This window comes from Peromyscus eremicus, chromosome 20 (assembly GCF_949786415.1).
Source record: "Peromyscus eremicus chromosome 20, PerEre_H2_v1, whole genome shotgun sequence".
NCBI lineage: Eukaryota > Metazoa > Chordata > Mammalia > Rodentia > Cricetidae > Peromyscus > Peromyscus eremicus.
The window spans coordinates 17,818,410-17,888,816 of NC_081436.1; the positions used below are offsets into that span (position 1 = coordinate 17,818,410).

The window sequence follows — 70,407 nt, forward strand, 5'->3', positions numbered from 1 at the left end:
TCACCTTCCAGAACCCTCTCCCATTGGGCTTCCTGATCTCTCTGTGCTCAGAAGGCCGCCAGCAAACCCAGGTGAAGCTGCTACATGTGGCCTGGTCCCTGGAAGGGGGAGGACAGGTGGGACTCCAGATTCCTCCCAGTAGCAGGCCATTGGGGGTAAAACAGACTTTAAAAGTCCTTTCGGGGTTACACACCTGTTATCCTGGCACACAAGGCTGAGGCAGGAGGATCATGAGTTTAAAGCCAGCCTGGGTTTCATACCGAGGCCTGTCTCAAACAATAGTCTTCAGAATGAGAATGGACCAGCTGTCTTGTGGACTCCAGACTGGGAACACAAGCCCCAGGGTTCACATTTCCAGAAGGACCTGTCCTGTGGGCCTGGCATGCACAGCCTGTCTGGAGTCTGCTCTTGCGTCTCTGTGCTCCCTGGCTGCTGGCACAGGGTTAAACCAAGCCACCTCCGGCATTGGAATGTGAGGGTGGGGCGGGTGATCAGGGCCAGGTGTGTCTCAGGTCCGGGCATCTGAGGCTGGATTTGAACCCAGGTTTGTATGACTCTGAAGTCCATGCTGCCTCTAGCATCTGACCAACACTGTTGCCTCTCACATTCATTACATTTTATAAGGGTGAAGAATCCAACTAGAGCAGTTGGTTACAAGATTTGTGGACCAGGAGTCCTTGGTCCCGGAGCAAAGGCTTCCTCAACAACTTGGGGGCTAGCTTTTGCTTGAGTCCTGGGGACAGAGATGCGATGCTCCTGGGGGATGTGGAGATGTCCCTGCTTGTCTTGGCTCTGCTCCAGCAAATCTGAGGCCAGCTTTAACAGGAAGAAAAGTGGGTCCAGCAAGCCAGCCTGGGACCCGTGTGTAGGTTCAGTATGTGCTTGATGATACGCTCTCAGATGTGGCTGGGCCTGGATTTGGGGTACCCTTGGCTTCTCTAGATCTTGGTTTCCCATCTGAGGGAGGTTCTAGAGCCACCTTCTAGCTAGCCCCGCCCATTCAGTTGACTCTTCACACCCCCTTAATTTATCTCAGCCCTCCAGTCCACCTTCCTCTGAGTTCACACAGAGCCCTACAGCAGGGGCCCTGACTACCTGCAGTAGGGGTGAACCAGGAAAGACTTCCAGTGTAGGGTGACCTGAGAAGCATCAGAAGTCATCCCTACCAGCCTGGGGGACACAGGTTGAAGCAGGAACTGAGGGCTGGCTGAACACCTTCCGGGAGGGGACTCAGGTCTTCTGGGGGTGACTTCACCTCTGGCAGGGAGTGCTGGGACTTTCCAAGTGCTGCTGACCACCCCCCTCCCCGGAAACAGACTTGCCACCTCGCCTCTTGCGATCTCCATCATCTCTGTTTTCCCGGGACATGCTGTGTCCCTACAGACTGGGTTGGCTGGTGGGGGAGGGATGAATTTAAGCCACCATATATGCTGCTGTGGGCCAAAGTGCTGGTGTGGCCTTCCTGTGGACCAAACAGGGCTGGTATTCCCTTCGGTGGCCCTGCCACAGGGTAGAACACCAGATTAAGCACGCCAGCCCCCCAGAGTGACCTTCTGATGGGCTGGGCTGAGATACATCATGGCCTAAGACTGAAGTGGGAGAGCCTGGAGTTGGTTGGGCAGGTAAGGTGGTGTGGAGAGAGCATTAGCCAGGGCCTGGCAATCCTAGCTTCTCTTTACCTTGCCAGAGTTCTGGGACAGAGATTCATGGCGTGAGGGACCTCAGGGACACAGCCTTCAAGATGGCCAGGGAGAAAAGTGCTTAGACGTTTATTCTGTCCTCCTGCAGCGGGGGCGGGCGGTCTTAGGGCTGGACAGCTTCCCTTCAGGCTGTGGTACCTGTGGTGGGGGGCTCCTGGCCCTGCCTGAGGTTCTGCGCTGCTTCCTGGTGTCTTTGCAGTAGAGCACGGGGTAATGAGTCGGCCCAAGGGAAGTCCTCCTTTTGTGTGGTTGATAGCCCTGCCGCCTATGAAGCAGTATAGGTTGAGAGGCCGGTGTTACCCTTTGGCAGATTGCAGGTCTGTGTTTCTTTCTGGACCCCTCACAGAGCAGCGCAGGGGTGGGGTGTACAGGCAGGTCTACAAGCCCAGAGCTGAGCCCCGTCTTCCCCTGTGACTTTCAAGGTGGGGATTCCCGTAGCCGGAAGTAACGGGTTCGCTATAGTTTCAGAGGGAGGGAGGGTATCAAGGAGGCAGAGACAACGACTTGGCTTTATCTGTGCCAAGCTGATCTTCAGCCTTGGACAAAAGACTGCCCTTCTTTGAGCCTCCTCTGGAAAATGGGAATAATGAACTCCTAGCCAGGCTGGCCACTAGGATTGAGTGGCTCCTTTCCCAGGGTGTTCAATTTCGGAGGCAATTGGCTGGGGAGGCCATTCAGGTCATGGAGAAAGCCATAAGGTGAGGGACCAGGGAGCATGGGCCAGGGGGCTTCTGACTCAGACAGGTCCCCAGCTGTGATGACAGCAGATAGCAGGGATGGGTCTGGTCTCTGGCTGAGGCTCACACTGCCCCGGGTGCTTTGTGGCTTGTGGGCCCTGTCCTCTCTAGGCTCTTGTCTCCTGCCTTGAGGTCTGTAGACAGATGGTGACTCGCTATCCTCTGTGTGTGGGACTTGGTCCCCAAACTTAAAACTCAGAATATGCTCAGAGTGTCCCAGGAAGTGCTGGCTCAGCCATCCAGTGTTTAGACTCCCAAATTGGCAGTAGGCCAGTGGGGCCCTGCCAGCTCCCTCCCACCTTTTACACCCACCTGTCCATCTGTTGCTGGGTCTCAGGTTGGCGTCTTGGCCAGCCATGCCTTCAGGGCACCCCATATCACATGGGTTGTGTAGTAAGTGCCGTGCTGGGCTGATGGGGGTCTCAGCTCCAGCTGAGCTTCAGCCAGCCTCCCAGCCTCAGGGCCCCTGGCATCTCTGGATGTGGCGATGTCCACCTGTACTGTGGGAAGCAAAGAGAAAAGCCAGGGGTAAGGACAGAGAGAAGCCACTTCAGCCCCTGTGCCAGGCTTGGCACACATTGGCCCTGCCAGCAGTGAGAATGAAGCAGGGTCAGGCAGGCTTCCTGGAGGTGGGGGAAGTGAGCCGGGTATGGAGTCCTGTTTGACGATCGGAGGGGCAGGGTGCCCTTCCCAGGGCAAAGACTTGGTCCATAGGTTACTGTGGGCCTTGTGTGCCAGGAGAGGTCCTGAAATGTCTGAAGTTGCAGGTCATTGGAATTAAAATGACCCCTGTAAGGGCTCCATGAATCCATCGGCCCCCCTTGACCCCTGTGCCCATGCCAGGATGTGCCACTCGGAGGCTGTGGCTTTCCCATCTCCAGCAGCCCCAGCCTACCCAGGCCTCCTGCTCACCGCCTGCTTTCTCCCAGACTGCCTTCTTTCTCTCCAGGGTGGGGTCCCAGGAAGCCTGGATGGAATGCCAGCTATGTGGAAGGGTGGGAAAGCCTTTAGCAGAATCTCTACTCTCTTGCCTGGGAACACCAGGAGCAGCTGAGGGGAGCAGTGGCCTGGAAAGACGGGGAGCAAGTGGGACCCATGCTGGAGGGGAAGGGCTGCCTACAGCAGACCCCAACTGTGGCAGAGTGTACACCCTCCTGACAGATGGGTAGACTGAGGCCCAGCTTGGTCAGAAAGATTGTACAGGACTGGAGCCTAGTCCCCACAGCCACAGAGGCCCTCTTTAGGATCTAGCCTCAGGTATCCTGACTTTCACCTCAGCCCTTTGATATTTAAATGGAAAACCGAGGCCCAGGCAGGTTAGGGAAGGGGCTTTGGGATGGCTGAATTCCTAGGCAGAGCTCTAGAGGAACCTGCCCTCAGCCATTTCCAGTCCCTGGCTGCCTCAGGGCCCTTCTAGCTTTATTTCGGTCTATTTCCCCCTCTGTGAGTTTGTGCTGCAAGGTTCACCACGAGGAGCGACCGTGAGGATGGCTAGAACAGCGAGGGAACCGAACTGGGTGGGTGACTCTTTCGGCTTTCTGTCTATGGGCACAGGCTCTGTGTCAGGGCATTCTAAAGGGCCAGTTGGATGGCCAGGCTAGACCTGCCCTCTGATGCTCCCTCCGGGGCCTCACCTGGGTCCAGGTACTTTCCTTTTAAGGTGGTGCACACCTGCACCCCCAGAACTTTGAGGTCTAAGCAGGAGGATCAGAAGTTCGTTATCGTCCTTGTCTACTTAGTGGTTTTGAGATTAGCCTGGGCTACCTGAGACCCTGAAAGAGAGAGATGGGGAGGGACGCAGGGGGAGAAACAGCACAGCTCTAGAGCTGCATGCTCTGCCCGTGTTTCTGAGCTGGGCTTACCAGCAGAGGGAAGGCTGAAAGGAGGACCAGAGGGAGGACGGAGGACTGGAGGGAAGACAGGGGGCCTGAAGGCAGCGACCTGGGCACCTGCTGGGTTCCACTCTGACCAGTTCTGTTCTAAAGACCTGCCAAGGGGACCTGCTGTGCTCAGTTCTGGCCTGGGTGAGCTCTCTTTGGTCAGTCGTATCTAATTCAGCGTGTAGCTAATATCTGTGTGTCAGGGGGACTCTGATCTGGGGGCTGAGGCTAGTCTACACTAGGGAGACATTCCTGTCCCCACTTACCTGGCAGGAACATTGAGGTTCTTCTAGCCCTGTCTCCCAACCAGTACCCCCCACCCCCCCACCCCCCACTGCCCGAGTACCCCTCTGTGCTTCAGAGTCTGGAAAGAGCCCTTGGGCCCCTCACTGGCTGGAAAAGCCCCGGACACACCTGCCCACCCGAGGGAGATCTCAGCGCCACCCTCCAGGGGATTTGCTGAGTTACTTCCTGGATGAGTGGACCCAGGCCCGCCTTCCTGGCCGATCATAGATAATTAGAACATTCTTCAAATATTTTGCCGGAGGATGCCCAAGAAGGAAGAATTACAAAGTGCCCTGGGCCAGGAGCGTGGGCTGGAGTTGCTGAGCAGCTGGGCAGCTGGGCAGCTGGCTGGGCCAAGTCTGGGGGGCCCAGAGGGAAGCTAGACCAGCCTGTCCCTACCTTCCAGAGTTAGGACTGGAGCAGGAAAACATGAGGGGTGGGTGTTCCAAACCCAGGGCCCTTTTAGGACTAGTCAGTTACCTGGCAGAGATGGGGAATACGTGCCCTAGGGACTCAGCAGCAGGCAAGGGGCAGAGCCTGCTGCAAAAGGCCTTTGGACAAGACTTAGGGTCACACACTGAGTCCAGGGATCCCAAGGGGGCTGGAGATGCGATGCCTAGGAGGAGGTGTGTCCGCGGTGGGAGGGCAGGTCTGAAAGCGGAGCAGCGGGGAGAATAGAGAGAGGCCTGATGCTGGCGCCACAGAGTAGGGAGGATGGAGCAAGAGGCTGTGTCTGAGGTTGGGAGGGCTGGGCCAGGTCCTGAGATGGAGCAGGTTGCATGCAGTGCAGACAGGGCCCGGGGCTAGGCCAGGAGCTGGAGCAGGTAAGAGTGGTGGGACAGGAGGGCTAAGGGGCCTGTCCTGGGGGAGTTCTTAAGAGGCACCTGCTTCTCAGAGAGGAGCGCCAGGTCCCTGAGTGTCTCCGGGCCAACGTGGGCTCAGTTCCGGTTCTAAACAGTCTTTGGATCCTGTGCTGGTCTTTACATTCCATGACTTCCCTCCTGTGTGTTTGTCCCAGCCCAGCAGCCTGGGGGCAGCCTGGTCCCGTGTGGAAAAGGCTCGGGCCAGAGAGAAGAGCCCTGCAGAGGTCACTGCTATTATGGGTATTTGCTATTATTTGCTCTTGTGGGTAGAGATTTAAAGGGAATACTGGGGTGGAGAAGCCCGGCTCTGTGACCACCTTAGGACACATCCGTGGATTTTGAAGGTGACCAGAAGCTTCCTCTGGGTGGGAGAGACTGCTCCGTTGGTCATCCCTGCAGCTAGTCATGACACCATTTCTCTCTGGCCATTTCAGTGGAAAGGGACAAGGCAAATGAAATGGTTTTCACTGACCTGTCACCCAGGATGAAGAGAGGGAACCCCACGACTCCCCTATAGCCATCAACTGCCCCGCCGCACTGAGGGTGCCCCACATTTCACTCAGCTTGGCATGGGGGCCACGAGCCAGGTCACTGTCTTTTGAGGGGCCTCTGAGATGCTCGACTGGAGGCCTTCATCCCCTCACAGGTCCTTCATTCGTTCACGCACTGAGGCGTGGGGGCAGTGGGCTGCATTCCTCGCTCCTTGCCTTCCTGCCAGCTCAGGAGGCCAAACCTCTCTGGGCCTCTGGGGGAGAAGAATAACAATTTGTATTCTACTTGACCCCTGATGTTTTCATAGAGGGACATTAAGTGGACCAGGAGCTCAGTCTAGCACACAGTAGGTGTGCCTTTTCTGAGTCAAGCACTTTAAAACTCTAGCAGCATGAAGGATTTAGAATAGATTCCTGCTCCGCCCCCTGCGGAGGGGGGGGCAGGCTTTGGAAGGCCTCCTTCCTGAAGGAAGTATAAGTGTCCTTTACACCAAGTAAGAACAAGATTACCTCAGTCCTGATCCTAGGGAGCACCTTCCCCCCAGCCTTTTAATGTGAGCTGGTGCTCTCCAAGGATGTTGGAGAGGGGGGGGCTACTTGGAAGAGACCCCAGGGTGAGGCCTGGCCTGAAGGAGGGGTCTGCCCCCTGTGCATGGCCACAGCTTTTCTGGTGGTTGGTCATTGTACTGGCTGGGGTCATTGATACTGTTTTCCCTCGGTTCTTGGACCGTGAGTGAGCTGGCTAGATTGGAGGGAGGAGAAGCCTTGAGGATGGCCCCTTGGGTGGGCATGGAGACCACAGTGAGCACTCACTGGTTCAGGGTCCCACTGTAGGTACGGTGCCCTGCTGATCCCAGAGGGACTGATGGAGCCAGGAGTGCATCAACCATGTGTGTCCAGTGAAGGACCAGAGTGACCCCAGCCTCAGGTCTGGAGGATAGAGATGACCGCACACACCACATGTCATCTCATACCAGCTGTGGTGTGAGTGCATATGTGCCCCCAGTGAGTCTTCTCGTCACCTGCTCTGTCGTGTGTCCAGATTGCTCTCACACACCTTTTACTGAGGAGGAAACTGAAGCATAGAGAGAGGTTAGGGAATGTGCCTGAGTTTCCCCCACTCCGCCGTGAAGAGGCATGTTCAGGGTTCCCACAGAGCTTGTCAGCAGCAGAATTCATGGCCTTAGCCACCGCATTAGAGGGCTGGGTGTCTGTAGCCTGGTATCTACCACTGGGCAGTGCCAGTCAGATTGAGCTCTTTTCCTCTGCCATTCACTCTTCAAGACCCTTGTCATGAAGACAGTCCCATCCCTTTAAGCATCTGGTAGATAGAAAGGTCTTCTTGTCCAGGGCAGTCCCCCTTGTCATGATGCCCAACGTAAATCCAGAGCTGGGCATCCCAAGACTCAGGTGCCCCTGGCCTCTGCTGGCCTCTGCTGGCCTCTGGCCTGAGCCTGGAGGTCTTATCTACAGCCCCTCTGAGCTCTTGCCAGGAGCCGGATCCAGGCCAGAGGTGAGGAAGGTTTGTAGGCTCACAGTGTGGCCCACCGTTCCTGGCACTTCGCCCATGTCCTAAGGCCCCTGAGCAGTTCAAGGGACAAGCCCAGAACAGAATTTTTCCACGGAAAAAGTCAACCACAGAGGCACACAGCCCTGCCAGCCAGGCTCCTCTGCTCACGGGCCTCCCTGGTCTGGTCACTTGGACACCTGAGCAGGCAGCTGCTGGCTGGGAAGAGGGTTTTCCCAATGTGGGATGAGAGCCGGGGGCCCACCTGCAGGGTGGCCTGCTGAGGGTGCCAGGCATGCTCTCATCCCACTGCCAACAGCCTCGGCAAGGCCCCACACGCCACTAGCCTTCTGCTGGCACCGGCTGCTTAGGTTTAAGAGTTTTAACCATGTTTCCCACTCACAGGCTCGGCCTGCAGCCCACTCCCCTGTCCCAAAGGCTTGGATCGGCCAGGGCCTAGCCTGCTCTAGGAGCTTGGGATCTGATCAGTCGGTGCCAGGGGTTATGGTATGGAGAACTGCAACTAGGTTTCTCCACCATAAGCCAAATGAGTGAATGAATGAATGAATGAATGAATGAATGAATGGCTTTTCAGCAAGGAGGTGGCTCAGATTGGGTTTTGAGAACAAAACTCAAAAGGCCTAGCCTGATAGTGTGGTACTCTCCTACAACCCCCACTAAAGGGACTGAGGCAGAATTATAGAGTGAGTACAGGGTCAGCCTGGGCTACAGGGTGAGACCCTGTCCCCCTTTGACCCCACAAAAAAGGATGGAAGTTAAGTGGATACTGGTGCTTCTTCCAAACCTGACAACATGATCCTCAGGACCCATACGGTGAAAGGAGAGAAGGGACTCTCACAAGTTGACCTCGGATTTCCACACACATCTTCTGTGGCACATCCACACACATACAAGCAGTAAATAAATAAATAAAAGCTTTGATTTGAAAAAAAAAAAAAGGTGCCGGGTGGTGGTGGCACACGCCTTCAATCCCAGCACTCGGGAGGCAGAGCCAAGCGGATCTCTGTGAGTTCGAGGCCAGCCTGGTCTACTGAGCAAGTTCCAGGACAGGCTCCAAAGCTACCCAGAGAAACCCTGTCTCAAAGAGAAAAAAAAAAAAAAAGGAAGAAGGACTGATCTTTCACACCCACTCCCAGGTCTCCCTCCCAGGGCTTACAGCTTTGCATGGTTTCCCAACGCCTAGTTCAGCCTCCACCCCGAGCTCTGGAAGTGGAGTGCAGGCTCTGAGTGGGACTGGAGGCCTCCCAAGCTCCCCAACCCCTCTGATCACTCCCCCCCGCCCCGCCCCTGCAAAGCAGAGTCTTTGCGGGGTTGGTACATCAGGAGAGACCCCACAGAGCCTGGCCTCAGAGGGGAGTGCTGAGTACTGTCAGTGGGATTCCCGCTAGCACCAAGGAAGACAAGTTTGGTGTTATCTTCAAATTGTGACTGTACCTGGTCACTGTGCTCCCGATAGCCTGTGATTCACATGCTGGTGAGAGTGTGTGGGCACAAACTGGGCTGAGGGGCTGGAATTCCCGTTCTGGTGGCACCAACACCCACATGGGGCGATAGCCTACCTCCGGGTGGGTCCTTTACATTGAAGTGTGTAGAGTCCTGTGCATTGCAGTTGTTTTAAAAATTGTGGTTGAGAGGCACATCAAATGGAATTTACTGCCCTATCCATCGTAAGCCACAGAAGGGTGGTATCATGTTTTCATAGCGCCACAATACCATCAGCCTACATAGCGCCATCGCCCAGATGGGAATTCCACAGTTGCTCAGCATCCAGTCTCCATCCCCTCCTTCTCACATGTTTTCTATCTCTGTGGGTTTGCCCATTCTGGACATTACCTTTAAACGGACTCAGGTGACATCTGGGATTCTGTGTCTGCCTTCTTTCTCATGGCATAATGTTTTCGAACTTTTTCCATATTGGGGCATGAATGCATGCCTCATTCCTTTTTATGGCCGAATAATATTCCATGGCATGGACATACCACATTTTGTTTTCGGTCACTCATCCGTCGATGGAGAATTGGGTTATTTCCATCCTCTGGCTACTGTGAATAGTGTTGCTGGGAGCGTTCGTACAGAAGGTTTTGTTTCGACACCTGTCTTCAACTCTTTTGGATCTATGCCAAGAAATGGAATTTCCGGGCAGCTTTGTTGTGTGACTTTTAACTCTCTGCCAAACTGCTGCTGCCCACAGTGACTGTGGTGCGGGAGGACTCTGCTCCCCCACCTCCTCACCCGCACCCAGTTTTTAACCGCTTCTCAGTTTTGCTCACAGGGATCCTGGTGGGCACGCAGCGGTTTGCATTCCGGGAAGGACTGGTGAGGTTGCATCTCACTGCACGGTGCTGCTCGCTTCTCCTGAGTCTCTGGGGAAACGTGTCAAATCCTTTACAAAATGAGGTGGTTGTCTGGGTGCCGAATTCCAGCTGTCGTTTCCTGTGTGTGCTTCTCAGGCGTCTAGTCTGCTCATTCCTTTATTCCTGTCTTCTATAGGAGCTGAAGGGGGCCCTTCCTCTGCAGGTCACTCTTGGGCCCCGAATTCAACTAGGACTTGGCATTGTTCTCAAGGCACCGACCCTTGGGAGGTAGCGTAAAGACAGGAACCGCAGGGCACAGAGGGATGAGATTTAGACTCTCAGAACAAATGCCCGCTGTTCCTCTCCTCGATGCCAGGGCTTATGGAAGGGGTGTACTTGGAAAGAGGAGTAGAGTTTTCCAGATGGAGCCAGAGAGAAGGGGCAGCATGCTAACAGAGGGACATGTGGACACAGTCGAGGTGGATAGTGGAGGTAGAAGGGAGCAATCCTCAGAGCCGATCCCCTAGGCTTGTATTTCTAAGCAGAGGGCAGTGGGGAGCTATGGATGAATGTTGAGCAGGGGGAGTGATGTGGTCTGATTTGGGTGATAGAGGGGGCTGCCTGTATGTGGGATAGTAGGCTGGGGGACACTGCAGTGACTTCTTGCTGCCTCCAGTTCACCCTGTGTCCCCTTAAGGTCCCCACCGTTTAGCCTGATGATCTGAGCTCTCTGCCGGGTAGGCGGTTGAGACTTTGAGGCCCAAGCCTATTGGAGAAACTTGGGAACAAGGAGAGCCCTTGAGGTCTGGTACCAAAGTGACTGCTTTGCCCCGTGGGGGTGCCTGGTGGCGTTCCCATCCATCTCGTTTCCCCAGCTCGGTTTCTGAGGATTCTACAGTTACTTTGGGCTAGATTCCCCAGATTCCAGCCCGCTCCCAGCCCCACCCGCCCAGATGCCCTTCCTCAACGCCAGCCTGGGGCGTGTTCACCCCATTGTGTCACGGGAGACCCAGGGGGGGCTCTTGGCCAGATTAGCAGGTAGAGCAGGCGGGCGGGGCACAGAGATTGAGTGTCGCTGAGGTTGTAGCACATGTTGGGGGCTCAGGCCACACGGGGACTGCTCAGCCGCCTGGGGAGTAGGGTAGCCTGGAAAAACACAGAGTTCTCAGAGAACTGCCACAGGCAGTGGCCAGAAAAGGGTCCCCATCTTGCCAAAGGTCCAGGGCCTAGCTGTCAGCTTTGGGGGGCCCTGCAGCCCCTCTTCACCACCGCTCCCTTGCTAAGCAGTCAAACTCTGCTTTGTCATCATCATCATCATCATCATCATCATCATTATTATTATTTGGTTTTTCAAGAAAGGGTTTCTACAAGTAGCCCTGGCTATCCTGGATCTCGCTCTGTAGACCAGGCTGGCCTCGAACTCACAGAGATCTGCCTGCCTCTGCCTCCAGAGTGCTGAGATTAAAGGCGTCCGCCACCACTGCCTGGCTCAGTCTGTTGTCTTAAAGCCTGGGACTTTGTTGTTGTTGTTTGTTTGTTTGTTTGTTTTTTTGACAACAAAAGGGTCTCCTGTAGCCCAGACAGACTTCAAACTTTAAGTAGCTGAGAATGATCTTGAACTGATTCTCCTGCCTCCACTTCCAGTGTGCTGAGATTACAGGCATGAGCCGCCACATCTAGCTTATGTGTTACTGTTTTGAGCCTCAGGCTTTGTACATGGAAGGCCAGATCTCCACCAACTGAGCCCAAGCCCTGGCCATTAACCTGAAGACTAGCTCTCTGTTTCCTCTTGATGTTCCTTCTCTGAGTACCTAGAACCAAAAGATCAGTAAAGTGGCTGTGGAAAAACCTTTTAGCAATTCCTCAGGAGGTCAAAGGATCACCAGATGACCCACAAAGTCCATCCCCAGTGGTAGGTGCCCAAAAGATTGGAAACTCAGACAGTGACAGGCATGCGCACCTTCATGGCCACTGCTGAGAGGTGGGGCCGGGTGTCCTTCCATGGGGAATGGATCAATAAGTGAGGGCCCATTGTGCAAATAGAATATTACTCAGCCTTTAAAAGGAACGAGGCACTGATGTGTGCTGTGACTCGGATAAACTTTGAAAACATTTCACAGAGTGAAAGGAATCCAGCTCCAAAGACCACACGTACTGTAAGATTCCACAGACTGTCCGAGCGAGCGAGCAAGCGAGCGAGCGAGCGAGCGAGCGGCAGCCCCGTGGGAACAGAGGCAGATTAGTGGCTGCCGGGGGCTGGGGGAGGAGGGGCTGGGAGTGCCTGCTCGTGGGTACAGAGTTTCCTTTTGGGACGTTGAGAAAAGCTTGGAACTTGATAGAGGCGGAGGTTGTACAATACTGTGTGTGTGCTAAAGGCCACGGGGCTGTACATTTTTAAATGGTTAATGTTATGTTATGTGAATTTCCCCTCATTACAAAAACAAACAACTGTGTTGATAATACTCTAAGCTCAGAGTGAACTTGGCAAGAGGCTTCCTCCTTGGGAGTTGCCAGCAGTCATTACAAAGGCAGCCATAGGCTCTGAACCCAGCCCAGCACACAGTAGGTGCTCACCTCATGTCAGATCCTGTCTGTTCCCAGCACACCCACTCCTCTGGAAGTGGAGGGGTTAGTATTTCAGGTGTGTCTGTTTGTATGCTGGGGGCAGCAGGTGTCTCTCCCCATTCCCTTAATGTGAAACTCTGAAGGCTCAGAGCGTCTGCTTAAGGTCACACACAGGTAGGAGCTCGAGGCTGTGTCCTTTGGGCTCAGAAGGAAAAGAGAGGAAAGCCCAGTGGTCTGGGAGTTGGGAGTGCCACTCCCAAACACCTGGGGACTGTGCCAAGGCAGTCAGATCTCAGGTGGGACATTGTCTGCTTTGGAGAATGTGTGTGTCTGACTCGGGCCTGGGGACCACGGCTTCTGCAGGTGTGAGCTGGTCTGTGGTTCTGACACTTCCGGGGCTGGGGGGGGGGGCTCCATGGAGGGAGATGTTCAGTGCCTGTGGGGGACAGCAGACTGCCTGAGGGGTTCTCAACACCTATCTTCTCTCTGCCTCCACAGAGCATTGTCGTCCGTGGTGGCCCTAGGAGCCAACATCATCTGCAACAAGATTCCTGGCCTGGCCCCACGGCAGCGTGCCATCTGCCAGAGCCGACCCGATGCCATCATTGTGATCGGGGAGGGGGCGCAGATGGGCATCAATGAGTGCCAGCACCAGTTCCGATTTGGCCGCTGGAACTGCTCCGCCCTGGGCGAGAAGACCGTCTTCGGGCAAGAGCTCCGAGTAGGTAAGGGTGTCTCTGGGCCTGTGGGCTGGGGGCCAAGTCACCCACCAGCCAACCCAAGTCCAGGTCAGACAGGCCACACAGCCTGTGTGTAAGCATGCTAGCTCTGGGTGTGGGGTGGGGCACAGTGACCCATGTAGACAGGAACCAGAGGCTGGGGAGTCAATGCAGTGGGTGGGCCTGTTCTGTAGTTTCAAGGACCCAGGCCCCTGCTCCACTTTCTGTGGTTGCCATTTGGAAAGCAGGGAGAATGTGTGAGGCTTTGGACATGGGATTAGCACCTCAGCTCACCCAGAGAAGACCATGAGATGCCACCTGCTCCTTGTGGAGGGATTCCAGCAGACAGAGCTGCAGGGGTAGATCCGGCCAGAGCAGGGATGGTCTTCCATTCGAAGATGGTCATCATGTCGGGGGTGGTGGCTGCTGATGGCACAGTTCTTAGTGGTGCATGGTGGTGCCTGTCCTTGAAGCATTTCCTGGGCTACCTGGTGCCCATTTTACAGATAAGGAGAATGAGTCCCAGGGAGGACCCCATTCAGGGTTAGGAAGAGGCTTAAAAGGAATTTCCAGAAAATATCTAGATCTGAATCCAGCTGTGTGACCTTGGCTGTGTCTCTCAGGGCTACTCTGAGCCTTGGTCTCCTCCGCTGCAGTGTGATCTCTGAGCCAGTAGTCTGGGTCTCAATGCCTGAAATCAGTAGGTGCTCAATAAATGCTGTGGGCTGCCTGTGGACAGGGACAGTGTCTCCGGCTGCCCTGTAGACTGTCTCTAGGTCAGATGAGACAACAGTCTGAGGCTTGCTGGCTCCCTAGCCTTCGGGCCCACGATGTCCCCCATACCCCAGAGGGCTGCAGCTGCCACAGGACCCAGGCAGGAGCCAGCTCTACAGGGCTGCCAGTGCCAGCATGGGACTGGGGATAGTGTAGGGGAAAACTCCCGGGGGCCCCTTTGTGGTGAGCAGCCTGTGGGTGGCACTTAGTGTAGCCAGGAGCGTGGCACCGCCCCCTCCCTGGGGCTCTGCCACCCAAGTGCAGATCCCTCCCTCCAGGTGCCAGCTGGGGGAACGGTGGGGAGGGCAGTAGTGGGCAGAGGTACCCGCCTTGTGTGGCTTCCCACCCACTTACCCAGGTGCCATGTGTGGAGGCATCTGTGAGCGCCCGACCCCACAGGGAGGAAAGTGATGTTGTAAGGTCATCTGCTGTCACTCAGCCTGCCCGGGGTATAGACCCAGAGTCTGTCACCTCATCTGGCGATCAGGGCAAGCCTCAGGGAAGTGGGGGCTTGAACTTTGGGAACACAAGGCACAGGGACAGAGACATGTGACAGCCCTGAGCCTTCCCCGGTATCCCCGCGACGCTCTCTACCCACTGTCCTCTCAGGAGCAGTGCTGGCCCCACAGCTGTCCCCTTACCATATAGTGTCGCCTTTGGACGAGCATTATAGCTAGTCCTTGAGAAGTGGCCCTTGGGCCCATCAGCAGCCGGGAGGGGCACAGCTCTGCCCACAGGAAGGAGGCCACCGAGGCGGGGGGCTGCCCTGCGTGCCCTTCCTGCTCCATGCTTCCTTGGGGACCAGGCTGCAAACGTGGCTGTTGTCCAGCAGTTTGTATTTCCCACTCTTTGTGCCGCCTGCTCTTGAGAGGACCCTTCCTGCCTCAGGTGCTTCTCCTCGGGAGAACCTGGTACTTCATCCTGCCTCCCAGAACATTTCAGAACCCTTGGAAGGCTCTCTTATACCCCAGCCCACAGCTGTTCGCTTCCACATAGCTTCTTGTCCGGGTCATAAGTGGCCTGTGTTGCTGACTGTCCCCATTCCTTGGCTCCCGTCTCGACTCATCAATTCGGGTTCTCTCCCGTCTCTAACTGTTCTCTGCCTTGCCCTAGATAAGGTATGTCCTATCCCCGAGGCACACATGGATGACTCTCTTCACAGTACCCTGAAAGCTCATTGTCACCTGATGTTCTGAGTCTCACTGACCCACAGACACTTTGGCTCTTCTGCGTGGCATCGGGCTCCTCAAATGTGCTGTGCCTAGCTCCCCTTACCCACCTGACCACCTGGTGGCATTTCCACTCTCCACTCCTCTACGTCCTTGTGGGAGCCTCTTCTCTGGCCCTCTTCTGGAAGCTGTGAATGTCTCCTGGTCTCCACAGCCCCAGTTCCTGGGCCAGACAGAAGCCACCCTGTGTCCTTTCCTTTCTGCTCTGTGAGTAGATGTCTAGCCTAGTACACCAATGGATCTGAGTTCGATTCCCCGGCACCTCCTAAACCAGGGTGCTGCAGTATGGTCGCGTCACCCCCATCTGCAGCTACTGGCCCACCTGGTCTGTATGAGACTGTTTCAAATCCATTGCCAACAACAAAAAACCAGCAATGTTTAATCTTTGCAGTAACTCTCTACTGCCCTAAAGGTAAGGTTAGCTTCCTAGCCCAGAGGCCCTCACCCTGAGTTTCTCCCACCAGAGCCCCAGCCACATTTGGCTTTTCTGGCTGCCCAAGTAAGCCAGACCCCTTCCTGTCTTCGTTTCTCAGCCTGAGAGTCCTCCCTCTGCTCTACCTCTTTATAACTCATCTGCCTCCCTCCTGGGGGGCTTTTCCACACCCTCAAGCTGGGTCAGCCTGTGTCTGTCCCTAGCCCTTCCTGCCCTGGGATGGGCAGGCTTTCTGGAGCCCAGCCTGGGTCTTGCTGCCCTGCCTTAGCCTCCTGTAGCTTCCTGTTGCACTCAAGCAGGGCAGCTCTGGCTACAGGCCGAGCTGACGGAGCCGGGGCAGGAACCCCAGGGGCTTTGCCTGTATGAGAAGGCTCCCTCTCCATTCTCAGGGGCTGAGCGTCAGGAGCAGCAAGCAGGCTATACTGTGAGCTGGCCACTTTGAGAGGCTTGCTGGGTGCCTGGACACGCCCGGAAGCCCGGCTTCGAGCTGGCAGGCAGCCGGGGAGCTCTCGTGGGAGCAACCTCTCAAGCAGGGCCAATTAATGATTGTCCCTGAGAGGGGCAATGGTCTGGATGGTGGGACAGCCCCCTTTAGGCCTTGCCTGTGACCTTGGGCCAGTCCTAAAACTTAAAGGTTGAAGGGAAACCCCCTTAAGACAGCAAAACCCCTCTGTAAAGTTGCAATCCTTCTCCAACACCTTTGCAGTGTCTTGTATACCTCCATGGACGGGATGCTCAATATTCTCATGATGACCACGACAGTGGCCTTTTGTGGCACACTGAGAGTGCTGGTGGCTTTGTTCTTTTGAGAAGGTTGAGACAGTCCTTAGAGTCCCCCTGCATGGTATTCAATGCTGGACACTCTCTGTCCAGTACTGTTCCCACCAGACTCCAGGAAAGGTGGTAGCCCAGAGCTCTTCCAACTGGTCTCTTCCATGGACTGAGGCTGAACGTGGGGGTGATGCATTTTAAGTACAGCCCAGCTCTGCCCTGAGATGTGGGGCAGGACAGAGGTGAGGTGTGGGGATATCTGTATATTCCAGGGAAGCCTGCTAGAAATTTGGGTTCCCTTGCAAGTGTGGGAGCTGCTAACAGTTCCCATAATCAAGCCAGGACTTTCAGCAAAGCCTTCCCCAGAGGAGAGCCCAGGGAGGAGATGGAGAGAACAGAATGTGCCAAGGCCCTGAGGCCAGGAAGCAGAGGGTGGTTTTTTTTTTTTTTTTTTTTTTGTGAAGGGCAGGTGCTTTGTGGGGCAAGCTGGGGGTAGTGGTGTGGGAGAGTTGAGGCTGAAGGGTGCGGAAAGACAGATGGAATGCCATGAGCCCCCTCCCCAAAAGAGCTCAGAGCATCCAGAAGATTCTAAGCATGCATGAACCCCAGTTCCTCCTGAGCCCAGTGCCTCTGACCCACTGAGCTGGCCTGGACTGCGCTTTGCACAGTCCCCAGCTCCAGCATGCAGAGTTCTGCCCATCATGTGCTGGTCTCAGACATGACCAGGCATAAGGGCCACCCCTAATCTGAGCTCACGTGAGCAGACCACGGCTGACTCCTTCCTGCTGGCTTTATGAGTGAGTTTGTTACAGGGACAGCGTCCCTATAGCCAGGTCTACCAGTGTTGCAGCAGGAGGGCAGCTGAGGCCCTTGGGGAGGGGGTAGATTGGCCCATTTTAGGTCATCTGAGAATGGAGGGCCCTTGGGGAGGGAGGGTGTCTCCTCAGCACATGTACTTGTTACCCTTCCAGAGCATGGAAGTAGGCCTCTGTGGGGTGGGGAGGTTGTCCCCAGAAGGACACAGACTTCCCTGACTTCCTGAGAGCAGGAGGCCTCTGCTGGCAGATATACTTCCACTGAGTGCACAGTAGTGTAAGACCCAACAGGGCTCAGACCCCAGAAGTAAGCATCCCGTTATCCTACAGTATATTAGAATGATACTATATGGAAATATTGACTAAATAAAACATCACCCACATTGACATCCCACGTTATTTATACTTTTCCTACTGTGACCATTGGGAAACCTCACAAGATACCCATGGCTTGCTTGGGATTTCTGTTTGGTGACACTGTTCTCAGAAAGAATGGAAGTGACCTGGCTCACCTGGCCAGGGCAAAGGGAACATTTGAACTTACATCTGATGGTCTTTTCCCAGGGCCTTACGAGTCATGCAGTGTGAGGGACAGTGGTTGCCATTATCAGCCCATGTGGTGGTTCAGCGTGCTAGCATTGAATACCTGCAGTATGCTAGGCCAGAACTCTGCCTAGGGCATCCCAAGTGAACTTGGGTGGAGGCGGGAAGGACAGGAGGTGGCAGGGCTAGAGGGACCCTAGCCTTGAGGTTTTCAGACACCTGGTCTGAGAATCTCATATTACGGTCCATTGAGCCAATACCAGGGTCAGCCAAGGCAGCAGAACAGACATTTCTTAGGCCCAGGATCCTGTTTGCTGGCACTCTAGGGACAGTCGGGAACTTGAAAGTCATTTGCTGGTTTGGGATGCTATGGGCCCCAGACTACTGCCTGGACTCCATCCCTGCTTGGAAGCAGCTCACAGATGGGAGGGCTGCTCCCAGAAGACCACTGCCACTGTTATTGAGCTCTGCAGCCTTAAGCAGCTGGGTGTGGTGGCCTGGGCCATCCTTCAGCCCCTCAGAGGCCACCTGGAACTTGTCCAGAACTGGAATTTGCACCTCATTGGCAGGCCCTGTCAGGAGTATAGTCAGGCAGGCCTGGGAGGGGAGATCTTTCCTGGGCCAGTAGCTTAGCTTACCCAGGTGACCTTGAGTGTATAGCCGCAGGTCCTTGGGGCCTTAATTTTTCCTCCTGTGTCAGGAGGGGCTGAGGCCCAAACCCTGCTTCTCCCCAGAGCATTGGATGTTTTTTGTCAGCAGCTCCGAGGGAGGGAGAAATAGAAGGTGGCTGACACTGTCCCAGGGCAACATGGATGAGAGGCCATGGCTCTCCAAGGGCCGTCTGCCTTCCCTCAGGAGCTCCACGGGACCTAAAAGAGACAGAGACCCCTGGACTTCAACCTTACGTTCCCTTGTATAGCCAGGTCCTGTCCTCTGGGCTCAACGCCCCCGACTGGGGCACTATCTCCAGGGCTGCACAGCAGCATGTGCGGGCCACCCTGGGTCGGAACAAAAGCCTGGGGCGCAGGCAGGCCTGCGTGTTCGGACCTGGCAAGCCTTTCCCTGCTGCTCTCTGTTTATGACAACAGAAGCTTACGGTGGATCGGAGACTGTGACTCAGCCAAGCCGGGTGGGGCCGGGTGGGGTGGGAGCCAGAGGGGACAGAGGGACACAGAGAGATAGAGAAGGACAGATAGGCACATGGAAACACACACACACACACACACACACACACACACACACACACACACACACCGTATGCGTCGATACAGATACATCTATATATGCTCATAGATGTATACCATGGACAAACACAGATTCACAGACTTGCACACAGGTATGTATATACCTACATTCGCATGTCTGCATGCACACGCAAAATTAATATACATCTCTGTGCGCGTATACACACGTGCGAGTTCATGCGCGCACGCACACACATATATACATATGCGTACTCCTCACTCACACATAGAGTACACAGCACCTATGCAGGCCCAGGGTCAGACCCTCTCTGAGAGGGGTGATATCTGTAGCACACACAGTATGTCACCCATCTTCTTCATGGTACTCAGGCCCTGGCACATGTAATGCCTCTCCAGTTCTCTCTATCAGAGGCCTCTTCAGGGGGCGTTTGGTACTACCTCATTTTACTGGGGCAGAAGTAGGCAGGGGTGCAGGGCAACCTGCTTAGCCTGCACCAGGCAGAGCCTGGAGATCCCCGAAGGGTCAGAGGTACCTGTGTGACGGCCCACCTCACTGTCCCTGTCTCCACCCCATCCCTGCTGTACACAGATGTCCCTAGCCTGAGACTCTGCACGCTAGGGTGCAGGCCTGAGACCCACTGAGGCAGGGTTTACATCTAGACTCTGGTGACTGAGTCCATGCTGGTCTGAGGAGCCAAGCTAGAGCCTGGGTACCCATAAGGGACATACGGGGTACTGCTCTATCTCCCTAGCTTCCCCTTCCCAACTCCTGTGTCCAGTAGCCACTCGGGGCCCTGTCTAGATGAAGGTCCCTCTAATGTAGGCAGTGGAGCTACCCGCAGGTCCAGGGATGCCTTTATTTCTGTGGATCTCAATTTCTCAATGTGTTGATGAATCCTGTTGGAGACGGTATACTGCCTGCTCAGTTCTAGACTTCTGAAGATCCTGGGAACCTGGTAGGCTGGGTGAGGGAAGGGATCTTGGGTGGGAGATCCCCATCCATGTCTCACTGCCCAGGCCCACTGTCTTATATCCCTGCCCACGGCAGCCTAGGAATTCTTCTGGAAGATTCAGAAGAGTATAACTACCTTTTAAAGGAGATTTTTAAAGGGGACTCATTGCACCCAGGAACACTGAGGCCTAAGAGTGAAGGGCCTGGCCAGGGTCACATAGCACGGACCCAGTGCTTCCTGGGGCTGGTGAGGGGTGGGCACAGCCACAGTAGGGCTGTCTTCTTGAGACTAAGCCTGTGTGCCAATTTTCTCCCTTCCTGTCCTCAGACTCCTTAAACTACCCAAGCTAAGGTTCCCTTCGATTCTCTTAGGCTTGATCTCCCCCTTGGCGATGTCCTCCAACATATGAGGCCTTCAGGAATCTTCTATCCCCTCCCCCACTTCCCAGCTGATCCCATTGGCTCACCCACAGGCACCCTTGCACCTGCCTCTCCTCGATGCCTCTAAATCCCTATAGTTGGCCAGAGGGTTCCCTTCAGCTCAGCTCAGAGCCACACCCCCAAGGCTGCCCTGTCTTCTCAGAAGAAAGCCCTACACCTTCCTGATTCCCTCCCAGGAGCAACGGTGTGGGGCCCCTGAGAATCGTCACTGCTTTCTTGGGATAAACTCTGGGTGTTCGGTTCACTCCTCCTCCGGACTTCAGCACCGATGGTCCACCTGCCTAAGGCACTCTCTGTCCCCTGCTCTTTTCTACCATTTAGGACTCGCCTTCAGCATCATTTCCGGCCTGGCTCTCCTAGTCCCCCCCACTGCCCTCCCGCTGACCCCTACACAGTCTGACTGCTGCCCTCTGCCTCAGCAGCCAGGAGCCTTGCCTAACCTGTCTGCCCTGGGACAGCATCCCCCGCCACCATGCTGTCCTGTCCTGTGGCTGGCCTTCTGAAAAGCTTTGCCAGAGGGGGGTGCCCATGTAAATGTCTCCCCAGGGCTCTGGGCAGTCTAGCCGGGAGCAGGGCTGCATTTGGTGGTGTGGGACACACAGACTGCAACGTAGTATATGATGGAGAGAGTGAGATGTTGGGTTGACATAGGTGAATGGGGTCCCGGGCAGGAGGCAGAGGGTGCAAGCTTTCCAGTTTGGCACTTAGGCCACAGGGGCATGGAGAACTCAGGGTTCCCAGGTCAGACTCCAGGCTCATCCGCTGTGTACCCTCAGGCTACTCACTGGCTTCTTCTTTGCTCCATGTCTTAATGGAGAGCTGAGGACCTAGTTGAGGCTGATGGAGCCCTGTGAGGACTCAGACTGAGGAGGACCAGGTCTGTGGAACCCTTCAGACCATCAGAGGCTGCCCTTCTGTAGCAGGCTGCAGCCATACAGCTCCTGTGGTCTGGGGTCCCCACATTGCCACGCCAATATCAACCTTAGACATTTTCTCAGCCCCAGAAGAAACTCTATGTCTTGAGTTAACTATTCCCAGCTCACTTCCGCTCTAGGGACTGGCTAGCTGTAGGCATTTCTTTAAATGGGCACCTACAGTGTGGGGCCTTTGTGTCTGGCTTCATTCGCTTTGTACGTTTTCAAGGCCCAAGACTTTGTGTGCTAGTGTTGCTTATCTTTGAAGACTGAATAATTGTCTTTTATATGGAGAGTGCATTTTCTTCTTTTTTTTAAAAAAAAAAAAGTGTGTGTGTGTGTGTGTGTATGAATGCAGGTGCCCAGGAAGGCCAGACATGTCAGATACCCTGGCGCTGGAGTTACAGGCAGTTGTACCACCTAACATGGGTGCTGGGAATTGAACTCGGGACCTCTGCAAGAGCAGTAAGGGCTCTTAACCTCTGAGCCACCTCTCCAGCCCCAGTAGACCGCATTTTCTTCGCCATTGATGCCTGCTTGGGCTGTTTCCATTCTGAGCCACTCAGTGTGTTTGTGTGTGGGATTCTGTGGGTGTGACTTCATTTCTTAGCTGTGCAGTTGCTGCATCAGGGTAGCTCAACCATTACATGTCCGAGGACCTGCCAGACTTTTCCATGGTGGCTTCCCATTTCACATCCCCCATGGCTATGTCGAGGAATCTGAGGCTTCAGGCCCTCACCAGCATGTGATATTAGTGGTCTTTAATTTCAGCTACCCTGGTGGGTATGAGCTGCATCTCACTGTGATTTAGATTTGCTAAGGACACTAAGAATCTTTTCATGTGTTTATTGGGCATTTTCATTTTCTGAGAAATGTCTCTTTGCACACACACTCACCTCTCTACTCCCCCCCCTTTTTTCAATCCTGGGAATGAAACTTGGGGCCTCCTGCATGCTAGATAAACACCCTCCACTGGGCCATGCTCATACCCCTCCTTTGCCCATTTGCCCATTTTTAATTGGTTGCCTGCTTTTTTATTAATGACTTGAAGATGTTTTTAAAAAGGAGGGAGCAAGGTTGGTAGAAGAAGGTGAGTGGGGCTGCCTTGGTCCTGAATGTAGGTCACACAGGCACCCACCTTCATGTGCACTCCCAGGTGCTGAGTTCAAACAGAAGCTCATGCATACCCAAATCACATGTGTGTGGACACGTGATGCACACACACCACATGGGTTTGCTCAAGCATGTGCATACCACAAAGAACCTGTGTGTGTAACATATGTGGGTATGGAGCTTAGGCAAGCCTGTCTAGGGGACTGTGTGTGATCACAGGGACACAACAGGGACACAGAAAGGCCCCTGGGCCAGCATCACCCAAGTAGCCAATTTTAGGATCTGGATTTCTTGAGGACTCTAGGCTCTGGGTAACTCCAGACCTTTGACCTCTGACCTCAGTGATTTCCACCTGTGAGCCCTGGGACTGCCATATCCTGAGCTGCTGTATGGTATTGGGCTGCATGCCATCCTTCTCTGGGCTTCACTTGGTCTCCTTGCTTAAGGTATGTTACTGGAAAGTCCTCAAGGTCCTTCCCAGAACTGATTTCCTGATCCCCAGCTCCTCTTCTGAGAGACAGCCAAGGGCTTTTGTAGCCCGGCCTCCCCAGTGTAGCTCATGGGGTCACTGTGAGCTCAATTCTGGCTTTTATAAGCATTCTAAAAATAGCGTGTGGCCCGTGTAGATGCCAGGAAGTGGCAGGTAGCTTGACTGATAGGTCTGGGGGGTAGGCTTAGCCCCAGCTCTGCCCCGAGGCAGGGGGCCCTGTCCTGCCTCTGCCTTGGGCAGCCGGCCCATTGTCTCTGCCTAGTGGTGTTCTCTGGGGGTCAGCGTGAGAGGGCCAGTAGGCAGTCAAGACTCAGTTCTAGTCTGACACTGGAGGCGTGTAGCAAGCAGGGCCTGTATCTTTTGTCCTTCGAGCCCAGCCTGTGCTAGCTGGGTGGGAGCCCATGTGCTTGGTGAGGGCTAGAGTTTGCATACCTAACTCTGGGCAGTCCCCCTGTGGCTGGGCCAGCCTCTGCTCTACAGCTGTGGTTGACCTATAGGGTAGTGGTCTCAGAAGCTGATGCCTTGATAAGCCTAGGTTTACTTCGGATGAAGACGGTGGAGACTGCTGGGCAGTGCTCTAAGTGCCAGGCCTGGAGGAGGGTATACCCAGCCAGCTTTACTGAACCCTGAGAAGTGTCTGGCCGTATTATGGTTCCTCTACCCTCAACCCTCTTCTTCCTCGTAGTGATGGGGGTAGTGTCGTTGGTTCTGTTTGCTCCCAGAGCTGGCTCCAGACAGAGGGGAACATTTTAGTCCTGCACGCTAGTAGGGACACAAGCTTCTAGAGGGGTTATAGTTTGCTAACCCCCCACCCTGCCAATGTTCATCTGCCTCCCCTACTCCATGCCTTTCTGATTTCCCCTTTATTGGCCAGGGCCCCTCCACTAATGGTGCTTCCTTTGATGTAACCAATCATTGTGGACAGGGGGCTCTGTATCAGCTTGGTCCCTCAAGGACCATCAAGACTCAGAAAACCATCCAGGGACCCTGAGAGGCCAGGAATAAAGGGTGGCCACTGTAAACCCTACTTAACCATCTCTGGTGTTTTCCAGGGGGACTGGAGGCTCCAGTGCTTACGGGTGCAGAGCTGTGTAGGAATAGTTCAGATCCCTAAGGGCTCCTAGGTCTCCATGAGTCAAGTATCCTCCCAGGACAGCTGGTGTCTGTACAACAGCTCCTGCATGATGTCATCATCCACTCCATCCTTCTCCCTGCCATAGCAATCTCCTGAAACAGCCTGAGCCCAGGCAGCAACCACTGTCTGGAGCAAATAGTTTACCACTAGGAGGCTCAGTTTTCCCATCTGAGAAATGTGTCCGATTAAAATGACCCATCCGTGGGGTTGTTGGCAAGATAAGATAAAATGAAGTGCCCAGATCCACCCATGTCTGAGGATTTGGGAGAGGGCCTTGGTTGTGGGATGTGTGAGAAAACTGACCCTGTTGTTGCCCAGAGGAAGCTGTCCCTGCCTCCAGGATACACTCTGCAACAGGGATAGTCCCAGCTGCATCCAGAGCCTGTGACATGGCGACACTGGGAATCACTAAAGGCAGAGTTTGCCGCTGCCTGCCAGGCAGGAGACAGAGAGCTGGGGGTTCCTTTCTTCACAAATAGGTCCTCTGCACTAAGGTGATAGACTTATCCACAGATGGGCCACCGTTTACCCTGGCCATGTTGGGCTGCAGCTCATGGTGGGAGAGGGTAACTATCAGGCCTTGGAGAGTGGGGACCAGGACACTGGAAGTCATCTCAGAGATCTTGGGAGCCGCCGATGGTTGTTGAACTAGGTCCTTGAGCCCAGGCTGTCTGCGTCTGAAAAGGTTGGGCTCTTCTGAGTCAGTTCTCACTTGCTCTGTCCTGGAGGAGTCAGGCTAGGGCCCTGGGCAGCCCCAGCCAAGGCCCCAGGAGGGATGGGGAAGCCTAGAGTCACTCCTCCCTCCCTACTCAACACCTGGGCATGTCACAGCCTGGGGCGAGTTACCAAGCCCACTGAGCCAGCACTCGGGGCTTGTTCAAGACTCAGAAGCGAACATATTACAGCATGCTAGTTGCAGGAACCCTCGGCCCGCTCCAGCCCCTCTTGCTTGACCTCACCTGGCTTGTTCTCCACAAACTACCACTGGCCTCTTGTCATGTCCCCCCCCCATCTCCATGGCAACAGACGGAGGGCTTGGCTCATTAAAACCAAATAAAAACGGCCCTAGCAGGAGTGGCAGCCTGGTGAGTAACTGCTGAGTAACTGAGTCAGAGCAAGTGTGGGCATACGTAGGTGAGAGCTGAGGCCCAAAGCGGGACCCATGCGGGACGCCTTGGGTCGTCCTGAAACACACCTGCCAGCCAGGGCACCTGCCTGCCTGCCTGGGGCTTCAAGATGGGTTTTCTGATCGGACTGGAAGAGGTTGAACATCCCTGGTGGTTGCCTGGGCCTGGGTGGTGGTGGTGGTGGTGGTGGTGGTGGTGGTGGTGGTGGTGGTGGTGGTGGTGGTGATGGTGGTGGATGGCACCCACCACTGTCTACCCCTGTTGCAAAACGGCACAATGGTTTGAATTTTCTAGGCCCCTGCATTGGAGGTCAGCTCAGCCTCCACAGGGCCCCCATCCTGGGGTCAGTGGCTGTTTAGCCCCCCTGTACCCCAAGGCCCACCTTGGACTGGCCACCTCCATCATCCCTCAACAGTTAGTCAGCTGACTTTGCCAGGCCTGATTGGAGGGGAAAGGGAACCTCCAGCTTTCCTTAGGGTTTGGGTGATCTAATTTAGACCCGGGGACATAGATTCCTGCACTTTCCAGCTTCTGCTGTGTCTGGAACTCCTGGGCAGCCTCTACCAGTGCAGGGACAGGGCAGCCCTGGGGCCTCTGAGAACAACACTAACTATACAGGACTGGGCAGAGTCCATTGAGCTTAAGGGTTATCTCTTATCTCTCACATCTCCTGTCATAATCGGAGCCCAGAGCCCACAGACCCTGGGACTGTGTTCTGACCAGAGAGGGGAGGCTGTGGGTGAGGGCAGCCCAGCAGGGCAGCAGGGTGAAATGGAGACTGCTGTAGGCCCGAGACATTGTCTTCACCCTGTCCTCACCTTGAGGGAAGAGGGTCCCCCAGTGAGCTCCTCTTGGGAAGGAAGATGCCCTCATGTACACCCCCAGCTGGTTGGTGGGTAGGTAGGGAGGCTTAAGCCAGGCATAGAGTTGGTTCTTGGTGTGGTTTTTGGATCTGATTTGACTCGGAACCATTATTTTGTAGCGGTGGGTCACAGCAGACACAGCCTCCGGTAGCAGGGCCTGCAGCCAGGTACCAGGGACAGGCTGGGACAGGCAGGTGCTGGCATGGGGCCTTGCTAAGGCTGGGTCTTGGGCTTTCCACCACCCTAGTCATATTTGACCCTTGACCCTGCTGTCTGTAGATGAGATGGTAGGGAGCCATCCCTCACTGGAGCTTACCCTAGGTTCCTGAGGTGGCCTTCCTAAGCCTGCGGGGCACCCACACATCGCCATGAGCTGGAATCCTGAAGGAAATAGAGAGTGGGTGAACAGGGAGGGACCTGAGAAAAAAGAGTCCAAGATGGAAGGCTTGCACAGCCCAGCCTGGCGCTATGGTAGATAAAGAAGAAAACAGGGCAGGCCTTGCCCACTTGAGGAGCTTTTGGACCTACAAGAATTCAAGGAGCCCTTATAGGGCTGACCTTGTAGAAAGGGTCCCCATCTGAGCAGTGGGGATATCATCCAGAGAAGGCTGCCTGGAGGAGAAGGCATTAGAGCCAGGCCTCAAGAGGAGAAGGGAATCTTACCCCAAAGACCAGTAAATCTACAGGAGGTGTGAGCCACACCCAGAAGTCTTGAGTCATCATCCCTGACAGAGGATGGGGAGAGAACTGGAGAAGCCAAGCAGGTGTTAGCAGGGGTGGAGGGTGGGGTGCCTTCCCTTCTCAGTTCTTTTTTTTTTTTTTTTTTTTTGGTTTTTCAAGACAGGCTTTCTCTGTGTAGTTTTGGTGCCTGTCCTGGATCTCACTCTGTAGACCAGGCTGGCCTCGAACTCACAGAGATCCGCCTGGCTCTGCCTCCCGAGGGCTGGGATTAAAGGCGTGTGCCACCACTGCCCGGCCTCCCTTCTCAGTTCTGTCAGTCATCGGCTTAGCTCTGCAGCAGAGAACCAGTGAAGATGTTAGGGTAGGGGGGTGCCCTGCCTAGACTACACCTGGGTGGTGGCTAATGATGCATGGCTGCTGCCCAGAGGTTGGAAGGAGAGGGACACCGGGAGGCCAAGGCCTGAAATGGACTGAAGATGAGCAGAGGTCGGCCCTGAGCTCTGTGGAGTTATGACTACAGAGACTCTGTACTTCCCCATGCCCCAGAACACTGCCTTCTGCCCAGAACACAAATGGCCTGTCCCTTGGGAATAGGGAGGCAGAAAATGACAGTGGTGTGTGCTGGTGGGTCACTGAAGACACAAATACCACTCAGATGCCCTTATCGCCTCCCTCCAGGGTGGGGTTCATCAGCCCCAGTTTAGTGAGTTGCAAGCTCAGAGAAGGCAGGTACTGAGCCCAGGGCCACACAGTAGACGGACTACATCCCCCGTGACCACCTGGCTCAGAACTTTAGGGCCTCGTCACCCACACCAACGTTGTCTCTCTCCCCAGGGAGTCGCGAGGCTGCCTTCACATACGCCATCACCGCGGCCGGCGTGGCACACGCCGTCACCGCGGCCTGCAGCCAGGGCAACCTGAGCAACTGCGGCTGTGACCGCGAGAAGCAAGGCTACTACAACCAGGCGGAAGGCTGGAAGTGGGGAGGCTGCTCGGCAGATGTGCGCTACGGCATTGACTTCTCCCGACGCTTCGTGGATGCTCGTGAGATCAAAAAGAATGCCCGGCGTCTCATGAACCTCCACAACAACGAGGCAGGCAGAAAGGTAGCACTCGGGCATGGCGGGCTTAGTGGGCGTGGCGGGTATGGGGGCATGGTACCTGCCTACAGAGGTACTTGCACTGAGTCCTCTTAGTGCTACTTCTGAATCTCTCTGCAACCCCAGGCAATCTTCCTGTCCCATCTGCAGGTGTGACATCTAGGATTTGGACATGTGGGACCCGTTTCTGTGTAAAGCATGAGCTGGGCCTGGCTGGGGACCTGCAGATGGGCTAAGGCCCCTAGGCCATCATAGCCCACATCCCTGGATCTAGAGGCGAATCAATCAAAGAAATAAACAAACCCCAAACCGAAAAAAAAAAACAAACAGAAAAACCCAGACAGCTGAGGCCAGAGGAAAAAGGGAGATTAGTCAGCTGTGGACTCAGGTGGACTAGTCAGGGTTTGCACATGGGTGGAATGGTGTGAGGGCAGGAATGGAGGACAACCAGGTCAGGACACACTAGGGAAGAAGTCAGAGTGAGCCCGGCTGCTGCAGGGAGATGAGGGCCCCCGATACTGCGCCAGGAGGAGCGGCTGCCACGGCGGCAAGATGGCCCGAGATAGGGCAGCCAGCCGAGCAGAACGCGGACTGGATCTGGCTCCTCAGCTCTAGGGGCTGCACCCACGCCTGCAGGGCCTGGGGGCTCCTTGGATGAACTGGCCTTTCCAGGCAAAGAAGAGTCTCCACCTCCGAGAATATGGCCGAGACCAGTATCTCATTCATTTACCCAGTTAGCACTCTGTCCTTCTCCTGTGCCAAGCAGCAGAGAGGAATCCGACGGCTAGAGTGTCTGGGATCACCTAAGGGTATAAAGGACCTAGGCGTTCGGGGGGAGGCACAGGAGCTTCCTGGAGGAGGTGGCGGCTTAGGAGTGGGGTCTTGAAGGACATTCAGGGGAAAGGCAAGGCTGATCCTGGGGGATGGCTGCAAGGAGTTCCAGCCAATGGGAGCAGGATGGGTGGATGAGTCAGTCCCAAGGAAGCAGGAGCTGGCACAGAAACAGGATGAGGGTTGACTTTGATGTGGGGTGTCCCCCAGAGGGGGCTGTTAGATTATGGTGACACACAGATGAGGGAAGAGTGGCCCTGTGGCCTCCAGTGCGCTCACAGAGAGCCACACATCTCCAGATAAAGGCTGGTTCACAGCACATGGTTAAAGCTCTCCGCCAGGGAGGCTGAAGAGGGGGCCTCTCACACGGAGGACAGGCAAGGCTGGACCCTCGTAGGAGCCTCTTGAGTCTCTCAGTGGCTTGTTTCTGAGCAGGTATTTTTTTCTCCTGGAAGGAAGATTTCACTGTCCCCCATTTGCAGATAAGGACAGTGAGCCCCAGGGCGAGCTGCTACAGAGCTGGCCAAGCGGCCCCTCAGGCCTGAGCTCTGGTCTGTTCATGGGGACAAGGATTCCAGGCAAAGGGCTATCTGAGGACCAGCTACAATTATCTCCGGTTCTGGTCTGGGATTGATCTGGTAAAGAGGTGCAAGGGGATAAGGCAGGAATGGACCCTGGAGATAAGGGAAGACAGAGGCTGGTAGTGGGCCCAGGGACCAAAATGAAGGATAAGGGGTGAGTCCTGTCAGCAGTTGGCTGAGGAGACAAGGGCATACGAACAGCCCAGACACCATACTAGGGCTTTGAAGGAAATCAGTGTCATGAACCAGGATGGAGAACAGGCCGTGGAAAAGCAGGATAGGTGGAGGCTGGTTAGGAACAGGGAGGCCATAGGAAAAGGGTGTTAGAGGATCAGCAGTACCCAGGCATGGGCAGCACAATTCACCGAGGCTGAGATGGATTGTGAGTTTTAGGCTAGCCTGAGCTACATAACAAGATCCTGTCTCAAAAAGAGAGAGAGCCAGATGTGGTAGGATATGTTTTTAATCTCAAGAGGCAGAAGCAGGTAGATCTCCAGTAGTTTGAGGCCAGCCTGGTCTACATAGTGAGTTCCAGGCCAGCTAAGACTACATAGCAAGACACTGCCTCCCCTCACCCTCTAATAGAAATAGTGATTAGTGTCACAGTGCCCGTACCACCTCTGTCCTCAATTGTGTAGGAATTGACCCCATCCTTCTACTGAGCCTTAGTCTTCCCATTGGCACAATGGGTGCTGGATACTTTGCCAGACTCTTCTGCTCCCCCTCTAGTGGCCCTGTCCCCTGAAACTGCCAGCACACTTTGGCCTGAACCCCCGAAAGCCAGCTGGTGGCTACAAGTGAGCCTTTTCTTTTCTTTTTTTTCTTTTTTTTTTTTTTTGGTTTTTCGAGACAGGGTTTCTCTGTGTGGCTTTGTGCCTGTCCTGGATCTCACTTGGTAGCCCAAGCTGGCCTCGAACTCACAGAGATCCACTTGGCTCTGCCTCCCGAGTGCTGGGATTAAAGGCGTGCGCCACCACCGCCCGGCTGAGCCTTTTCTTCCAAGCAGCTTGGTGCTAGTGCGGGGCTGAGGGTCTGGGTTATCACACTGCTCCAATGCAGGGTCTGAACCCTACCCTCGGGCATCAGACAGATGTCTCGGAGCACCTCAGACTCACAGTATAAACAGGACAGACACATGTCCTCCCACTCTTCTCGCACTGAAAGCTGGCATCAAGGTGTGGTGGGGCCATGCCCTCTCCAAAGGCTCTGGGAGGTAGAGTATGGGGCAGAGTCCTGTTTACCTTGACTGGTTTCTAGAGGTCCCAGCATTTGTTGCTTGTGACTGTGTGTTGTTCCAGCCTCTGCTGCTGACTGTATGGCCTCTGTAAGGATGTTCTCTCTCTCTCTCTCTCTCTCTCTCTCTCTCTCTCTCTCTCTCTCTCTCTCTCTCTCTCTCTCTCTCTCTCTCTCCCCGAGACAGGGTTTCTCTGTGCAGTTTTGGTGCCTGTCCTGGATCTCGCTCTGTAGACCAGGCTGGCCTCGAACTCACAGAGATCCACCTGCCTCTGCCTCCCAAGTGCTGGGATTAAAGGTGTGCACCACCACCACCCGGCTCTGTTGTCTCTTCTGTCTCATAGAAGGACACTCACTGCTTTGTGGGCCACCTTATTCCAGTTCCATTTCACTTTCGTCTGGTTCCATTGATATCATTTCTAAGATTTCCTGTGATAGGAGTCCTGGGCAGCAGCCTCCAACCATTCACTCCCCATTCTCCTCAGGCTGCACGGACTCAGACAGGGATTGGGATTCTGGATGGGCTGGGGTGAGATGAGCTGAGCTCAGAGCCCAGCTCACCGTGGTCACCAATCCAGCCCTGCTTCTCTTCCCCAGACACCTCATGGGCTGTGCTGGTCACTAGAGAGAGGTGCCCTCTGGTGTCTGGGCAGAACGAGACTGTTCCCGAAGAATACTCAGATGTGAGGGAGCCAGGTTAACACTTTTGCCCCCCTATGGTCCCCACCAGAGCATGGAGCAGGGACAATCGGCAAATGGAGTAGATGCCTGAGAAGGCGGGATCTGTGGTTTTTTTTCTTTCCTCTGTTCAGACATGGTGATGGCCAGGGCTGTTCCTGTGGGAGGGTCAGGTGCTGTGTTCAGGACAGCACTGGAGTCCTTCCATTGAAACTCACCAGGCTGGAAGCTGTTGCTGGGAGCTGGGGTGATAGCACCCTATCAGCTGGTCACAGGCTATGTCCTAACCAAGGGTTCTCAGTGGTGCCGGGTGAGCTTATCAGACTTATTAGCTTATTAGCCCCACTGTAGTTCTGGGAGGAAAATCCACACCAAGCCCAGAGTGTGGCTGCTGCTCTGAGGCCAGCAAGACCCACAGCCATCCCTGGGCCCAGAGTCACAAAGAACAGCAGGCAAAGGCCATGCCCCTACAGTTCCCAGATCCCTGGAGAGGCCGGGTCACCCCAGGCTCAGGAAACGAAGTGCATGAGAGCTCCATGGACAGCCTGTCTCCAAGACCTCAGCTGCTCCCAGGCTGAATGTGAGGCACCTTCCCCACCCAGGGCTGCCCCGCTGGGATAGAGGGATGCTAGACACCCCTGGGCTATCCAGCCTTCTAGAGGACTCTGGCCCCAGCCTCATGACTCCCCTAGTCTGGTCAAAAAGAGTGCTACTCCAAGGCCCTGGATCCTCCATGTCGGCCCTTCCCCCCTGGGTGCAGTTATCACCACGCTCCTGTGTGTTGGAGGGAACCAGGACCACAGAGCGGTAAGCCTCAGGCAGGAGACCCTTTCTGCAACCTCCAGGTGTCTCCTGAGAGCCTGGGCTGCTCTCCGTGTCCCGAGCTCCTGCCTGTCCCTGAGCTCCTGCCTGTCCCTGGCGCCACTGCCGCTGTCGTTCTGATGGCGAGTGCTCTGGAGAAGGAAACGGCACATTCTTGAATCCTGTGATCACTTCCCGGAGAGGCTCCAGCTCAGGGGACCCAGCCAAGCGAGGATTCGGCCCCTCACTCTGCAAACACCTGCCCAATCAACTTCATCTGCCCTTGTCACCAGCAGGCAGGCAGGGCTGTGCAGGATCTGATGTCCTCAGAACTCTAAGGAGGCTCAGGAGCTATGGCCTGGGCAAGGGGTGTCCGGCAGGCCGCAGTGACGGGCCACAGTGGTAGCTGACTACTGGCCGGCATGGCCCCAACCTGGACCCCTACTAGTCTCAGCCACTGGAGGAGAGTTGTCAGCCAGGCCCTGAGTGACCTGTTGCTCCTACCTGGGACCTGGGAGGGCCATTTTAGCTAACTGGTGGGCAGGTGGCCATGGCAGGGCACTTATCAGGATTGATGAAGACTAGTAGAAGGGACCAGAGCCAAAAAGAGCTGAACCAGGGGCAGGAGAGTCACCGGGATGGACAAGGGATGGGGGAATGTAAGGAACAGGTCCCAAGTATGCATGAGACCACTCTGGCCTGACTCCCAGGCCTTTCTGGCCCACCCACTCTACCCAGTCTGAGTCCCACACTGTTTCCCTTCCTCTCTACATGAAACCTGGGCCAGTCCCACCTCAGCCTCTCCCTTCTTCCTGACCAGCTTCTCTGGTCCTTGCTACAGGCTGTCATTCACTTAGCTGGAGAACCACCATGGTGATACCTGCCCAGGGTCCATCCAACAACGAGAGATGTAAAGCCCCATCTTCCTCTGAATTCTCAGCGCACTGTTGTGTCTTTTGGTAGGCCCTCTTAGAATGCTCCTTCCAGCCCCCTGTCTATCTAATGAGCTCCTACCCTTCCACCCACACCCACCATAAGCATCACCCTCTCCAGGAAGCCCCCACAGGTACCATTAGGTAACCACATACACTGACTTGCTTCGCACAGATGTAGTCTGAATGAGAATGGCCCCCATAGGTTCATAGGTTTGAATAATGGGTCCCCAGTTCAGGAACTGTTTGGGAAGGATTGGGAGGTGTGGCCTTATTGGAGGAGATGTGTCCCTGAGGCAGGCTTTGAAGTTTCAAAAGACTCTCGGCATTCCCAGCATTCTCTCTGTCTCCTGGTCATGGATCAAGATGTGAGCCCTGCAAAGGTGTGAGCTCCCACGGGCCCTGGGAGTCATGAGTCTGTTTTCTCATGTTTATTATACTGGACCATGTGTCCCGGAGGTCCTCTGTGAGGTCCAGGGAAGGTGCTGAGATGGAGGCAGTCTCTGTGGGAGTCTTCTTTTCACTCATTGTTTCCACCCATCCATCCACCCACCCACCCACCCACCCATCCACCCACCCATCCACCCATCCACCCACCCATCCATCCATCCACCCACCCATCCATCCATCCATCCATCCATCCATCCACCCACCCACCCACCCACCCATCCATCCATCCACCCACCCACCCACCCATCCACCCATCCACCCATCCATCCATCTATCCACCCACCCACCCATCCACCCACCCACCCACCCATCCATCCACCCACCCACCCACCCACCCATCCATCCATCCATCCACCCATCCACCCACTCATCCACCCATCCACCCATCCACCCACCCACCCACCCATCCACCCATCCATCCATCCATCCATCCATCCACCCATCCACTCACTCACTTGTGGAAGCTTCTTGTCTAGGGCAGAGCTGGGGCTGACAACAGGTGCCCTTGACAGTGAGTTCTACCCTGGGGGTGGGGCTTAGGGGCCAAATGCCGGAAGGCCGGGGCTGTGGAGGTGAGGCCAGTGAAGCAGGGACAGCTGACAAATGGCCCCTCGGCAGCCAACAGGGCTGCAGCTAACAGTAATTCCCCATCTTTCATCAGGCCGGCTGGCAGGGCCCTTTCGATCTGGGTAAATGAGTACCTGGGGTCAGGGCTGGCTCTGGGAACCGGCCTTCCTGGGCGAGAGGGAGGCCCAAGGAAAACACAGGGTTGCACCCATCCCGGGCCCTCATGCGTCTGGGAGAAAGAACAACAACCAGCTAGGCCTGGCTGTGGGCTTCCCAGAGGATGGCACGACTGGGCCTCGCTGACCCGTGCCCTCACCCTCCCAGTTCCCTCCATCACTGGCACGCCAGGCTGTCATTAAGCAGCTGGCTGTTAAGCTCTGACTGCATGCCAGGCCCTGCACCAGGCATGAGGCGGTGGCAGGGAGATGGAGACACGGAGGGCCTGCGCTCTATTAATCACCTGCTGTGGCTGGGCCTCTCCCAGCACAGCGTTCCTACCTGCTGCCCTGCAAGTGGCCCCGGTCCCATTTCCTCATTAGGGCTGGATTTACCCAAATAAGTCTGATCAAATACACCACACTCTACTGGGTGTGCACATGGGAACCCATTTTTAGCAGCTTCAACGAATGAGCTCATAGAGGAGACACAGAGAACTCTGGAGGGCACCCAGTCTCTTCCATCCCCCCCGCTGAGCTTTTACTCTGTCGCTTAGGTTCTGGAGGACCGCATGAAGCTTGAATGTAAGTGTCACGGTGTGTCGGGCTCGTGTACCACCAAAACCTGCTGGACCACGCTGCCCAAGTTCCGGGAGGTGGGCCACCTGCTCAAGGAGAAATACAACGCAGCCGTGCAGGTGGAGGTGGTGCGAGCCAGCCGCCTGCGCCAGCCCACCTTCCTGCGCATCAAGCAGCTGCGCAGCTACCAGAAGCCCATGGAGACGGACCTGGTGTACATCGAGAAGTCGCCCAACTACTGCGAAGAGGACGCGGCCACGGGCAGCGTGGGCACGCAGGGCCGCCTGTGCAACCGCACCTCCCCCGGCGCCGACGGCTGCGACACCATGTGCTGCGGCCGCGGCTACAACACGCACCAGTACACCAAGGTGTGGCAGTGCAACTGCAAATTCCACTGGTGTTGCTTCGTCAAGTGCAACACGTGCAGCGAGCGCACGGAGGTCTTCACCTGCAAGTGAGGCTGCCGCGCAGGCGCCCACGGCGCCCACCCACCCCGCGGCCCTCGCCATTTTGCACATCCTTCTTTGCTTCTGGAGCTGCCCGCTGTGGGCACAGGAGGGTAGAGTTGGGGGTGGGGAGTTCGGGCTACTCCAGGCTCCTTCCTACCTGCTCTGTCCCCTCTAGAGGCACAGCAGTGCCCTGACCTGCCCAGCATCCAAGGCCAAACGCAACGGTCTGGTACCCAATGGAGACAGATTCCTTTACTTCTCTTCGGGAAAATTGAACCTCAAGGTGACCACGAGACTCTGAGGGTCACCTCTCTGCCTGGTGGCTGGACACAGAAAGGCCACACCCACCAGTCACACTCAAAACTGTTTCCTGGGCTGTGTCTTGCCAGCCCCGGACAGTGTGGATGGATGTTGACAAAATTATTTATGTTTTCTTAGCATCAGATGAGGACTCAGTACTAACGACCGGGTAGCCAGACCTAACTGGATTCAAGGTTGCCCCACCGCCATCCCCCTTCACTCACTTCTCCTGGCCCCTCCCTGGAGGGTCCTCTACTGCTTGAAGGACCCAGAGATATCAGGGTTGGCTTGGAGGCTGGCTGGTGGGGGCACTCCTCAGCAGCACCCCGGGAGGGGCGTGGTGGGTCTACAAGGCCTGAGATAGCCTCAGAGAACAGACTGTCTTCCGTTCCATTTGGAAACTGTCATGCAAATCGAAGGTGGCTTGTGTCAGGTCCCAGGCATGCCTCTCCCTTTTCCTAGCCCGTCACCCTCCCAGCCCGCTGCCAGCCTCTGCCTCCAGTTTACAAATCCCTCTCTACTCTGGAGCCATCCTGATCCCCCAAGACTGCCCCACGAGTTCAGGAGAGGTCAGGGACAGTGGCCCCACATGACAGATGGAGACAGAGCAATCTGAATATTTACTGGAGACCCCATGGCTCTGTGAACTGTACCCCTACAGTCCCATCCAGCCCAAACTCTGGAAGTAGCTGAGGTGATGGGAGGCTGCGTCCTCTTCCGGTACCGTGGGGTTTGTCCTTCCATTCTGACCCTGATGCCAGAGAATTGGCATCCAGAATTTAGGGCTGTATCTGCCAGGCCCCCTGCCTGTTGTCCACAGACACCTGCTTGAGGGTCCTCACATCATGAGGACATGGGACCCTCAAGCAGGGGTCCGTGGGAGGCTTGATGTCCTCTTTCCTCAGGATCTTCCAGATGGGGACACGAGCTCCGACCTGGGCATATCCCTCCCTCTCCTCCACACCACATGGCAGAGGTACGGAATTGCCAGGGCCGATAGCACACTGCCCACAGCCTTCCCTACACTAAGGTGTTTTCATAGCAGAAGTCCAGGGGAATGTGGGGTTTGGTGGCCACCAAGCCAGGTGGCCTAAACATTGACCTGGGGAGAGTGACCCCTGTTTGCCCTTGCCTTGCATCCGGCTGTGTGTCCCTATCATGTCAGGATGTTCCAAGCCTCTGGGCCGCTGGAGATGTCCCACCCTGATCCCAGCCCCATCTCCTCATCCAAAGTCCTGGGATGCCCAAGTCCATAGCCCTGTGTCCCCTGTGAGGAGCCTGGTTAACTTATATTGTTATATAGCGTCCCCCGTCTGTCATGTCTCTTAAGTTATTGTGACCTACACTGGGTACCGGAGGGGATGGGGGATGGCTTTGGCTGCTGTCCCCCAAGCCAGGCTCCTCCTTCTGCTTGAAACAGACCCTCGGGGGCCACTGATGCCACCGAGGCAATTCGCACTGTCCCTGGGCTGCCAGGCCCCTGCGCCTGCACTCGGTCAGCCGCAGACCTTGCCTAGGGGAGAGAGGTGGTTAGTGGACCCAGGCAGGGCACTGGTTGTCCCAATGCTGTGTGCTGGGGTGGAGGTGGCCGGGCACCACGTGCCCTTGAAGTGCCCTACTTCTGATGGGCTGTGTTGCTGCCTCCTCCGGAGGGGAGCACTTGGCCCCAATAAAAGCTGGAATCAGAAACGCGAATGTGTGTAGAGTCTCCATGGGATGCCCCCGCAGTTCTTGCCCTGAGGGTGGGGACACACACTCCCCACCAAGGCTGAGCCCTTTAGTCTTTCCCATTTCCTTCACCTCTTCTGCTGACTAAGAAGGCCTGCTTCCTTCCATACTGCACTTGAGGTCCATGGCCAGGTTCAGCTGGGACCATCAGGCTTGCCTGCCTTTAACAGCCAGCAAGAATCCCTGGATATATGCTTACACACAGGCCTTGAAGCTTCTCTAAGAGGGTTCAGGCTGCAAGGACACAAGGCCTAACGAACCATCTGATGTCCTGGAATTAACCACGGATCTGGGCCCAGTACGCCCTCCGCTGGAGGGGTGGTAGAAGGCCCTGTCTCTACTTCCATCCCCTTCCGACTTCAGATTCCTAGGCCTGAGGACCTGGGTCTCCCCATCTGTTTGTGGTGAACTTTTAGGGGCCTCATGTTTTCACGGGGCCTGAGCCCAGAGTCCTTAGGGGCTTGCAACCCTAACTGATTGCCTGGCCACAATCTGCGGTGACCACGCACTGCCTACGGTGAATGGCATCCCTACCCAGGGTCAGAAGGCATGTGGCAGGGCTGGTTTGGCCACTGCCCACTGTCCCGGGAAGCCTGGCATTGGGTGGAACTGCTGATCCAACAGCCAGCCATGTGCCCTGCGAGGCACCCACAGAACATGCATTAGATCCAAGTCTCCTGGAGGAGCTTCCGGCTGCGCTTTTCAAGAGGGGGTATGCAGGAAGGACCCTGCATCTGACCCTTGTTCTTTCCCGATGCATGGAAAGCCTTGGGATGATCCTCCCTGAGGCACGGCCTCCGTCTCTCCATCAGAGAGCAAGAGGTGGCCCAAGGCTGGGGCTTGATGATCTGTAGGCTGAAGCATGCCTGGGGCCCAGGCCAGGGCTGGGCAGGCTGGCAGGAAGCCCTGGGTCCCCATGAGACAGTCATCAAATCCCCAGTGGCGGCTGCAAGGGAGCACAGGGTCCGGCTACTCCCACAGGGCCAGGAATGAGGAAGGAGCCCTGAGAATGCCCTGGCCCGGGTGCCCAGACTGTACTTATTTCTTGGCTGCGATTCAATCCCAACCCGGCCTCCCAGGGCCAGGGCACGCATCCTTGGGGGCCCTGCCTGAGGCGTGGAGTCCGCACTGCCCGGCCTGGCCCCAGGCTTTACCTTAAGGCACTGTGAGAGCATTCACCTGGGCCAGCCCAGGTGTCCCCGGTAGCTTTATGTCATCCTTCAAGTGATACCCCTTTCCCCTCAGTTCTAGTCAACCCTGCACCTTTCTGGGTACTGCCCACCCCAGGGGCCTTTCTTCTAGCATGCCTGGCACTTCCCTTCCTAGAATGGCCTGCCTTCTGTGCCCCAAGAACACAGAGGCTGCCCAGCAACAAGAATCACGTAGAGTCCGGAAAGGATTTGGGGACGCTGTTACTGGCGAGCCTGGAGTTGGAGTAAAAGCCAGCCCGCTGCCCCCCCCCCCCCCGTCAACCCTACTCCTTCACGCCTGTAGTCCTACCTTAACTAGGCTGAGTTCTGACCTCTTAGGGCTCGAGCCATGTGCCCCATCCTCTCCTCCAGGTGGCACCCACAGTTCCAAGGCAGGAGGGAGCCCAGGAATGAGTGCTCACAGCTAGTAGAGGCAGTCTGCAGGGAGGAGGAAGCATCTCACATCTTCCCTACTCGGGTGTCAGAAGACAAACGGTCCATAGTACCAACCCCCAGGCTCCCTCTTCCTCTGAGGACACCCTGACCATGTGCATGACGGTCCAGCCAGCTCAGGGCCACCTGCATGCGTCCTTTCCCTTACTGTGTTCCACTGGGACATTCTTTCTCCCACTATCTCCCATCTCACACCCACACCCTCCTTCCCAGGTCACCTGAGCAAGCTCCTCACCTTGTCTTCACTCTTGCCCCATAGGTGGGTAAAGGGGGTACCCTGTTCCCTACGCAGGCTGATTCCTCATAAGCCAAGGAGTCCATTGAATCTCAAGCACACCCCCAGGCCAAGCCTTTCTTAGATATAATCTACTGCTACCCACAACTTCACAACAACCCTTCCAATGCAAGTTCTCATTCACAGATGGGTTAGTTAACCAAGACCCAGGAATTATGGGGAAACATCTAGATGAGAGCCAGGGCCAAGATTTCAACCCAGATCTTCTGGAGTCTTCTTTCCCCCCAGCTCATATTCTCCTACCCGGCAAAATGCCAACTCAAAGACTTGGTCTAAGACCACACAGTGGGAAAGGAATGGCCGAGGCAGGTTTCAGAGGAGAAACCCCAACGATGTCCTCTTGAAGAACAGAGCAGCAAAGACCAGGTTAAGCAGCAGGCAAGACCTAGGTTAGATCTCTTGGTGAGCTGGAGAGAGGTCAAGAGGGAGTAGCTGTGGGCCACCCTCTCTGATGAAGGGAGGCAGAGGAGGTGTTCTGGGTGGATGGGTGGAACTGTGGTCTAGGACCAGGAGAGGCAAGGAGGCAGGGGTTAAGAGAATGAGAGAGGGGAATGGAAATTGGTCTCTGGCTGTTCTAAGGGAAATCAGGAGTCACTCCCTGAGCAGAGTGGCAGACCCTGCCTTGGATTCCTGAGTCCCTACCATAGAACCAAGATGTACAGCTAATGCCAGTGTGGACCTCCGAACCGACACCTCTGTCCTTCTCCTTGGGCTACAGCTGAGACTTGAACCTGAAGGACTCTGTGACTGAGGGGCCACTCAACTGTGTATCCCAGGACAGAACTGGGTCCCAGGGAGCCATGAGCTCGATGGCACCACAGTGGGCAGGAACAGCCTGGAGGCAGGTTGTCTGAAGGAGGCCCTGGGGAGGGGCTGAGCTGGAGACAGCCTTATCCCACCTCCGGACACAAGGAGCCCATGTTAGGGAGGCTGCCTAGTGGCCTCTTTTGTTGAGCTCTTTGTGAGACCAACGGAGCCTCACGTGGCCTTTCAAGGAGGTTACAGGTAGGGCCATTGGGAGTTCTCTCACTCCACCTACAGGCAGTGGTTCAACAGCAGGGCAGCAGGACCAGCCCATCTCCAGGGGCCAGAAACACGTCCTTCCTAGACAGCTGGTCCCTCCTGGGTGAGCATCCTGTTCACCTGAGGCCGGAGGGTGACCGAAGGACCCTGATATTTGGATGAGCCCTGTAAAGGGCCATGGCTGAACCCCTAAGAAGTCCTTGGCGTGAGCTGTCTGAGGTCCAGCCCCCAGCTCCCTGCAGAAGCTACGTTGAGTTGGAGGTTCTGCAGACTCCACCTACTACCATAACGCGACATAGCATCCATGCTGCCTCAAGTCTTTCGTTTCTGCACTGACAAGGTCTTTGGTGCCCGGAGCTGGGTGGACCACTGTGAGGGCTCAGAGCTGAGTCTGAGAATGGCATCGTCCCTCAGAGAGTCTCAGGCTCGGGAGAGGGAGGCAGAGTGCTCCTGTGGTCCCTGAGAGTGGGGAGCCTCCCACAGCGGCAGGGGAGACTGGGGAGCACGGGGCTGTGGAAAGCTCTACCATGGCCTCCTGAGACTGACACCAGAAGGGAGGGTGGGGGAGGGGAGGAGGAGGACATAGGTGCTGAGGTGAACTGAGAGTCCGTGGGGTGGGGGGGAGTGGAGTTTGGAGACTTAGAGAGCTACTCTGAGCTGACAACGTTCCAGAAAGTTCCGTAAGTATAGAAGGGAACCCAGCTTTTTGAGCCCCCTAGGCTAGGAATTGCCACAAGGGCTTACCCCATCCTCTGGCAGCTTGTAGTTTGGTGACCGTCTGGGCAAAGAGCCAGTTTTCCACTGGGCCATAACCCCAGGCTGCCCATGGGCTGCCATCATGAGAGAGAATGGTGCCTGTGTTTAAGAACCACCAGGCGCCGGGCAGTGGTGGCGCACGCCTTTAATCTCAGCACTCGGGAGGCAGAGCCAGGCGGATCTCTGTGAGTTCGAGGCCAGCCTGGGCTACCAAGTGAGTTCCAGGAAAGGCGCAAAACTACACAGAGAAACCCTGCCTCGAAAAACCGAAGGAAAAAAAAAAAAAAAAGAACCACCAGGCTTGGAGGGTGAGGGACCCATGGCTGTGGGCCGGGCTGGGGTCTTCTGGCAGTTTTAGAGGGTCCCACAGACCTCAAAGACACTCTACAAGTAGCCTTCATGTTGCTCCTTGGGCCTCAGTTTCCCTGCCCAAGGGGTCTTTGCCTGCCCTGGGTATCTCATGAATCCCCAGGACTATGTGAACCTGGCGTAGCCCCGAGCAGCCTGCCCCCTTACACTAACAAGGCCACTGTCAAAGGCTGTGAGCTCTCGTCAACCACGCTGAAGGATGGGATGGTGCCTGCCAGCCTATCAGTGGCCCCGACGTGTGGAAGGGTGACCCACTTCCATGTCCCCTCCCTAGTCCCCAGACAAGAGGGATCAATTCCATCTCGATGACAAACCCTGTGGAGGGATGGCAGTCGCAGAAAGAACTGAGTCACTTGGGGACATCACGGGAACAGGACAGGGAGTGGCACTCCCCCATAGTAAGGTCCCATTCTACTGGGAAGCATTGTGACATCAAGGTTTGTAGGTGTCTCTCATCTTAGGGACTTTGGGATGGATCAAGAGGTCTAGTCAGGGACTGGAGATGACCACAGTTCCTAGGTCTGCTGAGCCTCACTGACACTAGAGAGTCAAGCATAGCTTGACCTTCGCAGGAAGGAGAGAGCTGTTCTGATTGTATGGTTCTGAGGCCCTATGTGAGACTACGTGCTCAGGCACCAGGCATCAGCAATCTCACTTCTGCTGGGTCAGGAGACAGTGCTGAGAGGCTCTGGGAAGGTCAGTCTGACCGTGACCCCTGACCCTGACCTTGCCAGGTTGCTGCCAGCACCAGAAGCTCCTTACCTTCTTCCCCTTACCCACGATCCCACAGGGAGTCAGAATAAAGCCTGGACAGTGTTCTGGAGACCCAGTGTTCTGGAGACCCAGAAAGCACAGGTAGCCTGATCAGTCAGTGCAGTTCAAGGCCAGGCGCCTAGGGGCTGAATGGGTAGATGGATTAAGTAAAATTGGGGGACAGGCTGCAAGGCTGGGGCTGAGCACACGCTTGGAGGAGATAAGGAGGCATATCCTTATGGTAGATGGCATGCCAGGCAGGGGTCCAGCAGGGGGACCAGGCGGGCCCGAGGCCTAGGGGAGGGGACGGGTAAACACGCCGTTAGACATCAGGAAGTTCCAGCTCCAGGTTTGGCCTTTTCTCCCAGTGGTTGGACTGTAAGGGCAAGAAGATGACCTGTGGGACCCTTTATCTGTTCTGAAGGAAAGGAAAAGGGGGCCGTGAGATGGGCGAGAGTGGAGTCTATTGCAAAGGCTCAGGTGTGGTGTGGCCACAGGGGATACAGAGGGATTCCATGCGTATTTTGCAGGCAAAGCGATTTCCAAGAGCAGTGTAGGCAGGCTCAGCTTCCTGACTTCTCCTCAGCTTTTGTGTCCTCCCCGACACCAGCCCAGCATCACCATTGGCTGTTGCTGCACACCCTGAGAGTCCCTCCTTCACCAGGCTCTCCTGGTCTTGCTAGGCCATCACTTGTTGGGAGATGGTGTTCAAACACTTCCCTGGGTCCCTGTGCCCCTCACACATCTGGGTGTGCACAGCCCTGTAGAACTAAATCTCGCTTGCGAACCACCCAGATGGGCAACCTCAGCCTGTCACCATTTTCCAAACTCCTCCTCCTCCAACTGACAGTGAAGTCAAAGTTTGGCACGCTACAGAGGCCAAACCAGACCTTGCACCAGGCCGTGGGTTGGGAGGGCTCCCCACAGGGATGGGACCCAAGACGCTTCTATTTTTAGCCTCAAGGGAAAAAAAAAAAAACTAACCTCAACCCCAGCACATACAACACTCCTAACAAATATTTGTTTTTATTCTTAAAAGGACTCGGATGGCAGATGGCTGGTTTGGGGCCTGAAGTGAGTGCCTGCTTGAATACAGGGGATCAGAAGAAGTCTCGACTGTTCCCAAGGCTGCCTGGGATGCAGACATCCTTTATCAGGGTGCCATCCTGCTGCTCATCTCCTGAGCTGTAGTTGAGGAGAATGAGGGCCAGATGAGGTCTGATAATGAGGATCACCCTGTATCTTTCCCAGGATCCAACCAAGACTGGGGTGCCAAGGCGCTCTGGCCTCAGGGAGGGTGTGAGAAGTTTAGATGAACCTCCGCAGTAGGAGGACAATGCAGACCCATGTAAAGACCACCTCAGAGACAAGGCCCTGGGACCCTGGCAAAAATGGCCACAATCTGGGGTCTCAAAGTAGCAGTCGTTCCACTGGAGCAGATGTCTGAAGTCAAGATGTGTACAGTGCAGAAATCTGTGCACTCTAACAGTGTTCAACTCAGGAACTAAGGTGTCCCTGTGTGTGGCTGCATTGGTGCAATCATCAAGGACATCTTCACACGCCCCTTTGTCCCTATACTAGATGCCTCTGTCACTGCCTGTCCTTACACTGTCTCTGGCCTTCCACGGAGGAGTCATTAACATCTTGTCAGGAACCACCTAGGAAATGCTGGGCAACTCTCAGCATCCTGAACAGAATTGCATGCACCATCTAGGGGAACCTTCCTGGGTCTGGGGATCGGGCCCAGTGTTTTCTCTGAAGGCTGTGACTCTCAGCCTCCTACAGACCACCCGGGCTCTCCCTCAGTCAAGGACTGAGAGGTCTGTCAGACGCTAGTGGTTGCTGCCTCCACAATTTGGGTTTGGGGAGGAAAACAAGGCTCATGGCTGAACCACACAGGCTGGCAGGTGGGGTGGTCGGGGCATGATGAAGATAAGTGGACAGAGTCACACACATGGGCCTGGATGAGCATCTCTGGGCCTGTGGGCTAGCAAAGGGTGCAGCCCTGAGCCACGCCAAGTTTATCATGGTTGTACAGCGTTGGTGTCAAGGGTATGCCCAGGAGCTAGTGGCTCGATCCTGCTCTTCTGCGTGAGGACTGTCTGACCTCCATCAGGGATGGTAACAAGTCCCCATCCCTCAGACCCCCTCCCCACCTCCTGACCCACCCACGGAGCAGGGAAGGTTGTAATAACCTCCCATGCTGTTCCCTGAAAAGAATCAAGGCTCACCTCAGTCGCTCCCATCTCCCCCATTCAGAAGTGATCTGTCCCTTGTCTCTGCGTTTCTCTGTCCTTGCTGCCACTCAGGGAGACCTCAAGAACGTGGCAGTTAGGCTAAGCCACCACCTTGAGTCCTCTCGGACACCTTTAGGCTTACACTTGCCCTCTGCCCCTTTCAGTTGTCCCTGGAGAAGACCCTTCTCTGCTCTGTCTACCCTCTTGCTCTGCCTGGGCTCCCCCTCTGTGGCTGCCTTCTGTTTCCACAGGCTGCTCTCGAAGCCATTGGCTCTGCTGGCCTGGGGATGGTGACTGGTTTATCATCGCTGCTGCTCAGGACAGAGCCTAAGGCACAGTAGGAATGTGGGATGTTGAGCTAATGCATGGTGTTTCCACACGTTGGTTCAACAGCAAGAGGATCCTGGAAAGTAAACGTATCTAAGGACAGACCAAACCTCCAGAAGAAAGAGCTGCTAATGACTTCCTTGGTGGGAAAGTCACTCCTAGAGGGTCACAGCAGCAAATGCCCCAGACCTCCCAATGAGTGAAAGAATGACCCAGGCATGGTGGCATCCTGTAATCCCAACACTCGGGAGGCTGAGGCAGGAGGATCACCAAGAGTTCAAGGCCAACCTGGGTTATGTAGCTGGAGCCTGTCTCAAAAAATGGTCTAAACCATTGGTCTAACCGCCAATGGTCTGAAGAGATGCCTCAGCCAGTAAGAATGCTTATTGTGTAAGCACAGGATCCTCAGAACCTAAATTAAAAGCCAGATGTGTTGTGTGTATGTCTGTAACCTCAACACTGTCTGGAAGGGAGACCCAGCAGTCACTGGGGCCGCTGATCCTCCTAGTTCTGGTTCAGTGAAAGACCCTGCCTCAAGAGAAGTCAGAGTGATGAGAGCAAGATGTCCTAACATCTTCCTCCTGCCTCCCCATGTCACCTGTACCCATTCACACACACATACACAGTACACAGTACACAGTACACACACACTCATACACACACACATTCACACACTCATACACACTCATACACACACATTCACACACTCATACACACACACACTCCCCATCCATTGGCTGGCTCTCTTTTGCCCAAGGCGACCATCCAATTAAATCCTTTTTACTCATGGAGACACTTTCATGCATCGCCTCCTCCAGGAAGCTACCAGTGCTCTGCAGACAAACTAGGCAGCAGGTACCCTGGAGAGAGCTCCAGGAGCTGTGAACAGGATCCCTCCTTCTCCTCAATTCAGTCCCCAAGAGCTGCTACAGGCTGGCCTGGTGAATCAGAGAACAGCAGTCCAGGGATAGAGCACGGCATAGCGAGAGCACCTGGTCCTCCCCCACCTCTTAAGTACTCTAAGCCTCAGTTTCTTCATCTATAAAGTGAGGTTATCTTCTGCAGAAATTAACCCTCAGGAGGCACACGAGGCATGAGGCAACCTCTGCCTATGCTGCTCATGAATGGCAGGTACCAGACAGTTACCCTGAGTAAGATGAGCTGAGTATGTCTCCTGCTGGACCGTCTTCATCTCTGTAAGGATGGACAAAAGGCCCATCTTTAGCCCTGGAAGTCCAGCTTCCCATAGGTCCTCAGCCTCTGTCAGGGATGTGTGTGGGGGGCATGTCACAGCAGCTCCTGGCAACCCTGGAGTCCTAGCAACCCAAAGGGAAGTTGTTGGGGAAATGGAGAAGACAGTCATATACCCGTGGGGACTTGTCTTTTCCTTAGGGGAATGGTGGGCGCTTAGGCCCACCTTTTGACATCAGGGCTGCAAGAGGTCCTGAGGAAGCCAGAACAGCTTTGCTCACAAGAAGCAAAGTGTATGTCAGTCCTCTGGAGAAATGGACCTTCAATCCTCCGGATGTTCAGCGGGACTGGGGACTGGTGGGGATGAGGGCTTATGGGCTCTGCTCGGGTCTTGGAACATGCACAGACCTCAACATCATTTGTTAAACATGAAGATCACGCCTGCCCCCCCCCACACACACACACATGTCTGAGGTGCCCAGAAAGCAATGGTCCTGCTGTCAGGGGGTGTGGGATTCCAGGAGATCCCAAAGATCCCATCTTCTCACCAGTCCACACAGTCATTAGTGGATGAGTCTCACTCTGGAAGCTGTAGGGCTAGAGGGGACCCAAGGGGCCTGACGGCATTGGGGGTGGGGTGGGCAAGAGGGTCCTGCGGGTGGGGGCTCAGAGAAAGTGCCCGGACCATCAGCAAAGGCTGGAGGCGGGCAGCTCCACCCTGGGAGCCATTGAGAAAGTGGCTTCTTTTTAATTAAAGTTCTGCAGAGGGCTTGAGCTCCCAGGGAAGGGAAAGTGTTGGTGCAGAATAATTAGCCAGACAAAAGGCAAATCCTCTTAGCTTCTCCCTGGGCGATTACAGGTTAATTGGTTGACGTTCCTGCCCGCCAGGCCAGACACCGGGCTTTCCCGTACCTCCTGCCGTTCGCTGACCCCGAGGCCACACCTGCCCTGCTGTCCAGCGTGGGAACCCAGCGGGGCTTCAGTCGCCCTCTGCTCGGCCCCTGCCCCACCAGGCCCTCTGCTGAGCCTCCAGCTCCTCCATCAGCTGGGGAGCCCCGGAGCCCCCCTCAAGACAGGAGTAACAGCGTCCCAAGGAGGCACGCTGTCCTGTGCTGGCGCTCCTGTCATCTCTGCCAAGGCTGCCCACCTCTCCAGTGATGCCAGCTGGCAGAGTGGAAGCCCCTCTCTTGCTCTTTCTTCCCACCTAGGTCCGCTGACCACCGGCTCGAGGGACATGGTGACAGGGTGTCCCGAGCTGCCCATCACATCTTGCTAGCTGAGGAGACTGAAGGCTATAGGTGGAGAAAAGGAAGGAAGGTGGGAAGAAGGGATGAAGAGGGACTGATAGCCAGAGCAGTGGTGGTATAGAGAGCGTGAACCTGATGGTGGATGGTAAGGTCTCATAGGCCTCTTTCCCACCCTTGCTAACCGTCATTATGCCTCATGTGTTTTCCTGCCCCATGTGAGGCCTGGCCGTGGCCTTCAGGAGACCCTGAACCACATCAACTCCTCTTCTTCCAGCCTTCCTTCCTGACCACACCATAGACGGTCAGAGGTGCAGGACTGGCCTCTGGATTGGGCCCAGGATGCCACTGGAGAGAGAGGTCAAGGCCTGGCCAGAGAGAATACAAGATGTGTGTGGCTCAGCCCAGGTGTCTTGGGATAGACGCTTCCTCTTGCCCGCCAGGCATAGGCAAGATTGTGGGGCTAGGAGAGGCATGGGCCTGTCCCAAGGTCTCTGAGGGGCTCCTGGGGCAACCCTGGGCCCTTGTGTGCTGCCCCCACCCAGGCAGGCTATGAGTCAGCCCACAGCTGGGCTCAGTAGAGGCCGCACTGTGACGGGGTTTCCAGTCTCAGAGGCAAGACAGCTGTTTATTTTTCTTGCAGTAAAGGAGAGGGCAGGGGTGGGTTGGAGGAGCTGACCCTGCTGGTTCTCACACTGGCCCAGGATCCCTGGAAGGCCCTGGAAGGGAAGAAACCGAAGGAGCAGACTCTGGATCAGGGGGGCCTCCGGGTCTCCCTGCCACACTCCTGGGGCAGCCAGCCAAAGCCAGTGCCGCAGGCCAGTTCCTGGAGCGGGATGCTGGGGTTTCCGAGGTCGGCAAAGTACTGGCAAAGCTCTTTTCATGATGTCACCGCCTGGTCTGGCCCAGCCCTAGCCCTGTCACCACCAGGGAGGGACGTAGTGTGCCCTGGGGGGACTCAGAGCTGCCTGGAAGAGGTGCTCTGGGAGAATTCAGGTGCCCACCCTTCCCCGCTAGCAGCTGAGACCATTAACTTTGGAGACTCTGGTGTATGGCAGTGGCGACATCTCCCTGGCTTCTGGGTCGAGCTGAGACTGTGTGGAGGGGGTGTTTCCTGAATCAGAAGGCAACCTTCCAAGACATTGTGATTCATCCTTGGAGGGCTGCTGACCCCAAACTCGGCTATCTTTGTGAGCAAAGAGACCCTTTCCCCAGCCAGCATCAGGACCAAAGTTGTGAATGAGACCGTATGTCATCCGCAGTTGGGTCTCAGCTGTGAGGGACAAAGTCCTCTTTAGTGAGGAGCACACATCTTGTCCTGTCTGAGATCTCCACTTCCCTTCCACCAAGCCTATTTTTTTTTTTCTGGAATTTTCTAATGACATGGAACCCACAGGGAAGTGGGCACAGCAGAAATGGATAGCCCAGGGAGATAGAAACCAAATCTTCCATGTAACCATCCATCCAGAAGGCGGACATCACCCAAAAGCCTGAACACCCTCTGGCCGTTGACCCCTTGAGGGCACATGCCTGACAAGAAAGACATGGCCTCCTGACACTGTCTTCCTATCTCCTGTCTGACCCACGCATGTACCCGTTCCCAGGAACATCTGGGCTGCACTTGTACGAGGGTCCCCAATGCTGCCCCGTGTGGCTAAATCTCGGGCTTTTTACTTTTGAGAATCAATTTCTCTTTAGAGTAGTTTTGCCTCTACAGAAGGACTAAGCAGAGAATACAGAGTCCCAGCATTCCCCCGGCTCCCCATTCCTAATGACTTGCGTTCGAGTGTTGCTTGTTCCAATTGACTGTCGTTCACTTGCTCACGTGTCGAGGGACAGCTCTCTGGCAAATCTTACGAGACACTCTTGTTAACTATGAGAAACGGTCAACACCACGTTTTGGAAAATATCATGGTTGGAAGGGCTCTGCCTCTAGTTCCCTGCAGCCTTGACGTCCCCAAGACTTTCTAGGCTTTCTAGGCCCCAGGAGGCCTCTGCCTCTGGGCAGCACGGTGGTCAGTGGAGAGGACACATACATCCTCCCCTGGGGATGAGTCTCTTTCCGGGGTTGGGGGCATGCATGGCCTTGGCAGGGCAAAATTGAGATTATCTTCCTGTTTTTTGAATGTGAACCCTTTCATCAGGCCCCGGGGCAGTCAGTCCTCCTGAAGCCGATATCTCCCACTGACCTAGATGGGGCTAGGTCATTCTCTTGATGCCACCCAGAGATGCTGTAAACACAAGCCAGGTGAGGCTGACTTCAGCGCAGTGGGATTCAGACAGAGCTCAGCCTGGTGTGCTGAGGACACCCTCCATATGTGGAGTGTGACACATTGAGCTTTTATCCCACTGACAGCACCAGGGTTGTTCACATCAGGTGTTGCCCCAAACACTGAGCTATGACATCACTAGGTGACAGGACTTTCCTGGTCCATCACAATCTTAGGGAGGCCTGTGACATACAGAGCTGGCCACTGACTAAAATGTGGCTATGTGTGTGTGTGTGTGTGTGTGTGTGTGTGTGTGTGTGTGTGTGTGTGTTGCAGCCATCCTCCCTATGTCATGACATTTGACACTTTCCTACTTAGGACAGTGTGCCCTCTCTGGCCAGGTGACTCTTAAGAGGTAGCAGAGTCCCAGCTTGGACAGGCCTTGGAGTGCCCACTGACCACCCGAATGTCACCCCTGCAGTGACCCTGCATGTCAGAAGTAATCATCCTCTGCAGCTGAATCCCCCTGCACTTAAAAGCAGAAATCATTCAAAATAACAAATGTCCCTGGGACCCTGCCTGCCTGGCCTGTTGCACATTACCTCACCAACCTGTCTAAAGCACCCCTAGAGCAGACCTATGGGCTGAGGTGCATTAGGCCTGGCCATGGCTTCCACTCCTAGGGATCTTGACCCAGGGCAGCAGAGAAGAGAGTTCAGATAGCCCCTGGAATTTGACCCTGAGCACACTGGGGTCCCCTTGTCTGCCCTCCACCAAACCTCCCCAGTATTTCCCTGCAATAACCGCACTCACCAGTGCTGTATGCAGGCCAGCTTGTTGCCAACCCTGGGGTGGGTATGGGTAACAGTCTTCAAGAAGAGACAGAATGTCCACTATCTGCAGAAGTTGGCCGAAGCCATGACATCAGAGGTGATGGCGGGGGTGGGGGGCGCGAGAATGAGTTTAGAGCCCCAGCTCAGGGCCTGAGCCCTGGGGGAACAAGAGCCTCTGTTTAGACCACTTGCCACCCTATCTCAAGACAGGAGTCTACTCAGTACAAATCCCAGGACTTCCCATGCTGGCCTGAGCACCCCAGAATCAAGAACCCCTAATCTTCAAGAAGGGACCTCGGGCAGCCTAGAGCTGGGCCGGAGGAGGGGTATCATTTGGATAGGAAATATCTCTACAGGCTCATGGGTTGAAAGCTTGGTTCTAACCACTGTCCTGGGTTTTGACAGGTTCTAGAAACTTGGGGAGATGGAGCCCGGCCTGAGTAAGTAGGTCACCACGGGGTCCGGGGCTGCCTTCGAAGGTTACACTGGGTCTGCAGGCTCTGCCTCGCTTTCTGCTTCCTGTTCGACATGAGGTGGGCAGCCTCACTGGCCACAAGCTATGGCAGCGATAATGGTCTGCCCAAGAACATGGGGCCAAGCAGCGATGGGAAAGAACCTTTGAGTGAGCCCAAATAAACCTCTCTTCCTTGAAGTTATTCGTGACAGGTTTTATTGTGTTATAATGACAATAGAAGAAACTGATGGAGAGAGGAAAGGGTGAGGGTTGGAGAGATGACTCAGTGCCTAAGAGCATGTCATGCTATATTATAGAGGACCTGAGTTCGGTTCTTAGCACCCATGTAGGGGTGGGGGGGGGTTGATTATGAAATATCCCTACAGGCTCACAACGGCCCGCAACTCCAGCTCCTGGTGATCCCATGCTGCCTTGTTCTGGCCTCTGTGGACATCCAAACTCATGTGTACATAGCCACACACATAATTAAAAAGAAAAAGAAATCTTTTGGAAAGAAGATGGTCAGGAACGGGATGTAGCTGGAGACATGGGAGTTTGGACTCTGGGCAACCGTGAGCCATAAACCACTCCTGCACTGGGGGTAGCGGGTGGGGGATGGAGGGAGCTCACTCCGATGGGCCAGGCTCATTCTCTGTGGCCACAAGCTCCTCTTAGGCTGTCCATTCCCTTGACCAGGTGGAAGCTACCCATACCACCTCACAGTGAGGCTAACCCAGAGCCCGATGGATAGGAGCCTCTGATGGGTACGGGACACAGGGCTTTCAGTGGCCATGGAGACGAAGCCCCAAGCTGTGCACCCTCCCCTTCCCCACAAGGGCTACCTAGCGCACAGTAGGCCCAGGATAGCTATCTGTCCGGCAAAACTGGCCAAACCGGTTCAAAGGCAGCTTTTCCACAGTTTTTACAAGAAGCTCTGCTCCCTTCTCCCAGGAGGTCTGGCCAGCCCGGGCCCTTCCTCCCCCTCCCGGCACTTCTCTCCAGAGGACTGGGTCTCACTGTCACTTTGGTCTCATGTCTCTCAAGCCCCTACCCTAAATCCTGTTCCTTAAAGGGACAGTCTACCGAGAGACCTAGCTGGGGACCAGGGACCTGGCTCACATGTTGTGTCAGCCAGCTAATTACTTCTTACTGGGTCTCAGTTTCCCCTGGGGTGAAGTTAGAGCCCTGGAGGACAAGTCCCAGGAACTCTGCTCTCCCACCACCTGCAGCTTCTAGTACCATGCTCTGGGGCCTCAGGCACTCCCTCTGTGAGATGGATGAGCTGCCGTGCCCCACCCCCACCCCCTCTGCCCCCATGGTTGATAGCCTTGTCCATGGCAGAAGCCTAGAAAAGCTTTTCTCCAAGCGCCTCTGGTTCCGAACTGCAGCTTGGAATGATGCTTGGGCCCTGGGGATCCAGTACCACATCCTGGGGGAGATGAAGTGGGGTCAAGGCTGGAGATGCTGGGGCCTCTCCATCTTTCCTCTGTGAGGCCCTCCAACAGACTGGAGGAAAAGGGCCCACTAGTCTCAGTACCACTCACACTGTAGCTCTGGGCTCCACCAGGCCCTGACCCTCCAGTGACCCCAGGGCTCTGGCCAGATGAGCTCTGTTCCCCTTGGAAAGGACACTCGGGACCTGTGTCCAGGAAGAAGGATGAGAGTCAGAAGTCCTCCAAGGCTGGGAGAGCTTTTTGGAGGAGGCCGTGAGGGGATGGGGTGGGGTATAGGCAAGGGGAGCAGTCTTGAGGACAGGGACTATACTGAGTCCCCTCCAAAGGCCCCTAGCCTGCTGGCCAAAGCATTAAGAAAGCAAGGGACAAAGAGAGTTCCAGATTCCAGGTCACTCCAGCAGTCTGTGGCAGGCAGGCCTGGCAGCCTCTTGGACACAGGAGTGCGGGACTTAACCCCATCCTCAAGTTGGACCCTAGGGCATGTCACTAAGCTTTTCTGTGCCCTCTACCCCAAGAGAAGAAGGTTAGTAAGCTAGGAATAGGGGCCAGGATGGGGGCCATCGGGCTCAGCACAGTGACACTGAGCGATGAAAACAGTTTCTTCAGCTATGAAAACGGATCATGGGGTCTAGGGGCAGTGAGGTCATCTGGATTTCCTTGTACTGTCATCCAGGGCATTATGATACTCCAGAGTCTGGTCCTGTGGCGGCCCCAGTACACAAACCCCCAAAGTCGCAGCCCCAGGTCTGCACCAGAGGATGGATGGAGGACCAGGAAGAAGGATGGAGGTACGGGAGAGGGGAGACCTGGAGGGATGGAAGTGAGCAGGCAAAACTGGAGTGGTGGAGAAGGGGGGAGGGCGAGAGAGGGAAGATTGGAGACCCAAAGGGATGGAGGAGGAAGGGGAAGGTTGGAGGCCTTGGGGCCGGGGTGTGGAGGAGAGAAGGAAGTGATGGAGGCACCTGGCACCTCGGGAAATGAGGAAGAAAGGCAGAAGGACCAAGGAGCCACTGGAGACAGAGCAGGAAGCAGCAGCTGGCCCACATGTTGTCTCAACAAATATTTACCATCCAAACAAGAACATTTTTCTTAAAAAGACAGGATCAGAGAGATCTGAGAGATTATTTGTTTAGTAGTTTGAATATTTGTTCATCAGCCAAAACTTACTTTTATCACATTGGTGAACTTATGAAACAATACTGTATGAAATCTTTATAATAAAGCCAGGTATGGTGGTATGTGCCTGTGATCCTGGCATTCGGGAGGCCGAGGCAGGAGGATCTCAGCCTGGGACCAGACTGGGCCACAGAACAAGACCCTGTCTCAAACTAAAGCAAACTGAACAACGATCAAAATAAAGCAATTGTTCTAAAAGACTGTGAATGAACGGAGTCAGAACACACCCTTTCCACCTATTATCCGAACATAACGGAGTCACTGCTGGAGTCTGGATTCTTCATCACACACATGTCGGAGCCTCCACGTGCCCCTGGCATTTCTGCCCGGTGACTTCCATATGGTCCTTCTAGTGGGAAGGTTTATTTCCATCTCTTTTCCTGAGTGTCCTCCAGAGTTGCATTTTTGACTGTGGGTCTGCTGCTGCCTTCCACAGACTCATCTTAGAAGACGGGAGTGTGTTAGCAGGTAAAAGTAGTAGCTGAGAAAGGCTGAGGACCTGCCTTTAAATCTCCAACAGCCACATAGAAGTCCAGGTGAGGTCATGGGCATCTCTGTAAACCATAGCACCGTGAGAGGAGACAGGAGGGTCACTGGGCTTGCTGGGCTCCAGTCAGCTCCAGGTTCAGTGAGAGACCCTGTCTCGGGGGACACGGTGAAGGGAGAGCAGAAGACGTAATATCCTCTTCCGTCCTCTGCATGAGCTCACAGGTGCATACACTTCCCCCTACACACACACACACACACACACACACACACACACACACACGTAAAAATTGTTTTTAAAAAGATAACACATGAGTTAGGAAACCCCCCTCTGGGGTGAGGGTGCAGCTCAGTGGTTGAGTACCTGTCTGAGTGTGTGAAGAGGCTCTGGGCTTGATTCACCAGGGACAGAAATGAAAGTACGATGAGCCATCTCTCCACAGGGCTGGAGTGGCTATCTCAGCCCAGATCTCCCTGCACATCCTGCCTTTGGCCTCTATTCAGCCAACAAATATTTGTACAAACCTTGTGGAGAGAATCGTCCCTGCTGCGGATTCTTTCCCATGGCTCCTCACGATACATTCTGCACAATCATGGTCGTCCTCAGTCTCACCCATTGCATTGTGGGCTACATATGAATGGATTTCAGTGTGCACTCTGAGATGCTGCTAAAGGCTCCCAACACTGGCAGTTTGGGGTGTTGGGTTGTTTGAAACACCAATTAAAAGCTTCAAACCAAGGTCAGGTATGGTGGTTCACACCTGTGGTCCCAGCACTCAGGAGGTTCAGTCAGGAGGACGGCTGTGATTTCAAGGCCAGCCTGGGCTACATAGTGACACCTTGTTTTAAAATGAAGAAAAGTGTTCTCATTTTCTTTTTAAATCAGTGCTAGGAATGGAACCCAGGGCCTTGTGCATCCTGGGCAACCATTCTGCACTCCCTAACCAATTATTACTATTATTATTATGGCTATTATTATGATGTTTCTGTGTGTTGTTGCATGCCACGGCACACTCACCTGAATGCATGCACAGACCAGAGGGAGGGTGTTGGATGTATTTCTCTACAGATCTCTGCATTGTTGCCTGGAGACTAGGTCTCTCACTGAACCAGACCCTGTTGGCTGGGCTGGCCAGCCACTGAGCTCCGAGGATCGGCCTGTCTCTGTAATCCAAACCTGGGGTTCTGGACACACAGACACACTTGGCTTTTTACATGGGTCCTGGGATCCAAACTGAAGTCCTCATTTTTGTACAGCAAATCAATTCTTAAACAGGATTTCTATTAAAATGAGAACTCACTTTCCACCGCCCTCGTCATGGGTCTGTTGGCTGGATCTGCAGAGGCTCTAGACTTTCTATCACAAGAATGACAAGGATGTGCTCTCTGGTGGCATCGCGGATGTGTGGCTATCAGCTCCTCTCACAAGCACCAGAACACCTAGGGAACTTTGAGAAAGCCGTTGGGGTAAATGGTTGCATGCTTGCCCACCGGTGCCTAGAGGCAGGGACAGGGGATTCCTAGAGCAAGCTGGCCAGCCAGAGGGCTGAACTGATGAGCTCGGAGTTGAAGTAAGGGATCCCACCTCAACATAAATAGTCGGAGCATCTGAGGAGACACTACTAAACCTCTGACCTTCTCTCTCTCTCTCTCTCTCTCTCTCTCTCTCTCTCTCTTTCTCTCTCTCTCTCTCTCTCTCTCTCTCTCTCTCACACACACACACACACACACACACACCCCACACTACACACCAAACATAATATGCATATATACAACACACCCTACAAAGCACACATACACACAACACACAAACACACAACAAAGAAAACATACATACACCCTATACACCACACACACATACACACTACACACACACCACATACACACATATATACCACACACACTCCAGAGAATGGACTGTGCTGGATGACCTCTCAGGACACGAGGCCCTCCTAGGCAAGGACCTCTGGGACCTAGTGATACTCAGCCCATTCCTGAGCTAGAACTGGGTGCTAGCATGGGCTAGACACTACAGTGCCCTGTGCCAGGACACTGTGGTGATCAGGATAGACCAGCAGACACTTTTCCCAGGCTCACTATTCCAGTGCAGCGATGTAAGAGGGAGTCAGAGGATGTCACAGGGTGGGGGCTGCTGTGTGCACAGGGGTGGGGACTGGGAATGAGGTGGGGCTCACTGGGAAGGGTGCTTAGCTGAGATGTCAAGGAGAGTCATGGGTGTCATCAGGGTGTATGAGGAGCAACAGAGAGCAAGAGGACCTGGTACAGCCAGCTGTGTGGTGCTAACCAGTCAGCTTAGACCTTTTCTGATCATGGCCTTTTAAAATGTAATTAATTTGTCGGATTTTATTTTATGTGTGTGAGTGTTTTACCTGCATGCATATCTGTGTACCCCTGGTGTGCCTGGTGCCTATGGAGTTCAGAAGAGGGTGTTGGACCTCTTGGAACTGGAGTTACAGACAGTTGTGAGCTGCCATGTGGGTGCTGCGGACTGGACTTGGGTCTTCTGGAGAAGCAGCCAGTGCTCTTAACCACTGAGCCATCTTGCCAACCCTGTCCAAGACATTTTTATGAGTCCCCTGGTATATGGATTTATAAAGCAAGTATATGAACCAAACATTTACTAGTAATAAACCATAGAGAAATTGATTTTAAAGCAATTTATTGGCGAACATAATTTTGCCTTCTAATGATAAAGCAAATTTGGGTTATAATAAAATGAATATTTTTTTTTACTCTTACATAAAGAATGAAATCTGGCTGAGTATTTGATTCTGTAGGACACTGAGCACACTTGGCACTTTCTCAAGCTGATTGATGTTTTGATTTTATAATCGTCAATGCCAAGAATACTTGCCTTATATTGACAGAACTCTATTTATGGGCATTTCAGAAATTGTTGGAAATTCTGCCTTAATCCCAAGCTAAAGTATTTTGTAAGTGAAACTGAAGTTATTAATTCAAAAACCAATTTTTAAATTTTAAAAAATTAGTGAAGTAGCTTTATCGATGTCTATGTGTGTGTGTATCATGCGGCTGCTGGTTCCCACAGAGACGGGAAGAACCTGTTGGATCTGCTGGAGCTGGAGCAACGGGCTGCCCAGTGTCATGCTGGAGACTGAACTGGTTCCAGAGAACCGGGTCCTCTGGAAGAGCAGCACTTGCTCTTAACTGCTGAGCCATCTCTCCAGCCCCACAAATGTCAGTTTTTCAAAAATGATCATTTTACACAATAGCTATACCAAAAATACTGACTGGCTACCTCTATGTTGAGGAAAATCTTAACAGTCTTTGATTCTGGGAATGGAGAGATGGCTCGGCCGTTAAGAACACTGGCTGCTCTTTCAGAGGACCCAAGTTCAGTCCCCAGCCCCCACATGGCAGCTCACAACCATTTGCAATCCCAGTTCCAGAGGATCCAACGCCCTCTTCTGGCCTCTGATGGCACATGCACTCACGTGCCCATTACCCACCCCAACACATGTACAGGTAATTAAGAATAAAATCTTAAAGGTATGGTTCTGCAATTAAACAGAACTTTTCATGAACAGTGAAAGACACCACAGTTCCCAAGATGCAAGGGCCTGGAATCTCAGCCGAGGTATCTCAGGCAGTGTTGCACAGCCTGGTGACATGCACGGCGCAAAACGCCACCTGTGGTCAGAGACAAGGCTCCAGTGAAGTCACATAGTTCGACACTGGTGGACACCAACAGAAGCACCCTGAATCCAGCATGATGTGTTTGATTTTGAGTGAATTATAACTAATTAATTAATAGGAAGAAACCTTCCCTGTGGCCCCAGTTTTCACCGTTGACACATTTTATGTCATGACTCTGTATGGAGTCCCGAAACACATGTTAAGGAAGTGGTAGTGGACAGATGAGGCTAGGCAAGGGGTACAAGTGGTGTGAAACCTGCTGGCCGCAGAGGCTGGGGGAGGGGTATCCTGGGGCATCAGGAAGGAAGTAGGGCTGCCTGGGCCACTTGGCCATCGGAAGAGGGAACGTGATGGGACCAGTAGGTAGGAGTTTCAATTCTAAACAGTGAGTCGGCTCAGGAGGGTTGAGCTGGCTCAGGAGGGTTGAACTGGCTCAGGAGGGTGGACTGAGGGTGGAGAGAGGAGGCGAGGCAGAGCTTGGGCTGAGCCTAGGGAGAAAGGAGGCAGAAGACCGGGAGGAGGTACCGGGGATCAGAACAGGGACAAGAGAGGCAAGTGGCCCGGAAAGGTCTTTTCTGGAGAAATGAAGACCTGTGATTGCACACAGGTCCAAAAGGATCCTCAAGGATCGGGTGGCCTCTGGCCCTTGGGGCCCCAGCAGGTGGGCGTCTGGGGATGTATGGTAGCTAACGACCCCTGCACTGCCCCACACTCCTAGATCTCAGTGGAGTCAGCTGGATACACGGCAAGGTGGAGGAGGAGAGCTTTCCTCCGTTTCTTAGCTGTGAAAGCTTCAGCTCTTAAGTCTCTGGACACTCTGGGACGTGGGACCTGGTTTAGCCACAAGGCTTGCAGGTGTAGAAAATGAGGCCAGGGTGAGGCAACATGGACCAGCGGGAGCCTGCCAGGAGACCCTTCCCGGGCCCAGGATCCTGGTCCGGGCAGCGGGTACCTGGCTGCAGCTGGACTGGGCTCCTGGGCTCCTGGCCCCAGGCAGCCGTGAGACTCGATGCTGTCTCAGGCCTGAGCTGCTGTTTGTGCAGGGCTGTGCCTGCCCTGGGGCCTGTGGGAATTTTCTCTCCTGAGAGCCCTGAAAAGCCATAGGGGGCGGGGTGCCCAGTCCAGCTGATGGAGGCGAAAGGGCCACATGGGTTTTGTGGTCGAATTATCCAAACAGTGAATCGCTCCGTCCGCCCGGGCGGCTGTGAACGGCCGGCCAGGCTTTGTCCGCCCTGAGAACAGCGGCGGCGGACAGGGCAGACAAAGCGGACGCTGACGCGGCCTTTTCCATGGTCGGCAGAGAAAGAAAGGCCTGGTGCACAAAGCCGCGTCGGTGGGGCGGGCCAGGGGGCTCTGATTTAGTCACGGCCCACGAGAAGGCCGAGGGGCCCCACCAGAGCATCCGGTCAGGAGGGGGGGGGGTTCAAACTGGGCCGGAACAGACATGTCCATGGGCCCTCGGCCCTGGGGGACACACACCTATGAGTCCCACCTGTCCTCAGGGTGACCATCCCTCAAAGAGACCTTCACCATCGGCACCAGCTAGGACAGCACATGGCTGCCATCCAGCCTCAGGTCTCTAGCTGGTGTTACCATGCTAGTGGGCAAGACCTCCTGACCATACTCATAAAAGAGTCCAGACAGCAAGGGCTAACTCTGATGGGTGTGTCCGTGTGTGTGTGTGTGTGTGTGTGTGTGTGTGTGTGTGTGTGTGTCCATGTGTGTGTGTCCATGTGTGTGTGCGCGCCCATTGTAGAGCCCTAGGCTCAGCCCCAGGAAGGAGTCCCTGGGTCTGTACCACTATGAAAGACGAAGGGCAGGAAAAGTCTTGCTAACAGAAAGCCTTGGCTCAATGGCAGAAAACAGCAAGACGAGAGATCTGGTCCTCCTCAGGCTGTGCGTCTCAGACAACTACAGAGACGGCCTTGTGAGAACATGCCCTTGACCTCAGTAGACATTGCTGGGGTGGGGTCACCTGGTTGGGAACTGCACAAGGGGCATGGTGAAAGCTGAGGTGATGGGAAGGGGGTTGGCTGGGTCTGGGCATAGGGTTTGCTGGCAGTTGTCTGAAGATCAGGCTGACATGAAAGTGTCTGAGACTAACCAGGGTAGCCTGGGGTGTGTGTGTGTGTGTGTGGTGGCTTCTGCGTAAATCCTAAGACCTAATGTTTATTAAGGTGGGTGTGAATGTCCTGAGACACCATCCAGGACAAGCCAGGGGTCCCTGAGACAGAGGACGGGGAGTGGTGGGCTGGCGCACATTCTGCACATCCGAAGAGCTGGCCCTAGGGTCAAAGGCTTCACCTACCAGGCCTGTGACAGCCTGTTCCTATACCATAATTATCCCTTCTTATTCACAAAGCTGTTGCCGGTGGGTGCTGTGACAGTTACACCCAGGGGAGCTGAGGCGTGGAGAGACACCGCCCCCAACCCAGAGTACCGTGCCAGGATGCCCTCTGCCCGCAGTGCCAGTGAGCCATCCTGACAACTGCTTACAAATGATCCCAAGACCTGCCGGTGCTCCACCCAGGACGTCCACCCTGGCCCTCCACATAGAGTCGCATGCGGACCGACCAATGGCTGGCTCACGCTGGAGCCGGTGCCTGACCACTGGGAGGTCCCTGGCTGACACCCAGGGCTGGCGTCATCGATCCTTGGTCAGAGCAGGGCCCCCAAACCAGAAGGTGGAGCCCCCAGCCTCACCAGGCCCTGCCCGCCCTCTCAGGCTGCCCTAGCTTCCATCTGGGTCCCATCAGCTTCGCCTTTGGCCAAGAGTATGCGGTGTCCGTGGGAGCAGGAAAAACAGCCGTAGGGGCCAGCAGCTGCCGACAGACCTGGCTTTGCCCCAGCAGGGAGGGGAATTCTGATGAGAAGGCAGCATGGCCACGGTGCTGAGAAGGCTGCCCCCCGCCCCACACACACACCACCCTGCTCTGGCTTCTATCAGGATATGACTAAAGGCCAGGCAAGGCCTGTGGGCCACCTCGAGGGCAGCTGCCAGGCCGGGGTGCTAAGGGCACCCAGTAGGTCAGGCATTCGAGTGCATGTGTGTGTACAGGGAGGAGAAGGGTGACTCTCTCTCTCTGGCCAGGGGACAGGTGTTTGCTCTTTCTGAACTGCCCTCTCCCTGGCTCCCCAGGGTGGGTGATGATGCTTCTACTGCGCAGAAGATCCTGCAGAGCCTTTAGGCCATCACAGTTACCCAACACACAGTAACTCACTCCCAATCCCCAGCAGCCGGGAACCTCCAGGGACCTGGCTGTGGAAGCTACAGCCACTGCCAGCCGCTACCATACACCCAGAGAAATGGGCACAGAGCCGCAGGGCAGGCTGTGCTTTGCCCATCGTGTCAGGGAGCCACTTGGATTGACCTCACCCACACCTGACCCTGAGACTCCTTGCTCCTATGGGATGCTCATATGCTGTCCTTTGATGTAAAATACAAGTCTCAGGGTCTTTGTGTGTATGGTGCAAATATGTGCACATCCTGTGGAGGACAACTTCAGACACCATCAATTTTTTATTTTTTTCAGACAGGATCTTTCACTGGTCCAGAACTTGAGTAGCTGAATAGTTAGGCTGGCTGGCTAGTGAGCCCCAAGATCTACCTGTCTCCAGCTCTCCAGTTCTGGGATTTCAAGGGTGCATCATCATGTCTATCTGTTACCCCCACCCTCTCCAAGACAGGGTCTTACTGTGAAACCCTAGCTAGTCTGGAACTCTCTATGCAGACGAGTCTAGCCAGGAATTTGCTGAGATCTCCCTGCCTCTGCCTCCTGAGTAGTTTAAATTTGTATCAATTTATTTAATGTGTATGAGTATTTTGCCTGCAGACATGTCTGTGCACGCAGCATCCCTAAGGGTTGGGAAAAGGCATCAGATCCTCCTGGGACTGGAATTACAGATAGTTGTGAGCCACCATGTAGGTGCTGATGAGTCATCTCACAAGCCCCGCAAGGGCTTTTTTTAAAAGATTGATTTTTATTTATGCGTGCGTGCATGTGTGTGTGTGTGTGTGTGTGTGTGTGTGTGTGTGTGTGTGTGTGCATGTGTGGGTCCCCTGGAGGCCAGAAGAGGGCTTCAGATTTCCTGAAGCTTGAGCCACAGGTAGTTACGAACTGTCCATGTCAGGTTCTGGGACCAGAACTCCAGTCCTCGGTAAAAGCAGCAAGTGCTCTGAACCATGGAGCCGTCGCTCCAGCCCATGCCTGCTTTTTCACTGGGTTCTGGGGACCGAACTCCAGGCTTCTTGGTGACAAGGTAAACACTTTACCTGAGCTCTCTCCCCAGACCCAGGTTCCCATGTTCCTTACGGATTTACCGAACATCTTCCATGGTCCCACCACCAGCCTAGGGCTCCAAGATGACAAGCGAAATGTCCCTGCCCTTTGGGAGCACAGGTTAATGTTCTTCTGTGAGGGAGCTGACCTCACCTTGATGTCTGATATGTCCCCAGGCTTGCTGAACTGGGGCTCAGTCAGGGAAGGCTTCATGGAGGAGGATATACTTGAACTGAACGTATGAACAAAATCTGTACCATCCAGCAAACAGAGGCCAGTGGCCCAGTGCTGGGGAGCTGCTCAGTGTCTGTGTGCAGTGGAGTGACCTGAGCTAGGTGGTGACAGGAAGGGGGGGGGCAGCAAATCCCCAAGCAGGGCACATTGGAACATTGGAATGGGCATCTGAGTCCTCTGTCTTCCCTCCTCGGCACCCAACAGGGGACCTGAGCTGCTCTTGTTATCACTCACTGCTCAGGTAGGTGGTATGGGCGGATAGATTGGTCCCTACATGTTGGGGACATGTTGGAAGCTGAGCTGCTAGGTTCAGAGACAGGGGCTGCTGGGCGGTTTCAACCATGTGATGGGCCCTTTCTGCCCCTTCCCGACACATAGGGCAGCTCGCAGGGTTGAGGGCAGGCACCACCCAGGTGGGGGACATTCAAGCCGAGCCTGCTGCCACCTGGGAATGGTACTTCTGTCATGGGTAATGAAGCCAAAGGGAGCCTCAGTCTCCAAAGCCCTCTAATGTGTTTGGAAAGAGCAGTTGAGCGGCCTGCAATGCTCAGTCACTGATGGTCACCGCTGCTGCTCACAGTCTTTGTTCTTTCCGGGCCTCTGGGCACTGGAGTCTGAATGTCACGTGATGTCACCACAGTCAGCAGAATCGGATTCTGCTGCCATGGCAGGCCCCATTCAGGCTGGAGGGCATTATGCCCCACCTCCCAGCACAGGAAGAGGTCAGTCACTCAGTCCCACGTTGGTGTCTGGCTTGCAGCCGATAGAGAGATCCTCCTGGTAGTGGGGAGGGTGAGTACCGGGATGACTGTGGTCACAAGGCAGGCAGTGGGGACAGTCAGGAACTCCTGATGGCTGAGTGTATGCAACAGATGAGGGGAGCATGGGAAGCAGAGATAACAGGGTGAGGGGCTGGATGGACCCATCATGTTGTCATGGTCTCTGTTCCCCTTTTGGAAAGAGAAGCCCATGCTGTCCCTGTGGGAAGGGGGGTGCCATCTAGCAACTAGCTGGGAGGTGCTCACCCCAAGCTGGGTGCCACACTTCTGCCTGAAGCTCACAGGAGCCACCCGATGTTGGCCTCTGGAGATTCTCCTCTCTAGTCCCTTGGGTAATCCCAAGATCCTGGGTAGGGGCAAAAAGACTGTTCTAGAAAGAATGGAAGGGGTAAGAGGAGGCAGGCCAGAACACGGCATGAAGTTTGGGATGGGGCAGAAGGTAAATGGGGGCAAGATGGCCTCCTGGAAGGGGGAGCCTCGTGCAAGATGGTGAAGAGGCAGGGGGTCTCCCTTGCCCCACATCTAGGGATAGTATGTGCTGGTTCCTTTTCAGGGGGCAGGCACGGCGTTAAACAATCTTTCAGGAATTGCTGAAATCTCCTTGGTTCAAGCACGCACCTGTTAGTCAGTTGGTTAGCAGGGAGGCAGCTGGGAGTAATACACAGGAAGGGGTCAGGCCACTCCATCACCTTCCATTGACACCCCCACTGCCTCCCAGTCCCCCCTCCACGTGTACTCTCGAACTTAGGCATCTTCTGTCTCCGTGACAGCCCATGGCCTGATGTGCAGAACCTTCATTGTACCTCTCTTCATTCCCATAATTCCCGTGGATGCCCTTTCCCAACTGACCTGTCAGAAGTAGGGACCCCTGTTGTCACACTGTACAGCAAACATAACTGAGACCCTTGAGGTTCCATGGCTTGCCCCTCCCTTACCCTGTGGTTCAGCAGCTGGGCCTGGGAACTTGCTCCAAGGTGCCTGCACCTGGATGAGCTGGGGGACACCTCAAAAGCACCAAATGGTTTGTGAAGATAGTATATGCTAACCTTCAAAGGTGGGCGCTCTCTCTGTGTGTCTCTCTGTCTCTGTCTGTCTGTGCGTGTGCGTGTGCGTGTGCGTGTTCGTGTGTGTGTGTGTGTGTGTGTGTGCACGCACAGACCAGAGTTAACATATGTTTTTGTCTATCAATTTCAACCTTATTTTTTGAGAGAAAATTTTATTTATTTATTTGTTTACTTATTTATTTATTTGGGTTTTTCGAGACAGGGTTTCTCTGTGGTGTTTTGAAGCCTGTCCTGGATCTTGCTTTGTAGACCAGGCTGGCCTCGAACTCACAAAGATCCGCCTGGCTCTGCTTCCTGAGTGCTGGGATTAAAGGCGTGCGCCACCTGAGAGAAAAATTTAAATTTAAATTTAGGCATGTGTATATGCAAGTGAGTATGTGTGTATCTGTGGGTGCATGTGTTCCACAACATGTATGAGGAGGCAAAGGACAGCCTTTGAGAGTTAATTCTCTCTCCACGTGGGATTCAGGGATTGAACTCGAGTCATCACCCTTACGTGATAAGCCATATTGCCAGTGCAATTTTAAATCTTAGTCAGGGTCTCACTTTGTAGCCCTGGATGGCTTGGAACTCACTGTGTAGACCAGACTGGTCTTGAACTCACAGAGACCAGCCTGCCTCTGCTTCTCCCAAGGGCTGGGAATAAAGGCATGCGCCCCCATGCTAGGCTCCTGTTTTAAATCTTGGTGATGTTTAGATCAGTGTCCTGATGTTTTATACCAAATGTTTTTTTTTTGTACAATTTAGGAAATCTTTGTCAAATCCAATGCCACAAAGATTTCTTCTAACTAAAACTTTCAATACTTTCATTTTGGTTGATGATCCATTTTGAGTTAGTTTCTGTGAATTCCTTTACACCATATCCATACGAATCCAGTTCAGTTACTTTCTTTTGAGACTCCTGGTGCTTTGGGTCAATATTCTGCTTTCTCTTCACCAAACCTCCAGCTCTGTTTCTTTGTGAATCCATGACCTGTTCTAATCTCAGATGGCTCCTAAGCCCCTCGGCCTCTGACCTCTTCCCGCGCATCTTGTGGGGACAAAGACCCATCCTCACCCTACTCCTGACACCCCTGGAGCATCATCTGGCATTGAGCATGGGGCCAGAAACAAAAAGCATTTCTCTGAGATCATCCTGTTTTTCTTTTTCTCTTCTTCCCCCTCCTCCTCCCCTCTTAGCTCTCTCTCTCTCTCTCTCTCTCTCTCTCTCTCTCTCTCTCTCTCTCTCTCTCTGTTTGCACACACACACACACACACACACACACACACACACACACACACACACGAACATGTGTGGAGGCCAGAGTATAACATCAGATGTCTTTGTCTATAAATTTCAACCTCGATCTTGGAGACAGTCTCTCACTGAACCTGCCGCTTGCTGACTGGCTAGGCTGGCTATCTAAGTGAGTCCCGGGATCCTACTGCCTCTGCCTTCCCAGTACTGGGATTACAGGCTCTGCCACCATACTCAGCTTTTTACAGGGGCGCTGGGAATCAGCACTTAGGTCCTCAAGCTAGCCGAGCAAGCACGTTATCCATCAGGCCAGCTGCCCAGCCCATCTTAAAGCTCACTCTGCTCCCCTCCCTCCCACGCCTCCCATCGTCCCCCATTGTCTGCAGAACGTAGTTAATCTGAGTCCCTTCCCATACTGTCCCTGCACCTAATGTGGCCAAGCCTTTCCTTCTTCCAGTCTCAGCAAGGATGAAGACTGTGCCTCTCCCTCCCCCGCACCCCGACCCCAAGTTCTGTGCCGGCCGGACGTCTAGCTCTATGACCACAGCTGTGGCCTGACTTGGGAGTGGACATCGGGCACCTTAGGGATCCTGTTCCCAGATGTCAAGTGGCAGGGGCAGGATAAGGGCCACAAACCCCAGCACCGGTCCCAGGATTCACCTTCCCCTGCATGCTGTAAACCCAAAGCTGAGGAGGGACTGGTTCGCGGTCATGACGCCACACTCCCCATCCGCCTGAGGGAGGCCTCCAAGCTTGGAATTACAGTTCCCAAATACGTACTTACTTGGGTTTGCCTTGGAAAAGGTTACCATTTAAGTATCACCCGATAACACACACACATGCCCAGCTACATGGGAAATTACAGAGCACTGTCCCCAGCCTGGCCAGTGTCCACAGCTGGGTGAGGAAATGCTCAGTGAGACTGAGCCACTCAGCCCAGGAGGGGCCATTGCATGGGGGAGGGGCTTGTGTGTTGTCTTTGGGGGGGGGACAGGTAGGTGTTTAGGACCATCTGAGGACCAGAGGTCTCTTAGGCTCTCTGTACCTTGTTTTATCATTTGTAAGATGGGGGTAGGATTGCTACAAGCAATAGCAAGAATGTGTGAACCACCCCACACTTGCATATGCACACTTAGAAGCTGTGGGATGTAGTGGAGGGCAGAGTAGCTAGCCCAGGTCCGGTGTCTCGTAGCCCAGGGTCAGGCCTGGGTATGACACCCCAAATGCCGTACTCGTGACTACATGGAGGGCAGTAGTGGTGCTTGGGATCTCAGTCATGGTGAGGAGTGAGCCTTGGGGAGGAGCCTGTTTACCAAGCCATGTGCTTGGCACACACAGAGACCATCTGGACGCCTGAGTCAGGCCCACAGGGGCCACATCTGAATGGCACTAAGCACACGCACACTGGGTGTTCACTGCTAACACCAACCATCAGTTTTGAGGTCCCCTTTACATCTTCACACCCGCTGCCTCCCCAACCCCACAGCTACTGGGTGTGAGTAGCTCACCTGCAGGGCAAGAGCATCCCAGAGCCCTGTGTCCATTCTGCATCTATATTTGGAAGTTGGAGGTGAGAAGAAGCCCCCATCCCCAGAATCCCAGGACCAGTTCCATGCCCACTGGTTGTTCTGTGGGACGCTCTTCCCAGACCACAGAAGGCTCTACCCTCCTTCACATATGCACTGGGTGTGGTGGTACATGCCTTTAATCTCAGCCCTCGGGGTTGAGACAGACAGATCTATGGGAGTTTGATTTAGAGTCTGGTCTAGATATTGAGGTTCAGTCCAGCCAGGGCCACCAGCATCTAACCCTGGTAGCTCTGGGCAGTAGCCAGGTCTCTAAGGAAGAGTAGACAGAATGGTGCCCAAGGCTATGGGAGAAGCAGGGCTCAGAGATGCCCACTAACCCTGCCCGTGCAGGGCCTGCAGGAGGAGTCTGGGCTTGGCCTCCTCTTCTGCCACCTGGTCTCTGAGGCAGTCTTGTCCTCTGAGGGTCAGGACTAGGTGAGCAATGGAGTGGACTATTTGCAGTCATGGGCTCTCTCCACTGCCTGCCCTCCTTGGGTGCACCTTGTGTGACTGGGAAGAAAGAAGGGGAAAGGAAAGAAAACAGGAAGGAATGGGGGAGAGAAGGAGAAAGGGAGGACACCATGTGGGGACCATCCATCCCACTGTTTCTGGATGCTGAAAGACGGTGCTTTCTTGCCCGTTTTTTTTTTTTTCCGTGCTCTGTGCGATTGGGCCTGGGTTTCTCCTTTCCTAATTGAATTCTATTTGTTCAGGAGAGAACAGAAAAATACTGTTTGACTGGGCCAGCCCCTCCTCCACGCAGTCCAGAGGAGGGGGAGAGGCCAGGAGCAACCTCCTGAAGGGCCTCCTTTCAGGCCTGTGTGAATAAGCTGCAGTAGCCATGACCCTGTATGCCTGCAGCCGACCGGCATGGGACAGGTGTCCCCAGGACAATTCCCAAGGCCTCCAGGGCAGTGGCAGGCACTGGCGATGGAGAGCTGGGGACCACCCCCTGGGGGAAGAATGCTAAAGGTATAAGGGGTCCTGGGGGGGGGGGCGCCCAAAAGAAGCTGGCTGTGGGACCCTGATGAATGTGGACGGCTGGGCATGAATACCTATTCAGTGCATGGCCCTTGTTCTCTCTGAGTCCGCAGCCTGGGAGGCCATAGATGTCCCAGAGTGAGTCAGATGGTTCTACTGACAGAGGCCCTTGGTGGGAGGGGCTTCTTCTTTTGGGGCCTTTGTCCCTGAAGCCAGTGAAGCAAGGAAGGAGGTTTTCGCTTAAACTTGACCGCTGGTGGCTCCCAGCAGCCTGCCAGCCAGCAGTTTGAAGATGGCTTTCGGCAAACCATATTGTGTCCAGGCCTTAGTGCTCTGGTGGCGCCAGCCCTTCTGGTGAGCAGAGACAACAGTGAGGACAGCCTCTGCCCATAGCAGCTCGTGGGTGTCTTTCAACGTCTGAGGCTTAGCCGAGGATACTGAGTCCAGGAGAGGCTGGGCCACCAGCTCCCATGTCCGCTCAGTCTTAGAGGGTCTTTCTGGTGTCTTAGATACCTGCCCATGTGAAGGCACCCTTGGGTGAAGAGAGTGGGGACCTTATTGCTGAGCTTCGAGCCCTCCAAGGGGCCTGAGGCTGGTGGAGGTCCCTCCCCCAGAGTTATAGGTCTCTCGTGTCTGGTGTTCCTTATTGAGGATATGCCCTTTGAAGATTACTTTGGCCAAGACCACTCAAGACATGAGCATGGACTCATGTAGACAGACCTTTGCTCACTAACTACCACATGAGCTAGGGTGGTGACAGTGGGAAGCCCACGGACTGTGACTGGCTTCTTCCAAGCCTGGGGACAACTCCATGCCTCTCCTGGCTAGTAAGCTCAGGCTGTACCCTGAGGATGAACCACTACAAGAAAGGATCACACACTCCCTCCAGTCCTTTGAGTCTGTCCCTTGGGGGCCCAAGGAGAAAGGATCCTACGTTTGGTTGGCTTGCTGTCTATTCACTTAGAACCCCGTGTTCAGCTGGGTAACACATCAGAGAACCTACCTCGGGGGGGGGGGGGGGGGGGGAGGTTCCTAGCACCAGCCTGACTAGGTTGGTCGGTGCTGAATATGGAGTCACTTGTTGGCCCACTGCCCTCATGGAGAGGTTGACTGACTTCCACAGAGTCACACAAAGTGACACAAAGCTGTAAGGGAAAGAATGGACTGGACCCCTGTGCTGGATAGTTTTATGTTAACTTGACACAGGCTAAAGACATCAGAAAGGAGCGAAACTCGATTAGGAAGAATGCTTCCTCTGGGCATGGTGGTGCATGCCTTTAATCCCAGCACTTGAGAGGCAGAGGCAGGTGGATCTCTGTGAGTTCGAGGCCAGCCTGGTCTACAGAGTGAGTTCCAGGACAGCCAGGCCTACACACACACACACACACACACACACACACACACACACACACACACACACACCCTGTCTCGAAAAGCAAAACACAAACAAAGATTGGATTGTAGGCAGTCCTGTAGAGCATTTTCTTAATTAGTGACTGATGGAGGAGGGCCCAGCCCATTGTGGGTGGTGCCATCCCTGGGGTTGGTGGTCCTGGATTCTATAAGAAATTGAGCTGAGCAAGTGAGCAAGCCAGTCAGCAGCACCCCTCCGTGGCCTGTGCATTGGCTCCAGCCTCCAGGTTCCTGCCCTGCTTGAGGTTCTGTCCTGACTTTGATGGTGAACTGTGATGTGGAAGCGTAGGCCAAATTAACCCTTTGCTCCCCAAGTTGCTCTGGTAGTGCTGTTTCATTACAGCAATAGTAACTCTAAGCAGGACAACGCCATTCTGTGGGGCTTCCTGCTATAGAGACATGAGTAAGGGCGGATGATGGATGCCCAGGAACAGAAGGCAGGAATGAGGGGCCAGGAGAGAAGCTTAGGAGCTGGGCAGGGTGCCTGGCACTCCTGTGGGTAGGCACTGAATGTATGAACTTGCAAGCCCAGTTTTTAAACTCCAGATTCTATTCTTCTTCATAATCATCATCATCATCATCATCATCATCATCATCATCATCATTGTTTAGTCAGGAAGTCACCACAGGTGGCTGAGTTCAAGTCAGGCAGCCTTTTTATATCTGTTCCCAGAGCCCCAAGAGCTGAGCTGTTACTTCTAAACAGGCACTCACATCTGGTGGCTGAGGTGAGGGTGCTTGACAGACCTGCCCTTCTTTTTTTTAAGACAGCCCCTGTCCCGTTCCACAGCAGCAATTGCCCCCCCCATGGAAGCTTGGAGAGCCCAAGGTCCTTCTTCCCTCCTCCTCAGGGTCTCTTTTTGTGAATGTCCTGTTACATCTCTAAATGGCTCGCCATGTGCAGAGCCAGTGAAGATTCCCAGCCCCAAAATGTCAGCAGAGGCCAGAGGGAAAACAAAAACAGCTCTCTGAGCTTGGTCCTAGGCAGAGGCCACATACCAGGATCACAGGCTAAGGGGTTAGGGGCCACTCAGTGACATTCACATAACTGTTTCCCATCTGGGAAATGGGCTGGTTGGGCCCCAAACTCAGATTGGTGATCAAGCCTTTTGTCTCTGAAGTGACTCCATTTTCAGGGGAGACAATACCTCTCTACCTGCTGGTGGCAGTGAGGGACAGATGGTCTGTTTGTGGTTTTTGCATGAGCTGGTTTGTTTTCCTGCTTGGGGCCATTGCCTGGGTCTCCTCAGCCCTCAACCTCACACTTCCTTCCCTAGAAGTGTCGAAGGGGGTGTCCAGTCTGCAAGGGACCACTCTGCTTCTCTCACAGGCTCTGAGCTCCCGGGGGATGGATGGCTCTCCCTCTATGGGAACCACCCATAGGTTCCTGGTTCTGTTCAGAGCTGGCCAAGGCAGGCGCTCACAGCAGCTCCGCTGTCTTGCCCGGTGGCAGGTATCCCTCAGCAGACACTGGGCCCCTGCTGTCCTTTGCACATGGTGCTGGTGCCAGGGCTGCTGGTGTGCCCATGGAGAGGCGATGTGCCCCGAGCCAGCCTCTCCTTCAACCTCTCCGCCTCCTGTTGTTTCTACAAACAGAACTTTCCAGAGCACAGGCGGGAAGGGTGGAGGGTGCACATAAAGGACACTGCCTGGACTGCTTTCTGCAGAGGGTGGCTGGCTCAGCTCCTCTCCCTTTGATGTTCTGCACCCATAGGAATCATTGACAGGGATGGATCATTTCAGCTCTCACGCAGGGGACTTGGCGACAGGTGACTTGTCTCGCAGATTGC

The 70,407-nt window shown here is 54.7% G+C and overlaps 1 protein-coding gene across 1 annotated transcript; it reads left to right on the forward strand.

Moving 5' to 3' along the window:
- Window positions 1–12,848: 12,848 nt before the first annotated feature.
- Wnt7b (Wnt family member 7B) lies at window positions 12,849–36,886 on the forward strand. The gene is made up of 3 exons (XM_059247447.1): window positions 12,849–13,068; window positions 27,383–27,654; window positions 34,434–36,886. Exons 1-3 carry the CDS (start codon window positions 12,972–12,974, stop codon window positions 34,911–34,913), a joined length of 849 nt encoding a protein of 282 aa, XP_059103430.1. The 5' UTR covers window positions 12,849–12,971; the 3' UTR covers window positions 34,914–36,886.
- The last annotated feature ends 33,521 nt before the right edge of the window (window positions 36,887–70,407 follow it).

Coding starts and splice junctions, on each gene's coding strand:
- Wnt7b (XM_059247447.1), top strand. CDS start 12,972: ATGGGCATCAATGAGTGCCAGCACCAGTTCCGATTTGGCCGCTGGAAC. Junction 13,069..27,382: donor CGGGCAAGAGCTCCGAGTAG/GTAAGGGTGTCT, acceptor CTCTCTCCCCAG/GGAGTCGCGAGGCTGCCTTC. Junction 27,655..34,433: donor ACAACGAGGCAGGCAGAAAG/GTAGCACTCGGG, acceptor TCTGTCGCTTAG/GTTCTGGAGGACCGCATGAA.